Source organism: Cavia porcellus, unplaced genomic scaffold (assembly GCF_034190915.1).
Source record: "Cavia porcellus strain 051 isolate PalLab524CR breed Dunkin Hartley unplaced genomic scaffold, mCavPor4.1 scaffold_11, whole genome shotgun sequence".
Taxonomy (NCBI): Eukaryota; Metazoa; Chordata; class Mammalia; order Rodentia; family Caviidae; genus Cavia; species Cavia porcellus.
Window position 1 is genome coordinate 6,069,910 of NW_026947494.1, and position 72,089 is coordinate 6,141,998.

Below are 72,089 nucleotides of genomic sequence, written 5' to 3' on the forward strand. Positions count from 1 at the left end.
AGGACATCTGATCTGTGACTATTAGTGAAGAAATGTCAACAATATTAAAAGAAAATGAAGGAATATTACATATTCTAGTTTCCTAAACAAAGAATAGGTTTTGGTGGTAAGAATCTGACTTTTTTTCTGAGACAGGGTCTCCCTTGGTTGGTCAGGCTGACTTGAACATGGAGTCCAGGATGGACTTGAATTCATGACAGTCCTCCTGCCTCAGCCGCCAGCATGCTAGGATTACAGGCATGTGCCACCTTGCCAGTCTGGACTTTTTCAAATAATTTAATTACCTGAAAAACACACTAGGTAAAAGATTTTATTCAGCAAGGGAAAAGCAACTTTTCTACTGCATTTCCAATGACTTTGGACTCAAATTTCAGCCATTTGTGCTGGAGCTTAAAAAAAAAAAAAGAGCTGATGTGATTGTATGTGTGAAAGCCTCTGAGACTTTACCTGTCCTTCATTAGAAAATTCAGGACATGCTCTTACCCTAGCTACATGTGTAAAAATCAGAGTAGTTTCTGTTAAAACACTGCACTTTGGACTATCAACCCAGTACTCAGGTGAAAATCAACTGGGAAATGTGGATTACCTTACTTTTATTTTTTAGTAATTTGTTTTTTAAGGGGAACCGTCATTCCACTTTTTAGGGAAGGATGCTCTGTGAAAAGACCCAACAGCCTTTGTGGTAAATTCTGGAAGTTTTTCCTGTTGCTTCCCAGCCCTCTGCAGGTGGACTTGGAGTGGTGAACGGCACTTTAGGACCTAGTAGGATTCCCAAGAGTTCTTGGAGCCAGTTCAGGCCTCCTGCCACCAGCTTCCCTTAGCCACTTTGGGAATCCACACACAAGCATGGGAGAGCCTACAAAGCAGTCACAAGTGAGTATTTGACAGGCTTTAGGAGTCAAAATGAGAACACTGGGTGTTTTTCTCACTGCTGCTCTTGGTGATCTTCCATCATCTCTGCACAAGCACACAGCAAAGTTTGCTGCAGGTACCAGGCAGTTCCTCGGATGAAGCGAATTCTTGCAGTGCACCGCAGCTATTGCCTAATTTGTTTTTCTTTTTTTTTTTGTGCACTGTAATATACCTAGATACTTAGAAAAACAACAAGACAATTGGCATTTTCTGCACAGAAACATTTTATAGCAAGTGTAAGCTATGAAACAATCTAATTTTTTTTCTGTTCATTGGGGGATTTCTGGAGGGAGAAGATGGTCTTGCTATGTAGTCCAAAGTGACTTACAAGCTCATAGCGTTCCCTTGCCTCAGCCTCACAAATGTTGTGATTACAGGTATGAAACACTACACCTGGCCTGAAAAACCTAACCAGGGATTGAACTCACGACCTCCTGCTTGCAAGGCAGGTGCCTATGCTGCTGAGCTAAATCCCCAGCCCCTTAAGGTCTCTTCTTATCAGGATATATTAGTAGCCCAGAACTCTACATGAGGCAAGATTAGATTTTTTTTTTTAAATCCTATACAATGCTAACAAAATTACGTCATTTTCATTTCTCCCCACAGCACTGGTATAAGCCACTGGGGACTCGGGTTCGCATAGGGCCGCGGGGAGCATGTGGCATGGGTGGGGGCATACAGCTTTCAAAACCCTCTCCCCTGGCCTCCAGGACTGGCTGTGTGCCTACAAGCTGTCCGGGAGCTGGTCCCTGGGTTTCTTTTGGAGACCCGAGGTGGCTGCCGAGAAGTTCTTCATGCATAATCAGAGACAGATCAGCTGTAACAAGAAGAGCTCTCCCTCGCCCTTTCGGTAGCCTTGGCTAAGCGGTGGCCCTTGCCATCTCCTCCAGCATGCTGCTGGTTTATTTAGTGATAAATGTATGTTCAGTGTCTGCTGTTTGCCACGAATAGTTCTGACCCGTCCAGTTGTAGAAACGATTTCATCTTTACCGGGTTGCCTAATATCATTATTTCACCATGTATTTTCTTGAAGGTTTAATTTTCCCTTAGTGAGGTGGACAGAGAAGCAGAAACTTACCAGTCAGTACCAATCCAAAAGTGTAAATCACATTGTTGAGTTTCAGTCTTTCCTAACAAATATTTCCTGGCCACAACATAGATTTAAACAGAGGGAGGAACGTGAAGACTGAATGACCTGCAGAAATGCGAACCTCAACCTGTGAAATGGCTCAGTGTTTTAGAAATGTTTTGTTTGTTTGATTTCTAGGAATAGCGTATGACTCCTGCGTCCCCATTTGGAGGCGTTGAACACAGGACCTTCTTCACACCGACCAACATCTCTAGCATTTTATTTCATTTATTTATTCTTTAAAATTTTGAGACAGGGTCCAGTTACATTTCCAAGTTGCCCAGGGTGGGTTTGAATTTGTAGTCATCCTGCGCCAGCCTCCCCTAGTTTTGGGAGTCTGGGAACGGACTTCGGTGCTCAACTGACTACACTCTGAGTGCATAGGCTAGTTCAAGGGTTAGCGTGAAATAGCCACTTTTAATGGAATTCATTTTGGTATTTATTAACTAAATTTACAGCAACCAAAGCCCATTTAGTGACTACTAAAATATGACCGGCATTGTCTGAGTGCATTTATCGGACAGATATTGATATCTCCAGTTGAGGAATCTAAAAAGCTGATTTGTCTGCTGCTGAAAGTTATCCATCTGTTAAATGGAACATTCTCATATTCATATCTTTGTGGTCTAACTGTATATTCTGACTTTGAACTGCTCTTTTTGTGAATTCTGATTTGATTTATCTACGCAGCTTTGATATCTTCAGTAAAATAGGCAAAAATTTATTCTGCTGTATACTTTCTATGCTCCCACGTGTTTTATATGACTTTTTTGATAAAGGGGGAACACTTTCTTATTTACCATGTGGGAACACTGTGTAATTTAGAAAAAAAAAATTACAATCTTTGAAGGGACAGAAGCATTCATGGAAGAGATAGGTAAGCCTTACGTATTTTTAAAGCCATTTTTTGCCAATGATGTGAGAATCTTTAAGAATTGGAGAACTTACTATCTTACAGGTTTGCTGTGGCAAAGTAAAAATCTCTTTTTGGGGGTCTCTCTTTTTGGAGCTCTGTAAACTTATAGCAACTAAAGTCTTCTTATCACGTACATCCTATGCCTGTGACAATTCTGAAACTTTCCTTAAAGGAATGGACATTTAAGACCTTGTGTTCTGGTGCTTTGCAGCCATGAAATTTGTTCTTCAGACTTTGGACATCGCCAGATTTCCTGTGAGGTCTTCACCCAGAGTTCTCAGCCTCAGCACTCACCAGCGTTTATGCCCTGTGAGGCCTGAGCTTCACCTTCCCAGAGTCTCCGGCATAACTTCGCTGTGGGGCGAGGTGGTAATTGGGGCTTGAGAACTGTTGCTGTCCGTTGACACAGTACAGAGCTTCGTTCTTTCTTGGCTTTCCTCTTCTGCCAGTCAGCGTGACCTCAAGACTGTTTGCTTTTACAAGTTTTGTGAAGTCGCATGAATAAGATATTGGCTCACTAAGGAAGATAGGCATGGGATTTAAACCGCTTATGACTTCACAGATGTATAAGAAGGGTGTGAGTGGAGATATACCTTGAAGGAAAGGATGCAGTAATGAATTTGGGTTTGGAAGTAGAGGTAGACATGGTCTGTGGTGTTCAGGTGCATCAGGTACCCACCGCATTACTGCTGGCCAGTGTGGCGCCTACCAGATACTGCCTAAGACACAGGGGACCCAGAGCACTGTATCTTCTAAACTAAGCTAATTTGCATTTACAATTCCTGTTTCGCTGTTTCAAGCTGTCACCCTGCAGGGCGGTACCTGGTAGAGCCTTTTTACCACAAAGTGATGTATGAGCCACCAGGTAACCACACCACTTCACAACTTCCCCCCCCCTACTTTTCTTACAGATGAGAGCCAAGAGAAGAGAATCTAAAGAGGGCAGCGAAGAAGTTTCAGCTGGTTGAATTCTGCTGAGACACTGGCCTTGTATGTTTATTGGATAGATAAAAGACAATGGAAACCACTGCCACTAACAACCCATTAACGAGTACGGTTAGAAAGGTTAAGGAGAATGAAAAATAGCTTTCTCAAAGTACTGTGCTGCTGGGTGCCAGGATAACGTCAGGCTCATTTGTTTAACGTATACTAAATACGGGCACCGTTTAGACGTGAGCAGGTCAACATGGCACTTGGCCTGGTGCCTCAGGGGATTCATTACTTAGTGGGAAGCACCTGTGACAGCACAGGACAGCGTTAGGTGCACGGGCACACGGGGACCCTTTACCCTGCTGGGTGTGTTAAGATTATTAAGCCACTTAGAAATGAGCAGGCACATGACAAGTAATGGCAGCACTTACAGCAGCACTCTTTGACGTTAAGCATGAACTCATCTTACACCATTGAGATCTTTGTATAAGGAATACACACGTATGCAAAGAACCGCGACAAGGATCTCAGCCTGAAGTGGCGAAGCCAGTATCTGTGCGCACGCTGGTGTTTGCTTTGGTCTGTGTAATGTCTCTCTCCGTGTTTTTCCCTTTCTTTCTCTTTCAGTTTTTCTAATGAGTGTGTGCGTGTGTGCAGTGTGATTGTGTGTGCAATAATTGAAGGCTTTTTCTTTTTGGAGATATATCCGAGTGGAAGCCACATGAGATGCCATTGCCGAGGCAGGCTGGGAGAATATTGCTAGCTGAGGGACCGAAGTGGAAAAGACAGAGTTGGCAGGAAGCTCAGTCACTTTAGGGACACTTGAGTGTGGCAGGGAGCCTGAGGAGATGCTGCAGGGAGTGAACTGAGCAGACTGCCCCCTGGAGGGGGTGGGGAGCGTTGCAGTGACTTTCAGTTTTAAAAGGAGAAAAGTCGCTTTAGGGAGCTGGAGCTCTGACCCGGCAGCCTCCGGGAAGTTGGGAGGCTGAGAGGAAGGGTAAGAAATCAAGTTTTTCAGAAAAGTGTGGAGAGAACCAAAGTGGCAATGTTGAAAGCGAGCAAGCAGAGCGTCTATGGAATTAGGGGGGGCTTGATAAGAGAATTGTAGCAAGACGTTAATCTTTCTGTTCTGTTTTCTAGAGGTGATAAACACCCAAGATGTGAGTAATGCTCTTGTGGAAATGCTAAAAATAGTTTGGAGTTAAACAGCTAATAATATACTTGCTTGGCAAGTGCGAGGTCATGAATTTGATCCCCTGTATCAAAACAAAACAAAACAAAACAACAGTATCTTAGGTACCTTTATGAAGCCAAAAATTCAAGGAAGAAAAAAAAGGTCTCAGGCTGAAAACTCTGGAAAATCATTTTTTAAGCTCAGATTTAAAAAAAAAATTGGAGAGCATATTTGTACGGAGGGCATATGTAAACCCTAATAAGAAAAAGGAAAGAAAGGAAGATATAAAGACCCCTTCTTATTTGGTATCATTTCTTCTGTATCTGCTATTTCCCTTCTTTGTCAGTAACCAACTCGAATTGCCCTGTGGCTCTCAGGCTTCGACAGACAAATATGGTGAAGGCTTCATTTTCTAAATATTTTCAATAATCTTCCTGAGGCTTCCTGATCTTCCTAATACTCCCCTTTTTCTTTGAACACACCTCATCTTTCTTGTCACATTTATGGAAGTTCTCTTTCCTGAGTGCCATTGGTTGCATGGTCCTTAATTTGATGTCTGGAATCTTGCAAAAAGTGATTTAGAATTTAATATTGCTTTATCTATAATGCTGAATTTTAAGTGGTTGATAAAGTATAGCATTAATATATGGAAAAGTAGTGAATAAAGAGTCTGGAATTTCAGGTTACTGTCAATCAGGAATGAGTTTGCCAGCCCTTGAAAGATGAGTTGTTTTATGCAGAAAAAATCAGGTAGTGAAGGTAATGGCTTTACAGGAAGTGTACGACTGTATTAGTAATTGAGGTAAAATGTTAGTACTGCACTTGAACTAAGTAGTGGCTATAGAAATAGATAACAGGGTAGACTTTAATATGCAGAATATCTGAGCCACAGATCTGGTGTGAAGGTTTACTAAAGACACATAGCACTCAACCAAAATGTCAGAGAGTTAAATGTCAAACATTGTTTCGTGCTGGCATAGCTTCTTCAGTCACTGTGTCCATTGCTAAGATGTCGCTGTGTCACAGAAGATTCCCTGAACATCAGTGACAAAGTCCTTGATTCCTAACCGGATGCCCACAACCAGCCCTCACATCTCAGTCTCCTGGCGGTTGGTGTGGTTGGACATGGACATGGTGATGGGCTCTCGGTTCTGAGCACCTGCAAGCTGAGCATCATCCTCCAGCTTCTGCTCTCTGTGGCAGCGGCTGAGCGTGGACTGAGGAGCTCTTGTGGATGAAGGTGCAGCCTCCATCCGGCTGTGTCCTAGAATGAGGCACACAGCCGCTGCTGACCCGATGTGGGTGGGGAGGGAGTAGTTGTGTGCTCAGCTGCTGCAGTGGATTATCCACTTGTGATGCCCAGATGAAGTGAATCAGTGTGGTGCTGAGTTGGGGGGGCCACCTGAGGCTCGTTGCCAACACTAAAAGAAAGAGAATCAGAGAAGAAGAAATGTTGCTGTTGGTTCTTCTGTTGTCATGGGTTCTCCTGCAGGAGCTTGTTGAGCTTCTTTCTCAATTTGAACTCAGCTGTTCTCATTGTCAGAGGAGCTGGGGACCTTGATGTTGCTGAGAATGGCTGCAGTTCACTTTGGGGGAGCTCTGGTCTTTGCTTAACTGCTTGCTGGCTCCAGAGGGGATGATGCGTGTTCAGTCTCCAGAAGAAGCTTGTCCCATTGGCTTCCTGATTTGAACTAGGCTATTTCTATCATCAGAGGAGCTTGGGACCTCATTGTCACTGAGGATGGCTGTGGTACTTTTGAAGGAAGCTCTGGTTCTTACTTTGGGTATCACTTCCTGGCTCCAGTATGGAGCCCGCAGCCTATTGGCACAGGTCCTTCATAGACTGGTATAGACTTTCTGGCTTCTATCTCTGACCTTTGGGCTTCCCAGCACAGATCTATGAAACAGTCTTGCATGAGACATTGTCATGGATTCTAGGTCTTCAGCTGGACTCATGCAGGATGTTCCTGTGGGCGATCTGGGCCCTCAACTGGATTTTTTGGGGTCTTTAGTGTGTGGCAGATTTCCTGAGCTTTTTGTGTTTGACTCTTTGGGTGACTATTATAAAATAGTACCATAAATTATGTGTCCTATGTATAATTGTTTTCCCTGAAAACTCTGACTACAACAGCTGCTGAGCCTCAGGGGCTGATTAGTTAGCAGGACACATGCAGCCTAACCAGTTCCAGTGTCTAAGTGAACATCCATAGCTCACAGCATCTGGGCTCTGTCTCTCTGCCCTCCAGTGTTTGGCCTTGTAGCTTCTTTGTTTGTTCCTTTCTCCTGCGGTCACCTCGTCCTGCTCCCACTGACCTGCTAAAACGTAAGCACCGTGCCCAGCCAAAATAAATAAAGTCCTCCACTTCTATCAGCAGTTTATTAGAAACACAGAAATACTGTATTGCATTTATCTGTGCTTTGGCACTTCTCATCTGGGGTGATTTGGTAACTTTTAAAAAGTGGCTTTGCATTTTCTAAGCGCTAAAGTACTTAGCAGAAATGTTTGATTGAAATCATTCAACGTGTGGGATGCAGTTAGCATTTTGCATGAAACACTGTCCTGAAAAGTCATTTTCTGGCCAGATATAATTTGCTTTATACTGAACTCTTAGGATTCTATTGGAAATCCATGCAGGAATTTGAAAAGTGGGGCTCTCTCTGTCTTTCTAGGCTTTAGGCCTCACTGGTTCCTGTCTTTTGCTCTCAGAGCTTAGTCCTGAGAGTTAAATTCTGTTCTCATCCACATGGACAGATGAATACTGGATCCTAGAACAAGTCAAAGATGTGGTCACTTTGTGTTGATAATTCAACCAGAAGCACGAACCTGTGGCATCCCAGCAATGTCCTACTCGAGGAGGGCAGGAGAGCCTGGTCTCCTTCTCACTGCTGAGGGAGACGGGTGTGTGACAGCAGAGTTCTGGGGGTAGAAACCAGCTAGGAGCTACATTGATGGTCTTTATAGGTGACAGATTAAAATGCGTATCTTTTTAAGTTTTTGAACAACCCAAAGGTAAAAACTGAAAGTGATGGATTTTTGCTTGAAAAGTACAACAGTTTAGTTAAAGCATGAATGCTCTGAATAAAATTTTAAACAGGAACTTACTCTTTAGTGAACTGTTTAAATCAGAAACAAGCCAGGCATGGTGGCACACTCTTGTAATCCCAGCACTTGGGAGGCCGAGGCAGGAGGATCATTGCAAGTTCGAGACCAGCCTGATTTACAAAGTGAGCCAAAGGCCAAGCCTGAATTGTATAGTGAGACTCTGTCTCAAAAAGACAAAAATAAATAAATAAATGTTTAAAAAAAAAACAGTAGTAAGTGAAACAGAAAAATCATGATTATTGACAGTTACTACACGGCGACTGTCAATTATTACATAACTATACTTTTGCCACATGCTTCAGGGATGCTGAAATGAATGTTGCTGTAGGAAATTTGCTGTTGGAAAGTGACAGGCTAGAAAACTTGGCAAATGAGGCTGAGATGCATAGCTAGTTCGGAAACTCAAGTAGCCAGAGCAACATAATACTTCAAGGAAAATGCGGGAGCCAACTGGATAAACTAAGATAAAAGCTGAGAAAGTCCCAGCTTGTTTCATCTGGTGACTGATGAGAGTGCTTTCAGGGGAGCGGCTGTAAAACAAAGGATGTGAGGTAGAGACTGTGCGTCCAGGTACTGCACTGCAGTGGACTCAAATGCTTGAATTGGAGCTCAGGATACATCAAAAGTGTGTTACATAAAGCAGTAGCCTTAAATTGAGAGTAGAAAAAGGAGCAATGAAATAGGCAGAAGAAAGGAAATAAGGAGAGAAACCGTCAGTAGTGAGAAACAGAGAATGTTCCTACAAGTAGAGAAAGCTGAAGTGTGTATCCTTTGAAACGGCAGCAGAAACAAGAAGTGTAGACACAGCATCGTCAGAAAAAGGGGTTTAAACCTCAAAGAACATGCCGGCTATGATGCAGTATTGGTTCTTGTCTCCATTTCTGCTTCTCCCCTGACCTAGCAGGAAAGACAGGGGGTCTGGAGTCTGCTACAGGACTGCAGCTCCTGGATTGGTGCTAGAGCTCAGTGTGGAAAGCATATCCTAGAGCCAGAGGAAACAGGTTCAAAAACAGGCCCGACACTCGGTAGCTGTGAGATGGCGAGTGCCTCAGCTCTCCACCTTTAAATGAAAATGTTGGAGTTCCTTACTGCATAGATGGTTGTGTGAATTAACGAGTTCATGAAGGAGCATGGTAGCTCCTGGCACACAGCGAGCACTGTCTTGCATGGACATTATCGGGAAATAACAGCATCTCACGGAACACTGAAGTCTCCTGGGCAAAAGCTCCACACCCCCAGCTGCCTGCTGACAGCCCTGTCATTCTAAAGCTCAGGCCAAGCAGTCTTAAGTCACATCTGTTTGTAAGTCTTTCAGGTGGTATAATTTTTGCAAAATATAATATGATATGATATAATATAAATGCATGTATCAAATTGTCTAAGTACTTCAAAACCATAAATATAGAATTTGTGTATGTTTAAATGCTTGGACCACTGCAGGGCACTTTCCTCGCCTACACAGGAGCATTAGCTCAAATCCTCATGAAAGTCTTGACATGTATACTGTTGTTAGGTCAGCTTTTCTAATTAACTAAGTTGGCCAGGATGTACCTGTACAGGGTATATCTTGCTGCTTCTCTTTTTCCACATTCCCCTCCCCTCTAATCAACCTCTTTGTCCTCATTTGCAAAATCTTGTTTCTGCATTTTTGCTTCTCTTTTTTTTCTTCTTTCCTTGCCCCTCCTTCTCCCTAGTCCCCCTTCTCATTTGAACATTCTCTTCCCATTTCATAATGTCTGATGACAGACTATCAGATCTAGAAGATGTGATTGCAGTTAGTGATCATGTAGAGAAAGGTTTCTTAAAAAGTAGTGAAGAACCATGAAAAATCAGTAAAACTGCTGCAAGGCGATGCAGAGAAGGACGTAAGATTGATTGGAACCAAAGAAAAAGTCAATTCTTGCAGATATTCCCCCACATTTATTTGCTAAACAGAATTTTTATTTTAAAACTATTTGACACAGGAAAATTAAATACCATTTTTGGCATCCTTAGATTTTTCAGGACTACTGTTTACCATGGATATTCCTTAGCTGGTTCACTATTCACACAGTGCAGCCAAATGTTAATGTTAATGAGTTAATTAAATCTGACCAATCTCTTCAGCATGCCTTGCTTTCTGTGTGGTAAAGAGGTAAAGACCCAGTGCCATAATGCGGAGCAGCTACTGATGTCTGCTTGATGTGCCTGCATCAACAACTTTCTTTCTTTTTTTTTCTTTCTTTCTTTCTTTCTTTCTTTCTTTCTTTCTTTCTTTCTTTCTTTCTTTCTTTCTTTCTTCTCCCCTCCCCTCTGGTTTGTTTTTTAGGGTTTTGTTATGTTTTCTGAGACATAGTCTCACTAATGTAAAGCAGGCTGGTCTTCAACTCACTATGTAGCCTAGCATGGCTTCAAACTCCTATGATCCATGCTGGGATACAATGTGTACCACCACATCAGCAACAGTTCTTAATCAAGGAGGCTGAAAGTACTAATCACTGTGCTAAATACTTCTGTTAAAAACAAACAAAAGAACCCCTGATGTGCAGAACTGAGCAGACATTAAGTGCCACAATGTTACTACAGACCAGCCCAAATTTTACAGAACACCCTTAAGGTCTACCCTTGGATACAAATGCTCTCAGCCAATACTCAACAAGGCCCAGCTGAGACAAAGATACAATGAGTCAGAAACAAGGTTCTTCTGCTGCATAAGGTATAGAACCTACCATCACTAAGGGAGAGCCTAGTCCTTACCAGCGGAACTTCATGTCCCCCGGAGTCTAACTGCCCTACAGACAGAACTTGCTGGGTTCCCAGTGACAGCACCGCCCTTAGCCTGCTGCCACCAGCCAGCCTGGAGCAGACCTCTGCTTTCCTAGCTGCTCCTGCAACCAGACAACTACACGGCAGCCCTGGGGCGCTTCCTTAGAGCACTGCTTCCTGAGGAGCCTCATGGCTCCTCCTGTGTGAGTCTGCTCACATCTTGTGAAGTAATGAGCCCAGCCTGCTTAATCTCCGATATCCTGCTGGGCCATGGCCAAAAGGCATTGACAACCTGCATCATCTTTGAGTCTGCACAGCTTCCCGTTTTTATTCTCCTGAGGAGGAAGCTGAATTTCCAAAGGAGGGAGCATCTTACCCAAGTCCATGTGGGCAACACACAGCAGAGCAAAGCCTCAAGGATAACTCTGCTGTGCTCATGACGCATGATCTTCAAATCATAAGTGTTTATACCAGCAGAAGCATACATGTAACTGAAGCATTAAGTTTTGACACATAATAAAATGAACATCTGTATTTTAACTACTCAACTAAGGAAGGCAGGCATGCTACACATGTAGAACTCTCTCCTCAGCCTCCTTCTTCTTCTGTCCATCCACTGTTATCTCTGAGGAAATCAGTGCCCATGACCATTATACTTGTCAATGTCTCCCTTTTGATTATTCTTTTTTCCTTTTTTCACAAGGTGGGCTTACAGCTTTACAAAAAATGCAGGTAAAATACAAAGAACTTCTTCTAAACAGTGTGAGAATAAGTTGCCACCCTGAAGCCAGATCTCCCAGAATCCCCCAGTGCGCCTCCTGCAGAGGGAGCATTCCCACGCTAGCGGCTGTGGGTGAGAAGCGCTGCCACCTTATCTCGTCTGCTGAACCTGAGTAGCTAACTTCATCAAAATGATGAAGTTACTTCTGATGTGTTCTTACATCTAATCTGCGATTTCCATTTAGTTTTATGAATTGTTCAAATTATGCCCTTGTAGTTAAAAACGGGGTGGTCAGCATCACACACGCACTCACTGGCTGCACCCCATCAGTCTGAAACTGTTCCATAGCCTCCCCTTGATGCTCATTGAATCCAGGGCCTGTCATTTTCAGGAAAACAGATGAACTCGAGACCACCATGTTAAGGGAAGTAAGTATTACTTAACTATTACCATTTTTCTTATATGAGAACACTAAAATATAAACAAATAAAAGAGTAAAGGAAACAAAAGTGCTGTCTTTCAGAAATGGCACAGAGGACAGAGAGGAGTAGAGGAAGGGATCGAAAGTGATTGCACACTATGCACAAATCAAAACAAGCATCACGGTTGTGTATTGCAAATATGCACTAATTTGAAAATTAGACAGAGTGGATACAAAGGACCCCAGACCAGGCTGGGCAGAAGCGTTTTTGTTTGTTTTTCTTCCTGACAGTTTTAAGGTGTGGATCTTCGGCAGAGCCGCAGAATGATTCCTGGGATCTGGCATTCCGGTGGTTTCCATCAGACAAAAAGCTATGTCACATTGCTCTGGAGCTGGTGGTGTTTGTTTGGACCCCCCCCTCCCCGCACGGCGCATGTGCCAGGTTTTCCCTGCTAAGGAGCATTCTGTGCAGGTGTTGGAATCTACTTATATACCAGGTTGCTCCTGAGACTTTATATTAATGAATTATATCTATAGGGGGCCTGGAGTTTTACTTTATTCCTGGCATTGTAATCCAACACGCTTGCTGATTTGGTGCTTAAATTATTATAGATTTTTCCAGTAGGAGTGCCTTACACCAGCTGCCTGGTCTTTTTGACACATTTCTACCATCTGCCAGTCCTTCCTTCCTGGAGTTTTGGTTCAAGATGTTCCTAACTCCTGTTGAGTTTATTCCCTAATCCTGCCCAGTTACTAACCTTGTGTCCAAGGAAACATGGCACCTTCTAGTGAAAAGTGATAATCAGAAGTGGGGAGCTGGGCTCTGGGTGTGGTCCCAGCTTTTGGAGGGTCACTATTCAGACATCAGTGAACCCTGCTGGGAAGCATGGATATACACCTCTTGGGATCTCTGGGCCTCAGATGCACAAAGCAATCCTGTGTCCACGCTTCCTGTGTCCCTCGTGTCCTCCGGCAGACACTCAACCGACTTTCCTCAGTTCTGGACGCACCTCCTAAAGTAGTAGCATCCCTTGTGTGGACATCTGTCTACCCATTGCCCAAGGCTCTGCCCACAGGCCAGGCGGCTGCTTCTCAGGGACATGCGAATATCTGTTCTTTTCTATATACATGCTGGGACTATTCCACACCTCTGCCTGTCATGGGCCACACTGCTTCATGTGTGTATCTGTATACACATAGGAAAATTTGCAAACTATGTACCAATAGGATGAGTATAAACAAATGTATATATATATTTTTTGAGAGTGGGTCTCATTTTGTAGTTCAGGATGGCCTCAAACTTGTGGCAGTCCTTCTGCCGCAGCCTCCCAAAGTGCTGGCATTACAGGCCTGTGCCACCAGGCTCAGCTGTACTTTGAAAACTACATAGATCTATACATTTATAAGTGTAGTCTTGAATTGTATCCATTTGTCTATAAAAGTCTTGAGTTTGTCTTTCTTCATGGTTGAGTAGTACTTGTTTATGTATGAAAAAACACATCTTTTTATCCATTCCTCAGTTGATGGGCATTTGGGTTGTTTCCAAGATTAAGCTATTATAAATTGTGCTGCTGTAAACATGGGTGCACATATATCGCTGTGGTTCTTTTGGGCAGGTACCCGGGAGGGGAATAGCTGGGCTGAACGGGTCTCTAACCCTAGTTTTTTAAGGCATCCCCACTCTGATGCCCACAGTGGCTGCACCAGTCTACACTTCCACTGACAGTGGGGCAGGGCTCCTCTTCCCCGCAGCCCAGATTGTACTCTGAGTAACTACTATGAAGATAAAAACATGCAATGTTTTAATTATTGTTACTCTCCTGTTAGCCTGATCTGAAACTGTTTTATTTTATTTATATGTGTGTGTGTATATATATATATATATATATGTATTTCTTCTTCCTCCTCCTCCTCCTCTTCCTCTTCTTCTTCCTCTTCCTTCTTCTTCTTCTTCTTCTTCTTCTTCTTCTTCTTCTTCTTCTTCTTCTTCTTCTTCTTCTTCTTCTTCTTTCTTCTTTTCTTAAAAAAAGAGAAAAATTGTGATGGAAAAAAGGGAAAGGAAAAAAAAATATATATATATACACAAAACAAGTAATACAGCTAGTTTTTCTTAGTTCATTGAAAAGAAAGGTCTGTTCTAATTCTGTTTGGACAATATTTCATGGCTGTGTCTTGTACTCTGAATGACTATTATGTCACAACAATATGCAATGTTTTGTTTTTCCTGTCCCAATAGCCTGCTTGAAACTGTTTCATTGTTAATTTTACTTTTTTCTCTTTAAAATAAAAAATATCTATACATTTATACCATGTCTATGTAAACCAGAAAACCTAATTTCTTCAGATTGCTCCTCAGAGCAGAATTTCTAACCACTAGGTTTGCTAAAATTTGCCTTTATAAGAGGATATTATGTTGCTATCTAATGTTTCCATCAACTTACACTCCAAGTATCTCTTTGTGCAAATTCTTACTGACTCTGTCAGTCAGTAATATCTTGACATTGTGAGATTATTTTTTGATTGTGTGACATTATTTATGTTTTTGTTACCGAGGTGCTAAATTATCTACTCTTAAGATAATTAAGATTTCCTTTACTTGTTAATCTTTAAGCATCTTTTCTAAATTATGACAGGGAACATTTTTTAAATTTTTCAGAAATCTTTTGGCTATTCTTGGTCCTTTGATTTTTATAATTTCACATTTCCTCCTCAAGTTTCTTAAAACTCTTGGGATTTTGACTTTTACTCTACTGAATCAATTTTTGTAGAATTAAAATTTTTATCGTCTTATGATTTGCTGTCCTTGAACAAGTTATTGCTTTCTTTTCATATAGATATTTTATATAGCTTTCAATAAAATTTTATATTTTATATAAGTTTTTTAGTATCTGGTTAACTTTATTACTGGAGGTAAAATGTGTCTCATTGTTTTAAAATTTTATCTTGAAAAGTGAGTTCTAAATCATGGTTACTAGCGTACATAAATATGATTGGATTTTCTGCATTACTCTTGAGTTCCCAATAATCTTTCTACATGTGCTCATAAATTATCATACTTCAGTTAGAAATTATTTAGATTCAACTCACAAAAATTGTATTGTCCTTAAATATGAATTGTATTTCTAGATTTTCAATATTCATATGAATTTCTTTATATTTTGTGTTTTGTTATTTCGATTTTCACTTTACAGTTTTGTGTAATACTTCTGCTGTGACAATGACTATAAGAGGTGATAGTAAGCATATGTATCTTATCTCTTATTTTAAGGACATTTATGATATATACCTACTAAATAGAATGCTTTTAATATATATCTGATATATTTTCTTTGACAAATAGAATCCCTTTTTTCAAGTGCTAAAATTATTTATTTAAATAAATATATAGTATTGCAAAAATGCTATTTTGCATCTGCTATTATAATGTTTTTCTTTCTTAATATGTGATGTGGGAGATATATATATACTCCAAGGAAAATCACTCAACTTACTTATTATGGGTTTAAAAGACTTGCTGTAGGATTCATTTTGGTCATTTCATTTTGAATGATGATATACTCATTAAGAAGAAATTAGGCTATTTTTGCCACAGGGTTCCTGCCTTTATCAGACTGACCTGTGCTTCAAGTGCTGCAGTGGCGACAGGTTGTGGGTTTGACTGATCTATTATTCAAAGTGACGGGAGCACTCGTCATGAAACCACCTGGACTCGGCTCTGTTTCTGAAACCTGGTGGGCAGCTCCTGTGATACCTCCTACTTCCCACGTCCTGCCCAGTTCATCCCTGGCGCCAGGGACCGTGTCCTGTGCCTTGGGAAAGGGCCCTGGGAGCTTGTGCCTGGCTTTCTCTGGGCTCTGCTGTCGCCTCTGGTGATAGAGTTCGGTGGCCTCTTGCTGTTGTAAACGGCGGCCAGGAGCTGACCCTGTGCAGAGTCCAGCTCATGCTCCAGGACCTCCTGAACCCGGAAGCTGTCCAGGGACGCTGAGCCCTGAGATTCCCCCTGAGATTTTCTGTTTACTCTGCAGTTTGTAGTGTGTCATCATCCATGTGTGCACGCTGCTTGCATTACCTTTAAAATCTCTGTTGTGCACAGTTGCTGTTCTTTTCCTTGATTAGTCAATGACATGTAGCCTGTTTCTTCAGTCTCCCTACAGAGACTTTGGATCTGTTCCTCCTATAGAATCTTTCTTTCCCAGCTCATCAGTATTTGCCTTTTTCTCCTTATCTTCCATTCTCTTTAACTTCATTCACTTTGGTTTTTAATTTGACTTAAAATCTAAACTTTTTAATTACCATTCCTTTCTTTCATAACATAATTTCAAAGTTTATATTTTTCTATACTTCTTCGTGCTTTTGTTATGTTTTGTTTTCTGTTTTGAGATAGGGTCTTGCTGTGTAATTCAGACAAGGCTTGAACTCACTATGTAGCCACAGCAATCCTCCTGCCTCAGCCTCCAGAGTGCTGAGATTGCATGCACAACTGACTTCTCCCCCCCCCCCTTTTTTTTGATATGGAGATAAAACTCACAACCTTGTGCTTGCCAAGCAGGCTCTTGTGCCTCTGAACTAAATCCCCAGCTACACACCTGATTTCTTCATGCTTCTCTTAAGATCTTCAACAAAATTTTACTTGTGATATTTTTATTACTCTTGAGTTCTACCTATAGTTAAATTTTTATTTATTAATTCCTCTTGGACCCATTAAATATTAAGAAGTTTCCACACGTGTGCTTTATTTTTGTTTATTTTGTTTATAACTTCTAATTTTAATTCTTTCAATTTTCAGAGAGTCATTAAAATTCATTGTAATTTCATTTAGACCTAGTTTATGTTCAGTCTTTTTTAGGTCAATGTGCATTTGTGAAAAGTATTTATTCACTGTTTGTGAAATGAACAGTTTTATATGTGCCTGTTAAGACAGAATTACGTTTTTGACAGAAGTACTTTGTCTAATTTGGGGATTATTATCTTGCCAATCATTGAAATGTATATGTTATATTCCTTACTGTAATGGTGAGTATATTTTTATGGTTTGATGATTTTTTTCTTTATAGAATTTAAATCCACCTAAATAGGCGGTACTACATTAAAAAGTTTTATCTTTCTAATGAAATGGATTGTTTATTTAGTATTTTCCCATTCCCAAAATGTGGTATCTAAAAGCTTATTTTGTTTGTAATTAAGTAACTATTTCATTTTGATATTTTTATACTTACCTAGTATAACTTCTAGGTTTTATTCTGAAGTGATTTAGCTGGATTTTTAAAATATCTAATAGTTTTTTGGGGCCCTCTGACCCTATAGAAGTTTTTTTCCTCTGGATTATATCTAGAAATCGAAACTGAGAAATATATTTTACAAATTTTAAAATTCTTTTAAATTAATTTTAACTTATGTTAACATAAAATAAATTGCATGTTAATAGATTGCATGAGCAATAAATGTGGTAGCTTTCCGTCAGTCTGACCCAATGGCTCAGTACTATCTGTCAGCTTACAGGAAGATTTATTTTGGCTCACAGTTCAGAGAGTTCAGTGCATGGTTGCATATTTCTTTGTTTCTGGGATTTAAGTGAAGCAGAACGTCATGGCAGGGGTTGTACTGGAGCAGAGCTGCTCACTTTATGGCAGCCCAGAAGCAGAGAAAGAGAAAGGGCTGAAGACCAGGTATTTATGAAAAATATCTTGAACTAATGCCTCCAGGAACCCATTTATTTCAGCCAGGTTCTGGATCCTGGAATTTCCACCGTATTTTGATACCACCATCAACAGTACCCTGTCCATCAACTTGTGAGCTTTTGGGGGACATGTAAGAGTCAAACCGTAATTTTATTAAACATCACTTTGATTTCAGTTTTGTAAATCTCTTTAATGGTGGCTTACTATAAAAAGAAATGAAAATAGAAAATATGAAAAGATGTCAGATGTGATGAAAGATAAAATGGAAACATGTACCATGCATTTAACCTGGTCTCAGAGAGAAAGAAATACACAGTAAAGGGTGGTAACTTCCAAATTAATGAAATGCTCAGAGTTACTGAGATTCAAGAACTGACTGATTGCAAATAGATATAAAAATAAAACATATGAAAAGGAGGATTTAGAAAAACATGATATAGTAAAACTACAGCTCAGTGAATTACAGTATTTTCTCCTATATTTCATTTGGGGCCATGTCACATGTGGCATATGTTCTAAAAAACTCGGTTACATTCTCATTGGAAGTGAGAGAAAAAGAGGTGAATTGCATTTTGAAATTATTGTCAATCAACTCAGTGACTTTTTCTCCAGTGACATCCTACATTAGGATCCCGGAGTCAGTCCTTGGGCTACCCATTGGTGACTGTTGATTTAATCTGAAATACCTACCTGTTATGTGAAATTTTATATGATTTATTTTAATTATGAACTTCATATTCTGTTTCAATAACTTCTTTGTATTTTCTATTTGTTCCTTTACTTTGCTAGTTCTTTATCCAACTCATTATTTTCAGGATTGACATTTTAAAAAATTGTATTCCTGCCTGTATCATGTTTCCCCCACATCAAGTTTGGAAAATGTATACTCTATACATTAATTTAATTTAAAAATGTAACATTTTAGTTATTTTCCCAGTCAAGAATCTGAGATGCGGTAAGTTAGTTTCTCCCTTCCTCGTTCATGTGCCATTGTTTTCCGTCACTTTACTTCCTTTTTAACCTCACCCAATCAAAATCACAGCATATGGGATTAACATAATTACTGATGTATAATTGAGCGTTACAGATATACTAGCTTATTTACTGTACTGACAGTTGCATATGTAACTTGTAGCAGTCCTGTTGTATCTGTCCAAGGCTGTGTTTGGAGCATGTTCTTTCTTCTAATGAACACTAGAATTTCCACTGTTGAAGAAGGCCTCTGATTCCTTGCAGGCATTTGTTCTTACATGTGAGAGACACTGTTTCTGGACACCAGCTTCTAGGTTTGTGCTCAGCCTGCCCTGCTTCACTCTTCCTGTTCCACGGGTGGGACCAGCAGCGGCCTCCTGAGGGGTCCTTCCTGGGTGACCAACAGTTCATCTTTCTATGCGTTCAAAATGTGTCCACTAGAGTGTTCTGTAGCTTTACTGTATTACTTATGTTTTTATAACTCCTCCTTGATACATATCTTAATTTTTATGTCTGTTCACAATTAATCTGTTCTTGATTTTATTAATTTGGGGAATTTCATTAAGTTTGGAAATCACCTTCCTCCATTACGTATTTTTTTCTGAGCCTAGGTTAAACATATAATACGTTTTCATTTTATCTTTCATGACAGCTGGCACTTTTTCATATTTTGTACTTGCATTTTCTTACCTTCTATTTGGTTGATGATGTTTTAATTTGGTCTTTTTCTCTTGGCTGTATCTAGGCATTTACCACATCCAGTGAAAGCGTAACTTCATCGTATATGCAGGTACAACCATTTTTATTTGTTGATTTATGACACAACTTTTTCTTTTTGATATTTTCATGCTGCACATTTTTGGAGTTCTAATTTTTGTTTCTTTAAATATTTTAGACACATATAGTTTACATTTTGTATTGCACAATTTCAAGTCTTGAAACAGTTGAGTCTGAATCTATTTATTTCTCCTGAGTTTAGCCCATAAGGTGTCGTTTTCTTTTGTTAAGTTTTATTGTGAATTTACACTTATTTCACTTTTTATTAGTATATGTTGTGAAACATAATAGTTATACCCATCTTAAGTCATTGATATATAGATTCTCATGCTTCAGAACAAACAGTGCTTTTCTATGGAGGGGAGGGGATCGCCTCGGAGGCTGTGTTCCCCACTGAAGCAGAGCCAGTTTAGCCCCATTTCAACCATCGCAGCTTTAGTGTAAACCCTCGCTCTCAGCCCCCACGGGCATCTCCTCCCTGCAGGTCACTGACACTAGACTCACTCAGGGAAACAATGCATTTTCTTTATTCATTCCCATCTATTATTCTCATGTTTAACCTCACATTCGTACTTTACCGAAAGCAAGAGAGGCCATAGTTGGGCTCTTTGTCTTGTTTAGGTCAAGCTCAGTGTAGTATGGAGAATTATTGTTCCCAATTCTTCACTCTGAGCAGTGTCCCCACAATAGGCAAAGTTCACTTCACACTCCTTGAGTGTGAGTTTGGCCACGAGACTTGCTTGAACTGCAGAGGAGTCATAGATGTGATGTCCATGAAGCTTTGCAAGGCACTTGGGTAGTTAGGCTTCCCCTGGTAAGCCCAGTGATCTGCTGTAAGGAAAACAGACCCGATGTGCATTCCAGGCTGGGACACATGCCACAGACTGCTTGCTGCCTGCAAAAGCTGCTTCCGGCAGGTTGGGAGTCGTGAGCACAAAAGCTGACCCTCTCCAGCAGCCTGTAGCCCATGCCTGGAAGCTGAAATCCAGTCTTCCTTGGACAATTTGAAGTCCACTCTTTTCCATGAGCGTGGCAGTAAGTAATTGTGTTATGACCCTGACATCAAAGTGGTGTCTTACACAATGCTCTTATATCTGTGCCTAATTATGTTAGTCGTGATCACAGCGATTTCCGGGTATTCACCATGTAGAATACCACTGTGTGTGCTCATTCTCTGCTGTTTTTAATACAACTGATTATTGTCACAGATCTCCTTGAGTGAGTACTGGATATTTTGTCACAGCCATGAGGAAAGTAACTAAGACAGTATGTATTTCAGTGGTAATCCAGATAAATTTAGACCTAATTCATGAAAACTGAAAACTCTTTACATACACAGATCTAAGGAGTATGTTTCACAGAAACTTTGCTCTGTTATCATAGTTTATCAAAATCCCAAACACTGAACCTCTATGACACCAATTCATGCATTACCAATAGGGACATTTAAACATTTTTTTACAAGATTTTAAGGCAGGAAATGAGAGAAGATGTGTTCAGTTCTGGAAGTGAATCAAACACCCATGTTTTTTATTGATTTAAGTGAACAGACAATGAAACATTCTATATATTTCTAGCAAATAATTATGATCTTTTTAAGAATGTTGGAGAGAAATTATATTGGTATGAAGTTAATAGATTGTAGTATAGCATGATATTTTATGTAATGATAGGCTTATTCTGGCATAGCCTTGGGAGAATTTTGTTTAGCTAATGCTAATTAATGTGCACTGTTTCTTTACAGAGCAGCAAATATTTAAAAAAAAGAAAATTATTCAAAGGTGTAACTTCATTCCTGAAAAAAAATACATATGTTGTTCTGTAACGTTAACTATACATTTACGTAAACAGAAATGCTACAAAATGTACATCACATCAATTACTTCAATGACATATTCTTAGATTTTAAACCAACAATAGCAACCAAAAATATTAAAAAGCCAAACATTAACAACTGCCCTATCTCAGTAGGGCAGGTAAATTCCACTTCATGGTCTGTAACCTCAGGAGCTGTGGTGGATTCCTGAAAACACTGATACTAGCATCAACAATTGTCCAGCCCAGGGGAGTTGGCGTGAACTGGATCATAATTCACATGGAAAGAACAGATATTCATGGGCTTATATTTTAGATAATATTTGTAAGAATGATTCAAAAATTAGTTAATGAATTGTACTGAATGCTCACCCTTTTCTTTTGGTGGTTGGCCTTGCCCGGGCTTAGCCAGGGACTCTCATGGTAATGAACCAGCTCTGTGTTCTGAGCAGCAGACCCTGCTTTGAAACACTTCCAATTCTCTTTTCAAAGCTCAAAGCTGCTTTTATCTGAGTACTATTGATTGAGAAATTATTCCTTCAAATATAGAAAGAGAAAAAAGAAAAGAAAATGAAAAAATAAAGCTCAGTGTTGAGACAGTTTGATTTCAAAAGAGAAAATCACCCACCCTGGATTTGCCCCCTGGTAAGCTCATCCCAGGAACAGCAACCATTGTTCACTGCCTTGCTATCAATCACCACCACGTTTTTCTGAACCTGTAATTTGCATTTCATAGTGATAACAGGCAAAGGACACTTTGGACCATCTGAATAATTAATCATAACTTTCTAGTGGTGCATTTTAAAATACCAGGAGGGAATGGTACTCACCATCAAAGCTGAGCATTAGGGATTTGACTCTGAGTTGTCTGTTCCTCAAACACTGTCACCCGTTGCCTGAGCTTGAAGTTTACCCACAGAATTTGGTTTCATGATATGAGCTTGACTATCTGTCGTTTGTATCTGCTCAGCAGAAGAATGACTTAGCTTGTTTTAAAATGCTTTTTTATAGTTTGAATTTTATTGGCCAAATATGAACACTGCCTCATCCCGAGGATGCCCCAGCGAAAGTGCCCCAAGCCTGTTAGCTTCCTCTCCGCAGCAGCCTCTCCATGACTTTTGAACTCTAATTACCAAAAAAATGATGGGATATTTCTAAGTATTTTTGAAGCACTTCCAAGAACAAATGGTTGATTTAAAATATATTACATGCATAGAATATTTAATTTCAATTTAAATTAAAAGCATCTTTAAAGTATCCTTGTTAAGTTGAAATAAAATTTAATTCAGTACTGTAAGTTATGCTTTTTTTGTGTCTACCAGGTTCTCAATGTAAAAGCAAATGCAAGTTTAAAATAAGAGGCTAATTCTCCCCACTGAATGTGTAGGAAAGAAGCATGTCCTACTTCCATTTCTCAGAACATTTTTTAAAACCTTGTAGCTGTGTCAGGGAGATAGCTCAGTGGTACAGTACCTGCCAGGCAAGCACAAGGTCATGAGTTTGATCCCTGGTACCAAAATAAAAATAAAAACCTCTTGTAGCTGCAAGCTCTTTCTAGCCTCTTGGTGCCTATCTTTTCTTAAACTTGTTGACCTTCTTCATTTATGTAACATGATGTACCTATTTCCCTGCACGCATGTGCATGAAGAGAGAGAGAGAGAGAGAGAACTAAATTGATTCTGTCCATAAGAGTTGTGTTAGGAAGTGAGTCTTCTTTGAAATGCATTTCTTGTGAAATCCCAACAAAAGTATTGTCTGTAACTTCATATGATTTTTAAGTTGAAATGGTAGCACTTCTGGCCAATACTATGAATGTACTCAGATTTGTTTCTCCTATTGAAACTTTGTTTCTCCTATTGAAACTTTTGTTTCTTCTATTGAAACTTTGTTTCTTCTATTGAAACTTTGTTTCAATAGAAGGTGGGGACATCTTACACCAAGCTGTCAGCATAGGAAGTGTTGGAAAAGCAAACCTAGTCATTAAGCACAGTTAGCAATGGTTTCCCTTTATTATGTAAGTGATACATTTGTTTTCCTTGTTTCTTTTCACAGAAGTCAATAATCTTGAAAGTTATTTTTTACACTCAGTTTCAAAGAATTGTGTACTGTTGTGAGCATTGGAGGGAAGGCTTCATTACTAAAGATGCAGAGTGTTCCATGAGATTATAAAATGGAATTTACTTAAAGAAAAACACTCACCTGTGGTGAGCTCCAATCCGCGGATGAAAACTTCTGGGATAATATCTCTCTTTAGCTGTTAATGTACACTGTTGAAGGGCTAAATAAACTTGTATTTCTTTATATTTAACTTTCAGTTATTATTAGTTCGCATTGAGGGTTATTCTGAAAAAAAGCAATCAGGTAGAAACATTTAATATGAAGTACTTTATCCAGGAGAAGAAAATTAGCAATCATTTGGCTTTTAAAATAAATTCTAGTGTATGTACCCCTAGAAGAATGAGGGTGTTAAACTTTTCTGCTTTAACCAAGTCATCTGGATCTCATTTTCCCATAGAATTTGAGCTGAAATAAAGAAATCTGAACATTATATCAAATATGAACAATTATGTTTTCTCAAATGCTTGACATTTGTTAGCAAGTTGGCTGCTTAAAGTAATTTTAAAATAGTTACATAATCTTTCCACCTCAAAAAATTTTCCCAGCAACATTTCACACAAATTTCAATCCTTAACTTAAATCCTAATTAGAATTATTGTTTTACTTAGCAATAAACTAGTGAGATATTCAGATAAAAATGAGGAGGTTTAATGTAAACCTTACAATTATAAGTTCAGGATTAATTTTGTTGTTAGAGTTTTAACTACTGTTTTATAATGAAAAGATAGGAGAGAAAGCTGATACTTCTATTTCTATTCCTCTCCATAGCATTACTGTGGTAGGTATCATGTTTCATATGAAAACCAGCACAGCCCTTAACAAACAGCTACTGTGTATCCGTTGGTTCATTCCATACATAATGAAACAGTCCTATCTTGTGACTTGTTCTAGTGCAGAGGCTGGGCACACAGAGAAGCCACAACAGTCCTAAACCTGGAGAAAACAGTGAAGGACCCAGAGAAAGCCGACATAGAAGGGCTACAGAGAATCAAGGGTGGAAAATCAGGTCATCAGAGGGACAGAGAATTACACACAAAAAAGAATCACAGTAAATACAGGTCATTTGAAGTAAACAGAGAGATAGGAATTAAAAAGGGTGAATAAAGCTACGGGATTTATGGGATGCAATTAAGTGAACCAGGATGCATGCGTGTGGTGGGTGTGGCAAAGAACTCAGAGAAAGATATCCAGGATGAAATCTTAATCAAAATATATTGACTGGAAATGTCTCAAATCTTGAGTGGAAATTATTCAGATACCTGAATCCCAAAATAGCATCTAGTAGATTAAAAACAGCATGAGCTCCTCCAAGGCACATTGCCACTGAGTTCTCAGACATAGATAATTTTAAAAACAGAAAGAGAGATGTAACTGGTCACATGCAAGAGAGCCTTCAGAATCTACCAGGAGAGTTGTAAGGGGACACTTATAGGTGAGGTGTGAATAGGAGGATACTTAAAATGCTGAACAGAAACGTTGCCAGTCAAGAGCGCCATCTCACAAAACTGCTCTTTAGAAATGAAGGGCAGAAAAATGCTTTTCCAGACAACAAAAGCTAAAAGAGCTTATTAACACTACGCCTGCTTTATAAGGTGTGACAAACAGAACTCTGAATGTTAAAAGAAAATCATTGTAATAGTCATTACTTTTCTCCTTGCTGAGACAAAATGCCCAACCCTCAAAGGTAAACAAGGAAAGGTTTATTGTCGCTCCCAATTTCTTGAGGTTTCAGTCCATAGTTGGCTGGCTCCAGGCAAGGTGGCACAGCACAGGGCATCGCAGGAGAGACAGTTCGTGGTGGGCAGAAGATAGCAGAGTAGAGAAGAAGTAGAAACTACAGGCTAGCACTCACACCCGGAGTGGGGCACCCTCAATCCCAGCATCACACTTTCTGTATCCTCCCAAAAGCCCCACTTTTGATGGCATGAGGCTTGGAGGAACATCCAAATACAAGCCATAACAGTCATTGGCAGCATGAAAATGTGTGGAGATACACAGCTCACCAAAAAGATAAGGATACTGTCTAATGCAGAATATTCTAAGCATGGGTCATGAATTGGTTTAACGTCAGTATAAACATAAAAACATTAAAATATCTGTAGCTATAATAATTTTATAATGGGCAATCAATATTTTAAAAATATTGTGATATCAATAGCATAAGGTGAAAAAGGGAGAGAAATTCTTGTGCAGAATTCTCGCATGTAGTTGAAGTTAAACTGTAGCATGTAGATAAGCCATGCTGGCATGCCTGGAGTATATTGTATTTAAACTGCATGGACATGACCAAGAAAAGTTTGCAGTGAGTACACAGAAGACAAAGACAAATGTATCAATGTTTGCACAACATCTATGCACATACACACAATAGTGACGGTGCTGAATCCCCCTCTTTTTCGTTTTTTTTTAGCCTCTGAGGAATTTCCATACTGTGTTCCAAACTGGCTGCACCACTCTGCATTCCCAAGAGTGTGCAAGGGTTGTCTTTCTCCGCATTCCACCAACACTTGTGCATCAATCATCTTTCTGACAACCGCTAGTCTAGGAGATGGGAAGTGATGTCTATTTATACTCTAATTTGCATTTAATCAGTGGTAGCAATGTCGAATATTTTCTCATATATACGTTAGTCATTTGTCTTTTTTCTTTTGCTAAATGCCTATGATCTTTTACCCATTTTTCATAGGTCATTTGTTTTCTTGGGTGATGGATATGTTAGCCTCTTTGACAGTGCACCCATGTACCCAAACAGCACGTGTATCGTATAGATACATACCATATTCTTTGTCTATTAAGCTTGAAATAAATTTTAAAATACTGTATCTTGAAGCCAGGCATGATGGTGATGTTTATAATTCCAGCACTCAGAGAAGCTGAGACAGGACAATTGCAAGTTCACATCCAACCTGGACAGTTTAAAGACTCAGGGAGAACTGCCTGAAAATGACAAAAAAGAAAAGAAATGTATCTTAACCCAGAGGCCCTGGGTTCAATTCCAAAATACCACAACCAAGAGATCAATAACGACCTTGAGACAAATGAAAATACACACCAATATTTAGGGAATGTTTCAAAAGCATTCCTAAGAGGGAAACTGATACCAGAAAATGGCTACATTAAGAGAAAATGAAGTACTTAAACAACCTTCCTGTTAGATTAAAAAAAAAAAAAAACTAAGGCTATGTTTAGTAGGAAAAAAGGAAATTTTAAAAATGAGATCTGAATGATAGGCCAGGAAGGCCTTGGCTGCTGTGTTGGGCGTGGGGTCCGGAGTTAGGTGCTTCTCTGCTGGGTTTGGTCCTGCTTTGGTGCCGCTCCTACCTGTGTCCCCACCTCTCCCTTTCGGGATGGGAATGCTCACCCTGTGCCATTGTATGTCGGTGGCATTAAGCTTTCTTCTTTATTTTTCAGGGACTAAGAATTTGTCTTGAGCCTCAGAAAAGACAGAAGACATGAACTTTTGGCAATGCTGACACTGAATATCTTGGCAACTCTTAGAGGATGGACGAAATGTATTTTGCATAGAGATGGATGTGAGTGTTTTTCAGGCCAGGATGAGATGTCAGAGTTTAGGTGTAGAATGCCCACAAAACCTGCATGTATTTCGAGGAGATTGGATCATGGCAGCCCTGTAACCACCATGATGGATTAATTCAATGGTGAAGTCACGGTTGCGTGTGCCATGAGAGGTTTGAGGAGGTCAGAAGAGGCAGGTCCCTGTGGAAATGACTTGGAAGGGTGAATCTCCCCGTCCTGGCTGCTCCCCTCTTGCTGGGCTTTGTGGCTGCTGTGGATGGTAACTGTTTTCCACCCAAGTGCTTCTACCTTGTCATTTCGGCCTTGGAACCAGAACCAAGAACTGAAGCTGAGGGCCAAGGTAAACCTTTCTCCTTTAATTTGTGAGTGTTGGGTGTGTGTCCCCACGATGCAAAAGTAACTAGAACATCTTAGCATTTTCCTTAAGTTAAAGTCAGATCCTCTCTTGAGACACTGATATTCTTTCCTTACCCTTTGGCTGGAGACAGTGACTTCAGTCCACCTCCCATCACATCCCAGTGAACCGCATCTTGTCTCCAGCCACTTGTCACCTGGGATTGCCGGTCTGTTCTTCTGCACATTCTCCTCCTACTTCCTGGACCAGCACTACCCAAGCACTGCTTCAGATTGCATTCTCAGCCCACTTTCAGCAGGAAGATGCCATTTTTCCATATCTTGGATGTGTTTTTTACTTTTCAAAAGAACACATCCAATTTAGGTCTGGAAATACTCAGCTGCAGCTGTGTATAGTTCTGGTGATGACTGATGAAGATGTGATATCCTCCTTTTGTATGTTAGTCCTCCATCACCATAAAAGATACTCTTGATGATCATTTATTAAAAAGCTGATTTTGTTCTGGCTCACTGCTATGGACAATTCAGTCTATGACTGTTTGGCCTCATTGCTTTCAACTTGTGGGAAAGGATCTCTTGGCATGAGTAGGTGCCAATTCACTCTCATCACAACCCAGGAAACAAGATAAAAAACAAAAGGCTAGGGCCCCTTAACTTTGGGGGGAAGACCCCACGACCCAAGGACCTACCACCTGGACTCACCACTTGTGAAGTTTCCACCACTTCCCAGCTGTGCCTCTCGGTGGATCAGACATTTAGACATGGTCCACTGGAGACATTCAGCATCAAAACTATCACACCTGGAACAACTGGGTGTGGGACCCAAGCAGACCATGGATTCTCCCTAGAAAGTACACATCAAGCAGGCAGTGCTGGGAGCAGGCCGAGTTCATCCACCAGGGGAATCAACCGACAGCAGCACTGTGATGATGCTCTGATCACTTTCCTGGCACTGACGACCATGGAAGCCAGGCCTGGAGCTGAGGTTGATGCATTTCTGGTTGAGTGGCTCCATCCTGTACTCTGAGCCCCTTCCTGAATATCACCTTTTACTTATTATAATTGTATTCAGAGATCATTTTTGTGCTCAGAAGCCCTTTGCTGAAGGAGGAATTGAGACAACTTTTCTCACAACATGCAAAGCAGGAGAAAGGGAGTGAAACTGGGGAAAGCCAGGAGGACCCTCACGCAGGCTGTTAGAAGGTACTGTACACAATGTCAGCATATTTGTTTGTCAAGGATTTATTGCCATGGCCACAGCATTCTCAAAAAGTGAGTTATATTTTTATCAGCATTTCAAAAATACCATAAGTTTCACAAAAAGTGTATTATCCCAGATCTCACAGCCAGTGTTACCTTGCTTCCACATTAGTGACATTGCCTTGACACTGGTGACTTCCTCTGAAACGATCCTTCAACCTGTGGCTCATGAACGTTTGTGTTCTGCTGTGTTGTTAAGTAGTTGATATGGTAACAGAGATTTTGAGAAAACAGAGACACTGTTTACTTAGTAATCTTCTTGCCCAGCCCTAGTGGGTATCTGTATTCTAAGAAATGGACTTTCCGATGTTACTGTCAGGAGCGTAGCTCTTACACTCCACAACCGTGGCTTCCCAGCCATCCTGCTGCATAAAAGGCAGATGTTTAGGCTGAGGCAACTGCACTTGTCTTGGGCCATGAATTTTGGATTGAAATTCTTCAGAAGCAGATTCCTGAGTGTGAAGGAACCTGATAGCATAGTTACCAAAACAATGGGAAAAGGCAAAGAATACACTACTCAATTTGATCGAGGAGGGATGTTCTAACAGCCTGGTACCCCCTGCTTAAACCACTTCAGTGCTAGAGAAATAGCTGTCTTATTAACATTGTTTAGCTCGTACGCTCTATAACTAGCAGAGGAGCCTAATCTTAACTATTGTGGTGAACAGAGTAGAAGAATAGATGATGTTATGAACAAAACCATAAGCCAAGTTATGAAGGTGTTGTTTTGGTCACTTGGAAGACTATTAATTTTACCTTGTTGCCAAAAAAATATTTGCATGATGGACTTAGGATTAGCCTGAATGACTAGACTTTGAGGGAATATAACTTTTGGGCATTTTGGAAGAGAAGCAGCCACTGGGGTGATTTTATGCAGCAGTATGAAAGAGGCAGAGAGGGCGGTGAGCCTAAAATTCAGGAGAAGAGAAAGCGTGTGTGAGAGTCAAGTAGACTCTGATGTAAAATCCGGGGATGGAGAAACTATTGCTGTGAAAGGTAAAGGAAAAGAAGAGGAAATCCGCTATAGCACTGGCGTTTGCATTTCACTCACAAGAAAGGACCGGCTAGAGGTTCACTGCGTGGAAATGAAGGGTGGGCCTTGGGCGCCCCTTTACTTACTATGGAGCGATGAGGGGATGGATGGTGTCTTCTCTCCAGATTCAGGCGGTGGCATCCTGCCTCCCAGAGCCTCAGAGTGTGACTGCATTTGGAGACAAAGATCTTACCGATGTGGTTAATGTAGACTGGACTTGCCAGGGCAGGTGCAGTCCAGCCTGGCTGAGGGAGAGGAGGTCTTTTAACAGGAAATTTGAAAGCAGACAGACAGAGAAGGAAAGGCACAGGGAGAACATGCCATCTGCAAGCCAAAGAGCAAAGACTCAGGAGAAACCAAACCTTCCAACCTTTGATCCTGGATTTCTGGTCTCCAGAATTTTGAGACAATGATTTTCTATCCTCAAGTGACTCAGCCTGCATAGTTTGTGATGGCCACCTATGCACATTAACCCAGGGACACAATGTTGCCTGGAGAAAGCTCAGCTGAGGTCCAGGGCCCCAGGGTCACTCTAGCCTGGGCTCATCCATCCAAAGGTCCCCAAACCTCAGTCAGTGTTAATTCATCATGGGATTTGGGCTTAGCCTGCAGATAAAAATCCCTGTAGCTTGTGGAACTGTAAAGGTTTCTTAGTAGCAAATCAGAAATACTGCTTTTACATTAATGAATCAAGAGAATATTTAATAACAAGTGACAGTTCTTGTAAAACAGTAAAAGCCATTGCTCAGAGTTACATGATCTATAAAATGCATTTTAACTGTATAAAATAGCATTTTAAGTCCTCTGCAATTTCTTCTGGGGCTATTTGTTGTGTTTTTGCCAATACATCTAGAAGTGTGTGCAGTTTTCAAAAATACTCAAAGTTCAATTATGAATTTAAGTTTAAATTCATAAATTTTTAAAAACGTAGTATAGATAACTATGTGAATGTTAAGATTAGGAAAGAACAGAGCCCACATGGCTGGGAAATAGAGTCGCAGCTGTTAAATGCTGAGTGATGCATCTCTACCTCTCTGTGCATGATCAGGAGAGCTTTTTGCATTTTTTAAATTAAATTTAGAGTTGTGGAGTTGTGCACCATGCGTCCCCTTCCATTCCTTTGTGAGTTTATTATTAAAAGTATGCAGTGGTGGATCCTCAGACAGGATTTCTTCCCGCCCAGAGGCGTGTCCGGTTGTGAGTAGGGTGTGGTGCTGCAGCCTCCCTGGGCCCATGCATCTCAGTCACAGCACTAAGGTCACAACAGCAGATGCAGATGTCAAGGGCTGCGCTCTGTGTCTAGATGCTGGAAACTGCTTTCAGGATTCCCTGAGGGCACATGTGTAGCACTGTGCAGTAGGAATACATACCCATCCGCTCGATGACACTGGAAACTAATCAGCCTTTCTGTTTGTCATCGCTCCAGGGCTCACAGGCTTTCTGAAGCAAGATTCCACTTTTCTAGACCAGGCTAGTAGGCATCTTGATGTTAGATGATTTATAAAAATATGACCCATAACTGACCCACCCCCTTTTCTTCATTCCTTGATTTCTTATCTGTTGGTGGAGACAGATCTGGTAAACTTGCTGGAGACAACAATGGAACAGAGAAAAACTCTGGGTGACAGCAGCTATGATTTACTGCACATCAGTCAGGGATCAGATGTCTTTATGGACACTTTCTGTATTCTCTGTTTTTGTAAGAGTCTGGTGGTTATCAATAGATTTGTTTTACAAGAGGGAAAAGAGAAGCTGAAACAGGTTAGGAAACGTGACAATGACACCGATTTAACATGCTCTCTCCTGCACTGGAATCTAATCCCCTCCATGTCCTGGAGACGGAGGACGAAGTGCTGAGTGATGTAGGTGGTGGACATGGTGCCCACTATGAGGACTCGCTGCGTATCTGAAATTTCTGACTGTGTACAAGTGTGTGTTGAGTCCATCATCTTCCCGGTCAGGAGGCTCCATGAAGGTGGATTGGGAAAAGCGATCTCACCAGTGCAGTCCCGACCTATTGCAAGTCCTGGGACTTAATGGGGGCTCCTTCTCTGCTTTGGGATCAGTGAATATATTGGCTTTGCCTTTCTTGCTCATGTTTGTGAGAGGAACCTCTTCAATAGAAATGTCTATCACTGAGGACGCACTACTCCTCGGCTTGGTTACAGCACTCCTATTCCCAGTTCAGTGTCTCGGCTGGCTGCTCTGTCTCTGTTCCACAGCCTGCCCTCAGCCTAAGCCTTACTATATCCTCGGGGAAGCATTTTCATTCACCTCACAGCCCGAGCCACAGTGACAGAGATTATGCTCAGTCCTTCTATAAACACCGGCAGCCACCAGATTCCATGTGGCCAGCAGTGGAGAGCATCGAGCACACTGAGACCCAGCTCCTCCCTGTGTTCTGCGACCTGAAAATAGACACAAGCGCCCCTGGACAAAGAGAGTGGTCCCTTTGGCTCGGTGTCCAGAGGATAATTGACAGGTAAAACCCAGATGCTATCTGTGGGCAAACTTGGGTACAGTGAGAAAGCTGACCACAAGAGAGAGGGGCATCACCCTCAGGGTCCAAGATGGACAAAAGCCACCCCCCCACAAAGCGAGGACCCTGCAGCAGATGAAGGAACCACTTCATCCATCCCATTGACTTCCAGATCAAAGCTCATGGAATTCCCTGGGGAAGAGCAACACGGCTCTTCTCTGAAAATCGGTGGCCTGTGCCTGCCTCTGCCCACAAGCAATGGCAAGTTAAGAATGCAAAATTGACCAACACGTGGGAAGCTGAGGCAGGAGGATTGCCAATGAATGATCTCCCTGCACAGTTTAACCAAAGCCTGTATCAAAAACTAAAAGATAAAAAGGGCTGGAGATGGAAGGTCATGGATTCAATTTCCATTACCCCCCACTCCAAAAGAATGTAAATGGAGCAGTGTTAATTGAGGATTCGGGTTTAGGCTTGCTTATCACTATTCATCCACTTTTCCTAGTGGAGAAACTATGACCTGCCAGTCACCATTGTCAGTGTCACTGGAAAATCATCATTTTTAAGGATAAAAAAATAAGGCCAAAATGGCATGAGTATTTTCATTTTATAATCCAAACACCATAAATTTGACCACATTGCTAATTTGGGGTTGTATGAGGAGGAAGTGAATTTTCCACCCTACCATTTCACAAGCCATCAGTCTGCAGAGCATGGGAGTTAGGACAGCAGGGCAAGGAGCTGGTCAGGGAGCCTCGGGACCGACTGGGTTACATAACTGTAGCGCTTAGAGTAATTGCAGCTGACTCTCCCACGGAGCCTAAGTCCTTAGCTCGAAGTTTGTATATTTTCCTTCAAACAGTGCCTAGGGTATTCGATCCACATGCTGAGGTATTCTATTTATAGAATCCTTACCTCTCACACACAGGTCCTACAGCAGGATCCTGTGTCCCTCAGGCTTACTATGACCAGGTGCTGCCCAGGGCTCCCACTGAGCTCCATCCCCAGCCGCCTTTAGACTTTCTTTCTTCTTTCCTTTCCTTTCCTTTCCTTTCTTTCCTTTTTTTCTTTTTCCCTACCTTTCTACTTTCCTTTGTTTCTGTTATACTAAGATGCTAAAAATTAAAATAATTGATTAAAAGATTATTAACAAAAATAGTTACTTAAAAAGATAGTTATTAGTAATATTGCCATTCTGTACTGAGCTCATTACCCTAGTAACCAAGCACCAACCACATAGTTATAAATTAACTGACCATGTCGTTCTGCTGTTCTGTAATGCGTCACCCCCCCACCTTAGTGACCTGTTTGCTATGTCAACTTTTGTTCCCCTTGTAAGAGACAAATGATGCTATGTCAACCATTGTTCTCTTCATGAGAGACAAATGTTCCTGGAATTGGCAGACCAAGGGCTATGAATTGCCTAACCACCCACTGTGAAATGCCTCTGAACTCAAGCAAAGGGGAACAAAGGCCCACCTTATTTCTGTTTCTCATCACTATGTACTTAATGATCAGTGAGCTAATCATAAATGAACTATAAAAATCAGTCAAAACTCTAAGTCAGTTGCACAGCTTTGCAAATTCCATCTGCACTGTGTCGCTGGGCCAGCTAAAATAAAAGCGCTTCTTTTAAAAAGACGTCTTGCCCTGTTTGTCATTTTGGGGTCTTGCCCAGTTTTTCATCATGGGGCCTTGTTTTTTGAGTGGAGTACAACATTTTGGGGCTCTCTGGGATTACATGGGGACCCCTCCCCACATTTTTTACCAATCCATTCGCTTGAAACATCTGTAAGTATTTGGATCTTTTGTTCTTTGTAATTTGAGTGCGCACTTTTGAAGTTGCAGAGGAGCTTGGCTGGCTCCTGCTCTGGAGCGGGACGCCCTCCGGGACAGGGCTTCTAGCCCATTTGTGATTTGGGATTTTTTTATCCATTTGGTTTTGTGCTTGGTATATATTTTTTTTTTATTTAAGAGGAAAAAGAGAAAAACACAAAACAAAACAAAGCGGTGTAAGGGTACATGTAATACAGAACTACAAAAAAAAAATAACAGTAAGAAATCACCTGTTAATAGATTACATATTATCATCTTGAAAATAGTTGCTGAAATCACAGTATCAAAGAATACAAAGTGGACATTCAAACAGGGAGACTGCAAACAGCTGTGTTCAATGATCCAAAAACATTGATATAGTCAGCTATTTAACACCCATAAATGCTTGGTATATTTTTACGGTGGAGCCATTTGTCCATTTGAATCTGTTACCTCAGTACTAACATTTAGATTTCTTTTTTCTCTTAAACTACTGTTGCAGTTTCCATGTGGCTTATTGGACTTAAGGGTCATAGTGAAAATTTATTTCCCTTTAGGTCACCGAACCATGGACAGAAAATCCTTTGTGTCTTTAATGTTGGTCTTGTCTTTTGTGGTGTCTTATTTAATGTTTTAGTCCTCAACTGATTATGTACAACCTTGGCATGCCTTTAAAAGTATTTTTCTGGTTAAAATATAAATATATAACTATATATATATTTACACACACACATATATATATATATATTTACACACATATATATACATATATATACACACACACACATATATATACATACACACACACACACACACACATATATATATATATATATATATATATATATATATATATATGTTTATGATTTTTAAAATCATATCGGCTTTACCAAATAAAGCCAGGTCATACTGTTATTGAGCCAGTTTAAAAAGTTACAGTTTTTAAAGTGTAACATTTTAAGGTGGTAAAAAGACATAAAATGATTTAATATATTTTAGACTACTAAGAAAGTCACTTCAAGGATTTTGTTAAAAGTTTTAGTGTTGTCTAAAAAGCTAGAAAAAAGGGTAATTGACGGATAATAAACAGAAACAGAAAAACAAATGTGTTCAGAATTTGACAGTATTGGATCAGTAAACTTTTACTGCAAAATGTTTCCATTAAAATGAGATTATATTCTAAAAAGGGGAGGACAAACTGGAGCCCTTTGTCATCCCAAATTTATATAATGGTAAAAAGTCAGTGTTGACCATATATAAAATATATTTGCCTATGAAAATAAAAATTAAAAAGGACTGTAATTCTCAGTCCCATCCGGACTAGAAGCCATCAGCTTTCAGAATTGCTGGACTCCTCTTCCTCATCCCCCCTCCCTTTTTCTAAGGACCCTCAGGGCCTTATTTCTCTTTTGGAATTTGTCTTCTCCATTCATCACCCCACTTGGGATGACTGCCAGCAGATTTTGCAGGTTTTGTTTACAGTAAAAGAGAGAAAAAAAACATTCATGTTGTGGGATGATGGCCTCTCCTTGCCCCTCTGATCATTTCATGGGGCTTCCACCAGACTTGACAGATGAACCACTCTCCAGAGTTCCATCATATTTCTCTGATGGAAACAGTTACATCTATCAAGGTAAGCAGGTCGTGGGAGCCGCTGTCACAGACTCTCAGATTCTATGGGAACAAACCTTGGAGCCAGGAACATCGGCCTAATGGGCTGAACTCATTGCCCTCACTGAGGCCCTCAAGTTGTCAGACTGATAGCAGATATGCATTTGCTACTGCCCATGTTCATGGAGCATTTATCAGGAATGAGTTTCATTGACTTAAGGGAGCCAAAAGACAAAAATGCTCCCCAAGTTTTGGATTTGTTAGCTGCCATTTGGATGCCAAGGAATATGGCTATTAAATAATCTAACAGACGCAGCTACCCAAAAAGCAGCCACAAAATCAGTGGGGATTGAGACAGTCCCGGCATTGCTACTGATTCCATCCACTCTGTCAAAGCCCTTTTGCACTCAAAAAGACTTACATTTGGCAGCTCAACTCCAAGCAAAGCCTGATATCACTGGGGGCTGGTACCAACTGCCTGATAATCAAGTCCTCCTCAGTGAGGCCTTGAGATGAAAACTCATCCAACAAGCTCATCAGTCCACTCACATGAGAGGATCAAAACTCGCTGCTCTTTTTGAGATCATTTCTTTATCCCTCAGTTATCAAAGCTTACTCAGTCTGTGAGCCTTAGAGGCCCTCAGTGCTGGTTGGTAAATCCTAAGCAACCACAACAAATGGAAACCACTTGGTATCCTGGGACTATGCCTGAAAAGCATTGAGAAATAGAGTTCACAAAAATAAAAAAGCCTGGACTTTAAGGGAATGAGTACAGGTAGATAGCTTTTCTACTAAGTCTTGAATCAGCCCTGATAGCAGTTTCCCCAATTTGGCCTCCCTTTATCCATGGGGTCTGACAATGGCCCAGCCTTTATAGCCCAGATAACTCAAAAACTAACCCAAGCTTTGCAGATTGATTGAAAACTCCATTGTGCTTTCCGACCTTAAAGTTCAGCACAAATAAAAAGGATAAACCAGACTTTAAAAATCGTAATAACTAAGATGGCATTAAAAACTGGCGAGAACTGGGTGAGTCTCCCTCCTTTTGCCCTCTTGCGTGTGCAATGTACCCCATATGTTGCAGTTGTTTCCCCTTTAAAGTTCTATGTGGGAGACCTCCTCCTCTTATTCCTAAGATTTCTGAAAAAAAAATTAGCCTATCTGGCTAATCAAGATCTTGTTAAGTTCCTCCAGGCCCTTCAGCTAGCTCTGACTTCCATCCACCGGTTATTCTGAGAACAACCACCTCTGCCTACAGCCCATCCTGAGGATAAACGCCCTGCAGTGAAACCTAGGACACTACTCATCAAGAGACATCACCGTGAGTCTCTCAAACCATGGTGAGAAGACCCTTACACCATGGTCCTCAGCACTCTGACTGCCATTGAAGTCACGAAAAAGCCTGCCTGGATTCATCATTGCCACCTCAAGCCAGTTCTGGCCTCTGACAGTGATCAACCTACAGATAAGTGGACTGTTGTTCCCTCCAAGGATTCTTTAAAGCTTAAGATTGCCAAATGTATCTGATAATCTTGTTCTTAGGTGTTATTCCTCATGGACACCCCAAGGAGATACCTTGTAACCCACTGTTTAAAACTTAAAATTACTGACTATTTCACTGGTAAATTATTGGTAGCCAATGCTACTGTCTATGAGATAATTAAGATAGATTTATGTTCCCTATTAGATAACATCCCAGCAAAAATTAAACAAAAAAATGTTGTTGGGTTTGCATGTCATGCTGCCCGATTGGTTGCTAATGGAGACTTACAGGGACTTATGTATTAAAAAAAAAATTACAGTCCACTGGCTGGTATCTTTGTCCCCAAAAACAACAGCCAGCCTCTGATCATAGGTGTTCACAGTCTGTAGAGACGAACTATTTTTGTAGACATTGGGGTTGTAAATTTGTATCTCCGTGACAGCAAAATAAAGGGGGTCATTTTTCCTCATTCTGGAGACCTCATCTTCTATTCTCCTCTTCTAGACTTCCTGCTCCTGAGACCTTTTTGCCCTCTGCAATTTCTGTGCCATCTATAGCCCCTTCTTGCCTCTGGACATTAGCAAACAACTTTTAAATTCCTGTACAGACAACACCTTTTGTTGGTGGGATGCTAAGCCCCTGCTCACACTGGACAATGTACAGGGTGCTCCAGGAACCTGTTTACTCTGCCTCCTACTCCTTGCACACTTCCCCTTATGCTGCACTCTGTAATCCTACCTCTTCAGCTTTGATTTATACTTTTTCCTATCCTGCTAATCAACACCTTATTGCTCCCAATGGAGCCTGGTTTGCCTGTACTTCTAATGTAACTTCTTGTTCCATCCATCACCTGTTCACCCAGTGCCCTGAGCTTTACATATTAGTCCATATCTTTCCCCAGTGTATTGGTACTCTAGAGATAATGGTAGGAGTCACTTGTTCCCTAGCTTTGACTTAAAGAGTCCAGTAAGAACAAACAAAAAAAAATCCTGTATTATTACCTGTATTACTAAAAATTGAGATAACAAGGTCAATAAGTTTAAGAGTGTCCAGCCTAATAGTCAAAAGACCAAAATTATAGACACTTATGTGCACTCATTGACCAAGATTTAGCAACCCTTAGTGACTCTGTCTCCAAATTAGACGATTCTTTAAGTTCACTGACTGAGATGGTTTTACAAAACCGGTGGGGTCTAGATCTCCTGTTCCTGAAGGAAGAAAGCCTCTGTCTGGCATTAGGAAAAAATTGTTGTTTATATGCTAATCATTCTGGGGTTATCAGACAAAGTATGGCCAGCCTTAAAAGGCAGCTACAGGAACTAGAACAAGCCAGACAAGCTAAAAAGAATTGGTTTAAATGATGGTTTTCTCTGTCTCCATGGTTGACAATGTTAATCATAGCAGCCTCCAGACCTCTGTTAATCTTACTTACTTGTTTAACAACTGGATTTTGCATTATAAACAGATTAGTAAATTATGCCAAAGACCAGGTTCAAACAATAAAACTCATGGTTTTAAGGACACAAGTTTATGAACAAATACCACTGCTTGAAAATTCCATGAACCAATGATTTGGCTCTCTGACAAAAATCAGTGGGGAATGTTATACTAAGATGCTAAAAATTAAAATAATTGATTAAAAGATTATTAACAAAAATAGTTACTTAAAAAGATAATTATTAGTAACATTGTCATTCTGTACTGAGCTCATTACCCTAGTAACCAAGCACCAACCACATAGTTATAAATTAACTGACCACGTCGTTCTGCTGTTCTGTAATGCGCCATCCCCCCCCACCTTAGTCACCTGTGTGCTGTGTCAACTTTTGTTCCCCTTGTAAGAGACAAATGATGCTGTGTCAACCATGGTTCCCTTCATGAGAGACAAATGTTCCTGGAATTGGCAGACCAAGGGCTATGAATTGGCTAACCACCCACTGTCAAATGCCTCTGAACTCAAGCAAAGGGGAACAAAGGCCCACCTTATTTCTGTTTCTCATCACTATGTACTTAATGATCAATGAGCTAATCATAAATGAACTACAAAAATCAGTCAAAACTCTAAGTCAGTTGCACAGCTTTGCAAATTCCATCTGCACTGTGTCACTGGGCCAGCTAAAATAAAAGCGCTTTTTTTAAAAAGACGTCTTGCCCTGTTTGTCATTTTGGGGTCTTGCCCAGTTTTTCATCATGGGGCCTTGTTTTTTGAGTAGAGTACAACAGTTTCTCTTTCTCTCCTTTTCTTTCTTTCCCCCCTCTCTTCATCTGTCCATCTCTCTCCTTGTTTCCTTTTGAGACACATTCCCCCTAATTTGCTAACTGGCTTAGTCTGGGCCCAGCATCCCTCAGCCTCCCCAAGTGCTGGGATGACAGCGCCAGTGCCAGGCCACCACTCAGACTTCCTGCCTCCCATCAGCCGCTGTGTAGATGTGATGCTCTGCCTTCTGGGGAAACTTGCTGGAAAGACCTTCACCTCCATGTCTTCTTTCGTATCAAGGTGAAAAGGCCAGTGGGCTCTCCCAGGGCCTCTCAAGCTGCGCACAGCACTGGAGCAATAGCGGGGCTTTTGCTCGACACTGCCTCTGCGCTGTGTCAAAGCTGGCTGTCACCTGTGCTTCTGAGCACACCTCCCAGGACTCTCTTTACATATCTGCAGGAATGTCCTGGAGTCCGCAAGGCTGTGCGCCTGTGACAGTTGCCCAGTGCCACATCCCTAGGACTCCAGGCTTGGTGATGCAGGACTTCCACTGCCATTTTAAGCCCTAAATTTTGAAGAAGAGCTGGTACATTTTTGTTTGCAGTGGGCTCCACAGGATCAGCAGTGCTTCTGTCTGGAGTGGGGAAGTGGTACTCTTCTGCAGCCCATATAGAAAAAATGCAGTGAATATTTACATTTTCAAAAATGTTTTGCAGTGAAGGAAACATTGCCATTGATCCCCTCCAACTTCTCCTCGCTGCTGCAAATGCGTTTCTCCCATTTCTCTTGCCACTTTCTGAAGCAGTCCTGGAAATTCTCTTGCTTGAAGATCATCAGCTGTGTTGTGGTGGCTTCCTTTATATACTGAACTCACTCAAAGCATTTCTCTCTCATCGTCACCTTGCACCTGCCCTGGCGAATCGTGTGGATGGGAACACACCTTAATGGTTTTACTTGACAGAAGCTGCCATACATGTTTTGAGTGGATTCAGGATATTGAGGCAGCTGTGAAAAGACCCTCACGAGAGAGCACCTGGAGAGCTGCTTCAGAAAGTGGCAAGAATGATGGGATCAGTGTATTTGGAGTGAGGGGCTGTGGTCAGATAAGCACCAATGTGTCTTTCCTTGGAAAATTATTTTAATTAAACTATTCCCTGTACCTCTTATCCCCAGCTTGTACATCGTTATGAAAGATCAGTAAATGCCGGTAACTAGTTCTGGAATCAGAGGTGTCGCCCATGAACCAGTGCATCCTGTGGCCTACAGGAATAGTGGGGAGTCAGCAGCATTTGGTAAATCTTTTTCCCCGTTGTACTCAACCTCTTGAAGCTCTCTTCGTGTTGCCCTCACCTCCCCATGCACAGTGTGCATTCAGGGAGCCATGGACTAGGCTTTAGAAAGGAAGAAATCAGATGTGACAAGCGCAGACTCCTCTGCAGAGAACGGTAGGTTTGACTCTTAGCGGTACAGATTTTGATGAGAAGGTAGAGCAGCAGCCCAGCTTCCCAGCAGGGATGATAAGGATTCGTCTTCCCATTGAGAAGCACCCAGCTTTGTCTCTTCTCTTTCATGTGCTCAGTCCTCATCCCTTCCATGAGCCTGTCTCCAGGATCCTTTAATGGAGCTGCTTTCAGGAGAAGCCCATCCTGGTCAGACTTTCCTGGAAGGAGGAAGTCGCTGCTCTCCAGTGCTGTCTATTGCAAAAGCTTTGGGCATTGCACTGAGATGTTTGGTTAAGAGCACTCGGCTTCTGTACATTGTCCCCACCAAGGAGCAACTGGTGCCCTGAGGACACCTTGGCCTTGGAGCAGCCTTCAGGATGACACTTCACCCTGAATCTCACAGGACATCTACCTGGCTGGTGCACCATGGCCAGAATGTGTCCCCGTCAGCCAAGGCTGGGCAGCATAACACACCTTACTGGCTTCCATGGTGACGCCTCTTTCCTTTGAATTCTGGAAGGAGCATCTCTGATCCCAATTACATCACTGGTTCATCAAAAGATTTTTGCACCAAGTGATATGCATTTTTGCACATTGCTATCTTGACAGTTGAAACACACTGTCTCTGAGCTCTCAGATTTAAATATAAAGTGAGAATCAGCCCCTCCAAAATGAACTCTGCGTTCTGTAGGACTCTGCAGAAAGGCTTCTGTGTTTGAGGCTCTGCACAATGGTCTCCAGTTGTCAGCTTGCTAATAAAATGTCCATTGCCTGGCTAGCAGTGAGTCCTTCATTTACCCTGATTAACTTTTAATGTCAGAGGTTAATATAAGAACCTGTTTAAATGCTTACTAAGAGCCAAGATAAATAATTTAAAATAATTTATTCAAAATCTTGTAGTGGTGTTCCACTGAGGGCCAGGCTCCCGGACAGAACCTACTTCTCTAAAGCTGTGTATCTGCGAATTGTCTCAGTGAGATGTGCTTTAAAAAGCAGAGAAAGCTGTACCCGAAGGCTTACTGCCTCTCACTGGGCTTTCTGATGACCACTGCCATCCTGTCTTGAAATTCCCACAGCAGGCATCTTCTTTAATGGCAAAATGTAACTATAGCACCAAGATGCATGGTGACCTTATAATACAAGATGTTGAAGTATATGGGGATTTAGTGTTTGATTATCTTTTGTAAAGATTTTTTTAAAAAAGAAAAAATGTATAGATTTGTATTTGCATTAAGTATTTTTTGTGGAAGGAGATAGTGGTCCATTTTATAAAGAAGGGCTGCCATTTTGTGTTGGTAATTATGGCTTTCTAACGCTTTTGAACTCATCATTAACAATGAGGCATTTTTTGGGGAACAGTACAGGTTACCCAATATGTCTGTCAGGTTTAGGTGAGGCTGAAATTGCCCCTATCCCCTGGGTGTGTTCATTTTTGACTCCATAGGTGTGGGTGGAAAACCTCTATTTATTTAGGCCATCTCTATTTATTTTTATGTGTTTATAATGCATACTGGTTTTGCTCACTTTGGGACATCGGTACCTCTGCACATCTGTCTTGATCATCTTCGGTCTCTTTTCCTGGCTTCATAACCTCCCACTTCCTCTGTCCCCTGATTCTCTTCTCCATTGCCAGAAGTCTGTCTCCATGATTCCTAGCATCTCTTATTTATTTTACTCTTTAATTCGTTTTGAATTTCTCATGTAACATAATCCATGCAATGTTTACCTTTATGTGTCTGATTTATTTAATTAACCGTCATGAGTTCAGGATCCGTTCATCTTCCTGCAAATGATGTAGATTTGTTCTTCTTCAGGAGGTTCTGCCACCAGGATGGAGGTTCTATGATCTGGGCCACAGGAACCTCTCACACCAGGGGCAGCACCAAGACACAAGAGATCTGGGCTGAGCTTCCAGTGCTGTATCGAGGAGGCAGGAAGGAGACCTGCAGCGTCTGCTCAGGTTGATCGTTCAGCACTCTAAGGCCTTCCCAGTGTGAAATGGGCTCATGGCTGTGAGTTCTCATCCCAGGGGCACCGGAGGAGTCCGGGTGTTAGAGATGCTATTGTGTGAACACGTAAGAAGAGGACACTTCTGAGATTCTGATCTATACCTTAATGTCCTGAGGACAAGCTCTCACAGCAAGTGTCTGGCCATTTCCTGCTATTCATCTCTTCCATGCCCTGTGTCCTGCTGACTAATGTCAGTGAGGATGCATTCACTCATCTCGGGTTTGGAACTTTATGGTTGCGAGATGCCTGCCACACCTCTTGGTACCATGTCTTCCTGGAGCTCCACGAAAAGTCGAGAAGCATCAAAGAGACTTTACCTACTGATTCCTCTTTGTCATCATGTGAAGCGTAAGATTCAATTCTCTGTATCTAATACCTAAATTTCATAGTTGACTCAGTCCACAAATTATAGAAATACTAGGTTGATGGGGCAGAGGTGATCTGACACATTGGTGAATCAGCCAGTCGTGGTGCCAGCTTCCTTCTTTTGTCATGCTTTGCTATTCCTAAGACGTGGTCTGCATTGCACAGTTCACAGTACTCACTGAAATTACAAACAAACAAACAAAAAATAGGTCTGTGCTTAGTCTAATGTGTTTGGGGAAGATTCCCAAGGAGCTGCAGTGGCTGTTTGCCTACCTGCCACCATTGAAATCTTGGTGGTATCATCCTACCTACCTGAGAGATTAGCTGAGAAATACTGTCATTGCATAGCTATGAGCCAAGCTAAAAACTCTATTACTATAGAGAGAAAGAAGGATGGGCATTAGGATTACTAGAAATTTCCATCATAATCACCAAGGAAAGCCTTTTCTAAATGCCCCAGTAAATTTTCTCTCTGATCTCACAGTCAAGATTGAATTATCCCTGTGATCCATCATGCACTATATAAGGGTTATGAGATATACTGAAAGATGTCTAGTTAAACTAGAATTTCAGGTAAACAGTGTATGCTTGTTATAATTCTGTCCTATGTAAATTCATTGCTGTTTATCTGAAATTCCAATTTAACAAGGCATCTCACATTTTTATGCTAAAGCTGGCAGCATAGCTGGGCTGTAAATCCAAGGGATTTTGAGGAAATGAGTGTGCGGTATATTCAGGCTCTGCTGTGTTTGACAAAAATGGAAAGAAATGAGAGGAGATAAGTTTACTTGCTGGAGGTCACACATTGGAAGCAATTGGGAAGCTGTTGTTTGAAGCCAAGTAGTGCAAATCGCAGAGCCATTGTTTAGCCATATTACCAAGAAATGGGATTCAGGTCTGGGATTCAGCTCAGTGGCACAAGCGCCTGCCTGGCAAGGTTGTGAGCTTGATCCTTATACCAAACGAAAAGAAAAAAGAAATAGGATTTGGTTTACTCACCTTCTAGAACTTGAGATTTCTCAGATCATCACCTGCTGATTTAGAGGCCCATTACACACTGTTTAATCTTCATTTAGTCAAATAAAAATGGCGCTTCTGATCTTCCTCCTTGTTTTATGGCTCCCCCAGTTGGTGACCCTGGCCTTCTCCTGTTCAGAAACTCCAGATCTAAATATTTTGAACTGTGTATTTTTATAGAATTTGCAGGATAAGAAGTATTCTTATTTTAGAGTCCCCATGTAATGTACTTTTCAAGTCACAAACCCTTCCTGAGTACATACAATGCTAATAGTAATTAATTACAACAACCATCACACATAGTATCTGCTCCAGATGTACTGAGACACCTGGACAACCAATGTGTGGCCATCATAGACAACCACAATCCATTGTACACCTAGCCACATGACGCAGTGTCTGCAGTGAAGAATAATACCAGTGTCGGTCATGAATGGTTGTGCTGTGTTTTTGTTTAAAAAACCATACTCTCATTAATAACCCCAAACTGGAAACAATCCAAATGCTATAAATTGTCAATGGTCTACCAGTGGAATAGGTTAGGTAACCACTTGGGGAAAACCAAGAACCAAATGATAATACAAAATATGGTTGAAATGCAGGGGGCACATTTGAGTTTAAAATATTCATTGCAGTAAAAGACAACTGGCACGGATCCCTGTCATTTACCCTTCACAGTAAACACACTCTTTCCGTCATCCCTGCCACTCTCTGAAGTGCCCTTTCATGAGTGTCTTTAGTTACATTGTTGTGGCTGCCACAAAACAGTTAGCTCCTTTGGTCCTTCTGACCTGGGGGAAGAGCCAGAAGTTAACCAGTGCCGGACCCAGGGAATAAGCCGGGAGGACACACTAAATGCTCCTCAAGCCTAACTTTCTGTGGGATATCACTCAGCAGCAGTGTTCACCACGTTTTAGATCATGACTCATGAAGACACAAAATAGGACTTCAAGAACTGCTTCAGAGCACAGAAAATGATTGGATAAGTCTATTGTAAGTGAAGTGGAATATTTTGCGGGAGACCGATGGCAATGTGTGTTTTACTGTAATAATTTCTTTCAATGTAAACATTCACTGTGCGTTTTGATAACACCTCATAACTTTTGCAATACTAATGGACCTTCCACAATATAATAAAGGAATGAAGCTAGACAGAAAGACAGTCTATTGTCTTACTCTATTCATACAGAATATCCAGGAAAGATAAATACATAAGGACTAAGGGTAGACTAGTAATTTTCTTGAAATGCTTGAAAATACAAATTAATTTAAGTAGACATGAGGGAGCTTAATGAAGTGGTGAGAAACACAAAACCTAGATAAGGCTGGTGGTTGCATAATTTGCTGCACTTGTAAAGTCAGTATGTATTTAGGCTGAGTGAATTTTATGATATTTAACTTATACCTTAATAAGTTATTAAAAGTAATATTAGTGGTTGATGATCTTTTTACCCACACTAAATTGCATCATTTTAAAAGCATAAATGACCTTCCAGGCTTTTTTGACACCGAGTTTCGAGTTTCTCTCAGTCCAGCCTGGCGTTGAACTTGACCAGAGTTTTCTGCATCTCCCAGTCTCCTGGCACGGGTTTAGAAGGCTGTGCCATCATGTCTGTCTAGCACTAAAACTCTAAAGAATTTTGATAATGAAGACTATCTGGTTATACCCATAACTTACCAAGAATCGTAAGGGCTTTAATTAGGAATACAAATGTCTCAATAGAAGACAAGCACATACCAAGGTGTTTGTAAAGTTGTTTCAATGAAAACCAAATCATGCGATCTATGACCTTGTTATACATACATTAGTCTCAGTATTATATTGAAAATATCTAACACAAATTTAATTATGGTATTATAGTTCATTTGGTATTTGATAATACTAATTAGAAGGCAAAATGACCTACACAGAGCCTTGGTAACTTCGAGAAAAACAAACAAACAGTATTTAGAGACAAGGCAACTAGTTCTAGAAACTTCTGATAACCAAATCACTTCAAAAAAGCATTTCACCGAATGCACCAAAAATGGCATCAATACACAAGCAACAAATGCTGGGAGGATAAAAGTTCCATTACATTAACTTCACCTTTGCAGTAACCTCTATTTTTTTTCTTTTAATTTACAATGTCATGGTGTTTGGAATCAGCCCTCCCTCCTGTTTAAACTTTTTATCTTATTCTGGTGTTTTCATCCAGTTCCACTGAGAACCAAAGGCAGTAAAGAGACTGAAACTTCACAAATGTTTGTTGTTATATGCTCACTGGTTTTTAAGATTATTGTGCCTAATTAAACCCATTTATTGATTGTCCCAGTGGTCCTGGATCACCGTGCTCTTCTATACCCAAATTGCTAATAAAATGAAGGATTTCTGTTTTTCTTTTAGCTTTCAAAATAAAATTAAGCATCACTAAAAGTGATTTACCCTTTAGACTGAAATGTCTACATTCCACTTTATTTTTAATTCTGGGGGAAAAGGCAGATTTGGTGCATGTTACTCAGCCCAGATTTTGTCACTTTTTCATCAGTTTAGACTGAGCAGAACCCAGATATCTATGGCACTTGGCTGAGATCAGAGATCAGAAATGTGAGTCCCAAGTGGAGGCCAGAATAAGACAAGTCAGGCATCAACTGGAATAAACTGAGCTTCACAGAGGAGTTTATGGCTGATACTCAAAAGACAGAGGCAAATAGGCACACCAGGGATCGCTGAAGGGGAAAGTTGTGGTTTTGAAGATGCTAATAAAGTAAGTTATGCAAATGAGGCCCATGAGTGGCTGCTAATAGCATGCTATAAAATTTGGAGGCTATCTCTCTAATGGACACGCCAGTGGACAACACCCAAACTCACCAGTCATTTGTAAAGTCATTAATCTGGTGCCACAGGAATTGTTTATCTCCTTTTAGTGATACAACCAACAACTGCCACTGGGAAGGAGGCATGGGGGTGTCCTGACAGAGATGCATAGACAAAAGCAGGGAAGGGATGGTTTCCTGAAGGGCCAGGAATCTGGTCCCCCCGAGTCATACATGGGCAGGGACCGGGAGGAGCTCATGTTGTGTTAAAGCACATAGTCTTCCACGCCTATTCTCATCAGGTGCCAACCACTTCCACCTTCTACCCTCAGCCTTCATCTTTGCACCAGTGCAGCCATGATCTAAGCAAACAAAACAGAGAGAGAGCATGTGGGGTGATGTGGAGATAGAAACCCAGCTACGTTAGCTTAAGACAGAATGCAAAATGTGAAATACCTGGATTTGAAATTAATGGTCAATAAAACTTCATCAAAAGACTTTCATCTTAAAAACACATCTATTGGGGGCTGGGGGTTTAGCTCAGCAGCATAAGCCCCTGTTTTGCAAGCACATGGTTGTGAGTTCAATCCCCCGTACCGATAAAAAAAAAATGAGTCAAAAACACATCTATCTATTTTACATTTAGATTGGCTAAGGGACAGAGAAAAGAAACTGAGATAAAGAAAAAAGGGAGGAAGAAGAGAAAGGAAGAAAGTGGTGAAGACAGCTTGGGTGGATAATACAGGACAGAGAGCAAAGCAAGACATAACCAAAGTCAGCAATGGAGCATCAGAAAGGGAGATGACGACACTACCAGCCTAGCCCAGCCTGTTTAGCTGCCGCGCCTGGCCACAGGTCTGCAGAGGAGGAGCTGGGCAGATCTGGGGTGCCCTCACTGGCCTCTCTGCATGTCTGGGGGACTCTGGATTTCTGCGCCCAGACTGCTGGAGTTCCCTCAGGCTTCCAGGTGCAGTGAAGGAGAGAGGTGGGTTTAAGGCTTCCACATCAGCCTCCCCATTCCCGGCTTCATTTGGAGACCTGCTGAGCTGCCAATAGGTGGGCTGGCCCACACTACCAGCCTAGCCCAGCCTATTTAGCTGCCGCGCCTGGCCACAGGTCTGTAGAGGAGGAGCTGGGCAGATCTGGGGTGCCCTCACTGGCCTCTCTGCGTGTCTGGAGGACTCTGGATTTCTGCGCCCAGACTGCTGGAGTTCCCTCAGGCTTCCAGGTGCAGTGAAGGCGAGAGGTGGGTTTGAGGCTTCCACATCAGCCTCCCCATTCCAGGCTTCATTTGGAGACCTGCTGAGCTCCCGATAGGTGGGCTGGCCCACACAACCAGCCTAGCCCAGCCTGTTTAGCAGCCGCGCCTGGCCATAGGTCTGCAGAGGAGGAGCTGGGCAGATCTGGGGTGCCCTCACTGGCCTCTCTGCGTGTCTGGAGGACTCTGGATTTCTGCGCCCAGACTGCTGGAGTTCCCTCAGGCTTCCAGGTGCAGTGAAGGAGAGAGGTGGGTTTAAGGCTTCCACATCAGCCTCCCCATTCCCGGCTTCATTTGGAGACCTGCTGAGCTCCCGATAGATGGGCTGGCCCACCCTACCAGCCTAGCCCAGCCTGTTTAGCTGCCGCGCCTGGCCACAGGTCTGCAGAGGAGGAGCTGGGCAGATCTGGGGTGCCCTCACTGGCCTCTCTGCGTGTCTGGAGGACTGTGGATATCTCTGCAACCAGGGAGGGTCCACAGGTTCCTGAAGCACTGCGGCCTGTGGTGAGTACCCTAACCCAGCTGGGATTGAAGAACTGTGGAGCTTCCAAGGGGCAGGTGGGCGCACAGTGTCCCTGAGGCCCAGCTTGTCTGGAACTGCAGAGTTCTGAGCAGGCAGAGGAGGGCCACTGGTTCTGTAGGCCTAATGGCTTGGAGTAGCGTGGCACCAGAGTCCCAGTAGCTCCAAACATAGAAGGGGATTTTCAACAGATCCTGAGGAAGCTTTCAAGTAACACTTGAAACACAGAAATATAGGAAAATGACAAAACGAAAGACCAAATTACAACCTCAAACCTCCAGCCCATCTCAAGAAACCCTAGGAGCGATGTATATAGAAGAAAATATATCCCATCCACCTCATATATCGGACACAATAGCCACTGAAATTGACAAGCAACTCCAGGAAGCTTTAAAGAAATTCAAACTCGAAATAATCTCCCAGATAAAAGAAGAAATGATAAAAGAAATGAAAGAGATTCTAAATATATCTAAAGAAAACACAGATAAAAAATTGGAGGAACTAAACAAAAAGATAGAATCCCTAGACGAGCAATATAAGAAACAAACAGAATACATAATGCAGATGCACAGAGATATACAGGAAATAAAAAACTCCACTGAAAGTTGTAAAAACCGCCTTAATGAAAGTGAAGATAGAATTTCAGACCTTGAAGACAGGATTGCAGCTAGTGAACAGGAAAGGAAAGATCTTTTGAAAATAACAAGGAACCAGGAAACAACAATTCAACAACTGCAAGACGATGCAAAGAAGAATAACATAAGAATGATAGGGATTAATGAAAGAGAGGGAGACAACATGAAGGATGTCAGGAGGATATTTAGAGAAGTAATAGCTGAAAATTTCCCAAGCATGAGATCAGAAACTGACATCAGGATCAGTGAAGCATATAGAACTCCAAACAGTCATAACCAAAATAAAACTACACCCAGACATATAATAGTCACCATCCCAGAAATCCAACACAAGAATAGATTATTAAAAGCTGTCAGAGAGAAAAGACAAATCACTTATAAAGGAAAACCTATCAGAATCACAGCAGACTTCTCAGCACAAACGATAAAGTCAAGAAGAGCATGGAGTGAAGTATTCCAGATCCTAAAGCAAAATGATTTCCAACCAAGACTGATATATCCTGCAAAACTATCATTCAAAATAGATGGTGCAATACGATACTTCCATGACAAAGAACAGCTGAAGAACTTCATGAACACCAAACCAACCCTGCAAAAAATATTGAAAGACAGTTTAGATACACAAAGGAAAAAACCACTAAGCAAAGCAAATAATTAAACAGAACCGAAAGATAAAGATGCAACAGCAGAGAGATAACATTCCTACAATTAACCAGCATTTAACAGTAATAACCATTAATGTAAATGGTCTCAATGCACCAATCAAAAGAAACAGACTAGCAGAATGGATCAAGAAACAAAATCCAACCATATGCTGTTTACAGGAAACCCATCTAACCCAGAAAGATACTCACAGACTGAAAGTCAAAGGATGGAAAACAATCCTTCATGCAGCAGGAATCCAAAAAAAGGCAGGAGTAGCCATTCTGTTTGCAGACAACGTGAACTTTAAACCAACAATGACCATAAAGGACAAAGAAGGTCACTACATACTCGTAAGGGGAAAACTCCAAGAGGAAGAGATAACTATCTTAAATATATACGCACCAAACTCCAGAGCACCCAGTTATATAAAACAATTATTAACAGAAATGAAAACTCAAATTATCAGTAACACAATTGTAACAGGAGACCTTAATACACCACTGACACCAAGGGACAGATCAACCAGACAGAAAATGAGCAAAGAAATAACAGAACTGAATCACACCTGTGAACAAATGGGTTTGATAGACATATACAGAATGTTCCACCCAACAACATCAGAATACACATTCTTCTCAGCAGTACATGGATCATTTTCTAAAATAGACCATATATTAGCTCACAGAACATATTTAAGCAAATGCAAAAGAGTTGAAATCATCCCTTGCATATTATCGGATCATAGCGCTCTGAAATTAGAAATTAATGACAAAGGATACTGCAAAAATTCCGCAAACACATGGAAACTAAATAACACACTCTTGAGTAATCAGTGGGTCACAGAAGAAATTAAAGAAGAAATTAAACAATACCTAAAAGAAAATGAAAATGCAGATACAACTTACCGGAATCTGTGGGATGCAATGAAAGCCGTTCTGAGAGGAAAATTTATTGCACTGAGTTCCCACATCAGGAAAACAGAACGAATACAAGTAAATAACTTGATGCTACACCTCAAACAGCTAGAAAAAGAAGAGCAAGTCAAGCCCAAAGCCAAAAGAAGAGAGGAAATTATAAGAATCAGAACAGAAATCAATGCAATAGAGACTAAGAAAACAATCCAAAGAATCAACGAATCAAAGAGTTGGTTCTTTGAAAGAATAAATAAAATCGATAAGCCCCTAGCCAACCTTATTAAAAAAAGGAAAGAAAAAGCTCAAATTCATGCAATAAGAAATGAAAAAGGAGAAATCACTACAGACCCAATAGAAATACAGAGGATCATCAACACCTATTTCAAAAACCTCTACTCTCAAAAGTTTGATAACACAGAAGAAATAGACAGATTCTTAGAAGCATATGAAGTACGAAAGCTAGATCAAGAGGATATAAAACTGTTGAATAACCCAATCTCTGCTAATGAAATTGAGAATGTAATTGGGTCCTTGCCCACCAAGAAGAGCCCAGGCCCAGATGGATTCACTGCAGAATTCTACAAGAAATATAAAGAAGACCTAATGCCGACACTCCTCAAACTATTCAATGAAATTGAAAGGGAAGCAATCCTTCCTAAGTCATTCCTGGAAGCAAATATTACTCTAGTACCAAAACCTGAGAAAGACCCAACTATAAAAGAGAACTATAGACCGATCTCCCTAATGAACACAGATGCAAAAATCCTCAATAAAATATTGGCAAATAGGATCCAGCAAATCATCAAGAAGAGTATACACCATGACCAGGTGGGATTCATCCCAGGAATGCAAGGATGGTTCAACATACGCAAATCAATAAATGTAATCCACCATATCAATAAAGCCAAAAATAAGAATCACATGATCATCTCTATAGATGCAGAAAAAGCCTTCGATAAGGTCCAACACTTATTCATGATAAGAACTTTACAGAAAATTGGAATAAATGGTCTTTACCTCAATATAATAAAGGCCATTTATGACAAACCAACAGCCAGCATCATACTAAATGGCCAAAAATTGAAAGCCTTTACTTTAAAATCGGGTACAAGACAAGGATGTCCTTTATCACCACTCCTATTTAATATAGTACTGGAAGTACTAGCCAGAGCAATTAGGCAAGAAAGAGAAATAAAAGGGGTAAAGATAGGAAAAGAAGAAGTTAAATTATCATTGTTTGCAGATGACATGATACTCTACATAGAAGACCCCCTAAACTCCATTGAAATACTCTTAGATACAATAAATAAATTCAGTAATGTGGCTGGATACAAAATCAATACTCAGAAATCAATAGCATTCCTATACACGAACAACAAAATTACAGAGAGGGAAATAAGAGAAACTGGACTATTCACATTAGCAAGCAAAAAAATGAAATATTTAGGAATTACTCTTACGAAAGAAGTGAAAGACTTATACAGTGAAAATTATAATACACTGAAAAAGGAAATTGAAGATGATCTCAGAAAATGGAAAGACATCCCTTGCTCATGGATAGGAAGAACAAACATTGTGAAAATGGCCATTCTCCCAAAACTGTTATACAGATTCAATGCAATCCCAATAGAAATACCATCAACATACCTTATAGATCTAGAGAAATCACTCCTAAATTTCATCTGGAACCAGAAGAGACCTAGAATCGCAAAGGCAATTCTAAGCAGCAAAGACAAAGCAGGAGGCATCACAATCCCTGACTTGAAGTTATACTACAAAGCAACAGTAGTAAAATCAACATGGTATTGGAATCAAAACAGAGCTGAAGATCAGTGGAATAGATTAGAAGATACAACCACAACTACGAACACACTCAACCACCTTATTTTTGATAAAGGAGCCAAGCAGGTTCACTGGAAGAACGACAGTCTCTTTAATAAATGGTGCTGGAAAAACTGGCTCTCCATTTGCTGAAAACTAAAGCTAGACCCATGTCTATCACCATGTACTAAATTAAAATGTAAATGGGTCAAAGATCTGAATATTAAAACAGAAACACTAAATCTATTGGAAGACAAAATAGGTAGAAACCTTGGAGACATAGGAGTAGGTAAAGAATTCATGAACAGGACTCAAACCGCACGGGAAATACTTCCCAGAATCAATAACTGGGACCACTTCTTATTAAAAAGTTTCTGCATGTCAAAAGAAATCTCCAGCATAGTGAAAAGAAAACCCACAAACTGGGAAAAGATTTTAGTGAACTCTCTCTCAGACAAGGGCCTCTTGTCTAAAACATACAAAGAATTAAAGAAACTCAGACCTCCGAAATTCAAACATCCAATCCAAAAATGGGCATCTGAGATGAATATGCAATTCTCAGATGAAGAAATGCAAATGGCAAATAAATACATGAAAAAATGCTCATCATCATTGGTCATTAGAGAAATGCAAATTAAAACCACACTGAGATACCATCTCACTCCTGAAAGAATGGCCAGGATCAAGAAAACCGACAACAAATGCTGGAGAGGCTGTGGGGAAAAAGGAACTCTCTTGCACTGCTGGTGGGAGTGTAGACTGGTACAGCCTTTGTGGAGATCTGTCTGGAGATTTCTCAAAAAGTTGGGACTGGAAATCCCATTTATTCCAGCTATTCCACTTCTAGGCATATTCCCAGAAGAACTGAAAGCATCATACCACAGTGATATATATGCACCTATGTTTATAGCAGCACAATTTGTAATCGCCAGATCTTGGAAACAACCCAAGTGCCCATCAACTGAGGAATGGATAAAAAAGTTGTGGTATTTCTATACAATGGAGTATTATTCAGCTATAAAGAAGGATCACATTGAGATATTTATCAATAAATGGGCACAGCTTGAGACCATACTCATAAGTGAAATAAATCAATCTCGCATGTGTGAATACCGAATAGTTTCCCTAATGTAAGTAATGATTCAAATATATAAAAATATGTGGTAATCATGATTCCCCATTAGGTGGCCTTGAAGCCTTATAAAGTTTTCACTCATTAATTAGAAAGGCTTTATTCTGGGCTTCTTGATATGAAAATATTTGAAGCTAGAGTATATGAAGTTTTACCCAAATATTTCAAGGAAAAAGACACTATGGTAACTACTATTAAGTCAGGTTATAAGGTGGTGAAGTACTAGGTTATTGAAACAGTCATGCTGTGACCTCTATTGTTATATTGTTCTGTCCTGTTTTATCTCAATCTCCCCCTTATTGTTTCAAAAAAAATTATTTAGTCATTTCTTATGTTTGTCTTAATTAAAGAAAAAATTCAAAAAAATTAGGATATATAAATAGTAACTCTTTTCGATTTCCTATTAACTTGTTTTGAAGTCCTGTAGTACTCCCACGATCTTGTTTTGACTGATTAGACTCTGTTCCATTCTATATGATAGTATCAAGTTTGAAGACATAGGCAACTACTTTGAAGACAATAAGATTCACTAAGATACCCATTCTGGTTTGACTATTGTCTTCTTTGGAAGTCCTGTAATGTTTACAATGCCTAAGTTTTATTGGTCTTGTTCTCTACTGTTTTGTCCAACTTTATAATATCTAATAAGATAGACAATTCTTTTTAAGGAAACAAGGGACAACGTTGATAACCATTGTTGATAAACTTGTACTCTGTTCTACACCATGTGCTACGTCTATCCTTGGTATTGACTGACAGCTTTGTTTTGCCATATTTGACTGTATTCTCCCCCCCTCAAAGAAAGTAATAAGCACTAAGGAGTAATAAAATCCAAGATGTGTAAATTTTGTTGTAAAAAAGAGAGGGGAAAAAAAAAAAAGAAAAGGAGCTCTAACGGATATAACAGCAAGTGTGTTTGGGGGTGTTAAATAGCTGACTTTATCAATGTTTTTGGAACATTGAACACAGCTGTTTGCAGTCTCCCTGTTTGAATGTCCACCTTGTGTTCTTTGATACTGTGATTTGAGGAACTATTTTCAAGAAAATAGTGTGTAATCTACTAGCAGGTAATTTCTTACTGTTATGGTTTTTTGTTTTGTTTTGTTTTGTTTTGTTTTGTAGTTCTGTATTGCGTGTACCCTTACGCCGCTTTGGTTTGTTTTGTGTTTTTCTCTTTTTCCTCTTAAATAAAAAAAAAAAAAAAAAAAAAAAAAAAGAAAGGGAGATGACAAGGGAGCACAGACTTGGGTATCAGAAAACAATGTTTTTCCTTTTTAGTCAGTTTAGGGGAGGAAATAGAGAAAATGTGCATGGATTCTGTTTTTTAATTATTTGCAGTCAGTGCTAAGTGTGTTTGACCTGTCTGCATGGCACGGAAGGAATGGTGACAGGTGTCTGCGTGCCATCCACTCTCAGGGACATCCTTATGATTTTCATGTTTAGATTGACTTGATAATCTAGTCTTAAACTCTCTCAGCAGATTATTTACTTTTGTCCTTTATGGGGTTCAAAATGATAAGTACACAGGGAGATATTTACTTTGTGTTTTTTAATGTTAAAATGGAGAAGATAAATTGGTATCTGCATGTACGTTTTCTCTTAACCCCTGGAAGGAGAGTGAAAAATAGAAGGTGAAAATCATAGATTCAGGAATTGTGAGTACCTCCAGTAAATATATGTACCCAGGACTTCAGGACCTTTCAGTTTAGATGAGAACGGCCTGGCCCAGGTGGCCTTTGTGGCAGGGAGTATTGTCATTTTCTCTGTTTTGTTTTCTTTAACTGCTCACTGGCTTTACACTTGAAATGTGACTTTGGGTATCTGAGTCATTCACTGCTCCATAACATAGACCTTCTAACAATACCAAAGCACACGCAATGAAAATCCAATGAGAAGTATTTTAAAAGATTTGCAATATCTGATCGTGATTGTCAGCTGCAATAATACAGTCACCTCCCGGTGGCTGTTTTTATGCATCTACCAGAGCTGTCCCAACCAGCTCTAGGTGAGTAATTTATTTCTTGAGCACACCTTGCCTCTAAAGTCTTTGAGAAGGATCTGGAGTTCTAGAATCATAGACTCTGGTTCCTGTTTGTGTACTGAGCACCTTGAATAAGGCTCAGGCTCACTTAGGTAAATGTGCTTAAAGTTGGGGAGTTTGTGTAGTTTCAGCAGGGCACCTCCTCAGCACAGCATTCAGCACCTCACAAGTTCCCACCTAAGAAGAATATGTGTTCTCAGGTACAAGCTCTAACCCTAAAGAGTATCTTTTAACCCAGCAAGAAACACAAGAACAAAGGGATAGACAAAAACAAAGACAGTAAATTGAGTCAACTGATGCTAGGTGATGTGAGACCAGAAGGAGGCAGAGCATGCAGCCCTGGAGTGTAAGGACAAGCAGAGAAGGCCTTGGGAACAGAGCGTGCGCGTGGCTAGGTTGGGCTGCATGCACTTCTCAAACTGCATAAAAATAAGGAGACGTCCTTAGCAATGCCATATTCTGGAAGAAGAGTGGGCTGTAATCTGGAAACAAAATTCTAGAGACAACTTATTAACACATTAAATTTCAGAGTTACCCAAATAACCTTCTCTGTATACCCCATATCTTTCAGTCCTTGTTTTTATGTAAAATGGACCTGAAACTGGACAAAGAGTTTTGTGACGCAGCCTGCTTTGGCTAAAGTTTGCCTTGGTTACTCTCCATTCTTGTTCAGCGACTCCCAAACTACAAGTATCTCATTCTGAGGGAGCTCTACATGTCTCCTACTCAGCATTAAGTTGGTTTGCTAAATACCGTGGACAGACAGTAGCATGTTTTGTGACATCGGATTGCTCCTGGGCTCCATCATCAACAGTAAGGCCATAGATTCCTTTCATGAGGCTGCAATAATTGAAATGTAAAGGAGTAAGGAAACTTTAACCACTTAAACTCCATGTGATTCAGTGGGCTTGGCACAGTTTACTGCAGGGGAACCTGAGGAAGGGCACACAGAAAAGGTACAAAGACAGAGTTGGATTCACTGCAATATTCACTGGGCTGAAGTGTCCAGGGTTAATAACTAAACTTAAATTATTCACTTACATGTATTTAGATTTGTAGCAAAAACCAAAAAAAAAAAAAAAAAAAAAAAAAAAAAAAAACCAAAAAAAACCAAACCAAAACAAAACAAAACAAAACAAAAAAAACCATTGCTGTTTTCTAAAGGACTAGTAAATACAGTATGAAAATCGATGAAAGCTTCCTTCCCACACCCAGCAGTGGTGATGGTGGCAGTGGTGGTGACGATGGTTGGTGGGTGATAGTGGCCATGGTGGGCTACATTTATTGGTGAAGGTGGTAACACAGTTAGCTCAGTTTTACTCCTGGAGTCATCCATTTGTGTCTACTGGATTCATTATGGTTGGAAGTCATTGTGTGTCCTTTGGAATATCTACAACAAAGGCAGATTCTGAGAAAAGCTGAGAGGGGTGAATGTTTTGAGTAGTTTACATAAGAAGGGAAGAGGAATCAAGAAAACTCTGCCTCATGCCTATACCTATTGGAAATGCACACAAAATTGGATAAGCAGCTTTTCTGAGATGCCGCTCAGCTGTGCAGACAGACAGGCTGGAAACTGAGTAAAGAGGTTTGGTCTGTAGGAATCTCCTAGTGACCACCCATGTCGCTTGGGATGAAATCCTTAGGGCTTCGCATCACCTCCTAGGTCCTAGGCAACCTGTGGGGATCCCACCTCAGGCTCATCCCCATCCCCTGGCATTCTCCTCACTCTGCTGGGGCCAGTGGACTGACCCTCTGTTTCAGCACCTCCCTCAGGGGCTTGATCTGGCCAGTCTTTCTGCTTACAAGTATCTTGCTTACAAGTCTTCCTTATAAGACTTTGCTCATGAGTTGTCACCATACAACTTTTGGTCTTTGTTTTTCCAATCTCCTTCCCAGAGTCCTGCATATTCTCACTAACATCTCCCTTATCTTAGGCACTGGCTACTCTCATCTAGAGTTAGAAGAGCGAGTTTTTCTTCTCAATGAACCTGAGCCTATGTTCTCTATAAGCGCAGGCACATTACAACTTTAATGAAAAACAAATACAAAACTCATTAACAATGCTGGGTGTAGCCTGTCTACACAGTGTGTTTTTAGCTGATAGGAGTAAATGAAACTGGGCATTGCCTGATAAGTGTTTTTGTGAGTGGCACTTGGCTAGATCTCAATAGTGTAATGTGACAAGAGAAAAATGTCACCAGAAATAACAGCTATGCAGGGACAGGGAGAGAGGCTGTATCAGCCCCCACATCCAGTGAAGGCTGCATTCATAAAATCTGCTTACCCCCAGCAGCAGTTAAGTTTTATAGTTCCGCAATTATAGCTTCTACAAACATTACCAAGTAATTTCCCATGGAAAACAACTTTGTTTCTGAGCCTGACATTCTCTCCAAACTCCCTTCTCCACTGATAATACCGCGATGTTACCACACTTTTATGATTTTTAAATTTTGTTAGAAGTCCAAGAATTGTATCGAGAAGTTTCTTAAGCCCTTTAAAACCATGGCAGTGAAACATTATTTTGTCCTATTTGCTTTGTCTGTCTTTTTCATGTGGTGTCTCTATATATTTCTGTTTATTACTTTGATAACCATTTAACAGCAAATGGCATACGTTATACCATTTTACCCTTAAATACCTGAGTGTGTAGTAAATAATATAACTGTAGCACAAGGACCAAAATCAGAAATTCTAGCTTTGTTAAGATTATCTTATTCATAACTGCTCATTTTCACATTCTTAAGTGTCTCAACAATGGTATTTATATAAATTTTTTTCTTAATCTAGGTTCCAGTGCAAACTGGCTTTTTTCTAGTCGCCTTTAAACTCCGCGGCCTTTCTGATTTTCTTAACCTTATTATATTTGAATAGTATGCTGCCATTATTTTTTCCAGATTTTTTAAGAACAAGGTTTTGCTATGTTGTTCAGGCTGGTCTTAAACCCACTGTGTATCTCAAGTGGACTTTGCAGTGATCCTTCTGCCTCAGCCCTCCCATTTTCTGGGATTACAGGTGTGTGCACCATCACAGTTGGCTTTTGTTGAATGTTTTTATGTCTGATAATTCCTTGTAATCTGTTTCAGTATTTTGACATATGTTACTGTAAATAATACCTAGTAAACGGAGAGCAATATCTTTGCAATGTTGTAGGCAAATGCATTGAAATAAAAATATCTTGGTTATGCAATAAAATGCATTTTGAAAACATGAATCTGTTTAATCTATGCTCCAGTCAAAACACAGGACACTTCTCTTTCTAAAAGATCCTTTGTGTTTTCCTGGTGAATCCCCAGTTGATCTATCTACTGGATTATTATTTTTTATTCAAAATTTTTATAAGAATCTTTTTTAAAATCAGGATCCTTTTGTTAAGCACATGTAACCTCAAAGAGACTACAATGCCAGCTGCTTAGTTTGGAGGTCTGGTTTGACAAGAACAAAAGCTTCTGACACCAAAATAAAAACAAAAATAAAACACACTTATCAACTTGTCAATCAACACACACATGCCTGCACATAAGAAAGAGACAGTATGAAAGGAAAGCTACATCACAAGACCTGCAGAGCTTCAACACCTGAAATGTCGGTTTCAACGCTGAGGAGTCCCATTACCAGCCCTGAGGGTTCTCACTGGGAAGAAAGTGTCCCACAAAGAGTCCTCTCCATGGATAAGACTTCAATGCCCCCAGCCAATGAGTCCTTAAATAATAGTTGGGACCAAACTGACCTTGTCCAAACTGCACGCATGACCAAGAGCAAGTTTGGGACCCCAAAGAACTGGCCAAGTGCCCATGGGGACAAACATCCATGTTTTCAAGGTAGGCAAGTGAAAGATGGTCCTTAGGAATGAGCCAGGCTCAGAAGAGTTCCTGCTCCCGTCAAGACGCCCTGCCAAACATTCTACCACCTAATCTTTAGGAATTTACAACCTTGCTATAAACAACAAAGAATTTTTCATATTTAATTTTAACCTTTTGATACAATGTCTGTGTGAGTCACATATGCTGTGCAAATATCAAAAACATTTCTTTCTTCCTGCTAGGCAATATTCTATGTGTGAACCCACTAGCTTGTGTATCCATTATTTTATGATGATACCCGTAACTGAGTTGTGTACCATTTTTGTATTCAGCAATATTGAAGCAAAGCAGCAAAACCAGTAGACGATGTACAGAGTAATTTGTTATAGAGGACTGGCTTGAAAAATTGTGGTGGCTGGTTAATTATTCCACACAACTGTGGTTTCTTCATCAAATCATGGAACTTAAAGCCCATAGTGCCTGGATTCAGAAAATATCACCATTCTGCTGGGACCCACAGCATTAGCTTGTGAAGTAACCCAGGTGAAGTGACTGAAAACAATGTCCATCTCTCTTACCCAACATTTGTGGTGAACAAAGTATCGTACAAAATCCAGAGCCTGTCACTGCAATGACACATGCACGCGTGCGCATGTGCACACACACGTGCACACACACACACACACACACACACACACGTGCGTGCGCGCGTGCGCGCACACACACCTGTACGACCCAGGAGCAGAAGCTGAATCTAGAGAAATTGCAAGCACAGCTACAGCTTCATTTCAGTAAGGTAAGTCCCCGGATCAACTTGATCAACCCAGTGTCTGAGTTACAAGATGACCGTCACCTCTTCCCCGCCACCTCTCTCAAGAACATCCATGTTTCACTCTGTGAACATACAGAAAGGTGAGTTCTGAGAAACACAGCTCAGTCTGACCAACTTGGCACCCACAGGCTTGGGCACCCATTCCTTGTCACACTGGCACCCACAGAGTTCACTTCCAACAGTTCTTACTCTCTAAATAGACACCACCAAGACATACTATTTTCTAATTTGTCTCCTGCCTCCTGAAAGGTTTTTGCCCCAGATGGGACACTGTAGCCAGTAAAGCCTTGGAGCCGGAACCAAGGGGCTCTATCTTGAGGTCACCTTTCCTGCCCCTAGGTAATTTACCTGTGGCATCAGTGGGCTACCTGTGCATCAGTAATGCCCCTTAGGCTCCACCCCAAACCTAAGCTACATGTATGCCCCCACACCAGGTGTCTGGCAGAGAGAATGCCAGACCCAGGAGGCCAAGGAGTCTCTCCCCACATTCTTAAAATAAAGCCCGCTTTTATTTCATACTGCTCATCTTTTTACCGCGCCAAAAATTCTATCACCTCCAATGAGAAAGTCCCACTGTTTTCTACAAGAAAGTGAGAGCTGTTGCTCGCAGGTAATTCCTTCTCCCAGTTGATTCATACCCCCCTTTGATGCTCTGCATCTTAAATACTGAGCTATGAATTCATCTATTATTAATGTATTTGTAGAAGGATGTGAGAGGAAAGGAAACAAAGGCATTTGACTCGATTTATAGACACACAAGCATATGTATAGCAATACAAAACATAGTCGCAACAAATGGTTCTTACTTTTTTACAAGTTACATAGTCATTGCTGATATTTGTAACTATAATCTTTGTCCTTTATGCAGGAGGCATGGATTGCAGGACACCCCACTAGTACTGAAATTTTAATATAAAACTCATATAAAGTGACATAGTATTTTCTTATAACCTGTAAACATAATGCTATATTCCTTAAGACACCTCTAGATTACTCACAATACCTAATAAAATGTGAGTGCTGTGTAAATAGTTGTTCTATTTGCTATTTAGACATAATGACAAGAAAAAATTTATACATGTTCAATACAGAAAAAACGACCATCATAGGTCTACCTGTATAACAGGTCAGCAATAACAAAAATGTCATTTCAATTGAAAATTTTCTTCCAGTGTAGAAGAATTAATTTCTTTCAAAATATTCTACAATAAAACTGTCTTAAAAATCTCTCTACATTCCATCTAAGTGGTTATGCTTTACTTCATTCCAATGTTTTATAAATTTTAAAAAGTATCATTAATAGCTTATATTGGTACCTCACATCATGAACATGAAAATTGTTTTTTTTTTCTATTTTACTCTTTCTTCCCTTACTGATAGTTCTTTTCTTCATGTTTATTATCTCATTTCTTTATTTATGATGATTCACTTGATTGGTGAGAGACATTAACTTTACTCACTTGGTAAATATATTAATGCAAAATAAACAGAACTAGAAACATAGGAAATCTTTTTAAGAAATATTGAAGAGAAAAGGAATGTAAGGTGTCCATAGATAAGCACTGGTGACCTGTCATCTCTGTGTGTGTTTTCAGGGTGAGTGTCACAGTTGGGAGGTTATTTTATCAAGGAGATCTATTTAACTGTTACAGAGATAACAAAGAACAGAGGCAAATTTTCACTTTCAGAAATGAATCCTGAAGTCAAATGGTCCAGGCTTGCATCTCCAAGATGCTTGACAACTGCAAGATTTCCATTTCTACGGTCTTTAAAGATTTAGGCCGTTTCTATCTTTTTACTTTTGCTTCTTAGCATGAAACTACCATTTTTGATACTACCAGCTTCCGGTCATCAAATCAGTGACCAGGCAGAGGGAGAAGGGCAGGCCTTCCTTCCTGTCAGTCACCTCCAAGGTTGTGATTTTGTTGTACTAAAATTTTCCGCTCATAGTTCATTACCTACAACTTCCTTTCAGGGGACACTGGAACTTTTGCTGCCTTTGTCTGGACTTACTGCTGCCCGAAACAGATTCAGAATCTCATTGCCAGGCATGAATAAGAAGGGCCATTTGGGTATCTAGTGGACACCTGATTGGCAGCTTGTGTGAAGACGGTACCCCGAAGTCTACGGACACCACCTGTGCTGGGCTGACCTTGCCCACAGGGGTCTCATCCAACTTTAGGATGGTCCCATTCCTCTCCCAGGAAGTTCTGTGTGATCCTGGCGTCTCTTTGGGCTTCAGGGCTTGTTCTGAGGTCTTTCCACAAAGAGTTGTGTGTGTGCTTGTGTGTGCCCTAATCTTCCAGCATCCTGGGAATCCAAGACGGTCTGGATCCTCTCCTTTCCCAAGCCATCTCCTCCTTGAAAACTCCGCTCTCTGTCACCGTGTTTTTTATTCCCATGAATGAAACCAGATCTATTTCCCAAATTAACTAATGCCAAAATCATATTAAAGGGTACATTTTTCCTATTTAAAGTGAAGTAATGTGTCAGGGTGCTGTTGTGTAATGGTGGTGAAATCCTGAGCAGTGACCCCAAGAAAAGCTGCGCTGAGTTGCAAAGAGTTGAGAGTCCAGCTATGATTACAACCGGGCAGCAGCCTCTCCCAGACAGACTGACACATCAGCACTCAGGGCTCGGGCTGCGCAGCGCCCACGTGTGGTGAGTCCACTGCATTGTTCTCCGGATGCTCCTGTCCAGAGGACAGCTGTGGAGTTCAAACCCAGAACACAGAGAAGTCCCACGAATCAGCAGTAGGACCCTGGAAACACTTATTTTTTCTTTCTATTTCAATCCTTCCATTCACTTTCATCTTTAACAAAAACTTGTATGCTTTGCTTTCCAGAAATAATAGCCACCTATAGTTGTGAACCTCATAAATACTTTTATTTGATGAGTTTTAAACAAGATAAAGCTTATTGCCCTATGAAAACAAATTGTTGGTTAATATAAGGATGTCAGCTGGAAGCCGTGAGGAAGAGAAGCACAAGTTTGTGTGATTTAGAACACGCACTTAGAAGTTTTAACAATGGTTATTTTTTACTTTGAAGATTTTATTTAAATAATTGTGGATTTGCATGCACTTGTGAGAAATAGTATAGAGATATACTATGAGCACTCTGTAAGTTTCTCCTGATGGTAAAATCTTGTAATTTATAGTATAATATCACAACCAAATTGCTAACATTAATTCACTGATCTTATTCAACTTCCCTCAGATTACTGGTGTGTGTGCATAGGTATTTATGTGATTTTAGCATGCGTTGATTTGAATTGCTGTATCATAAAGTAAAGAGCACTGTCATTTAAATATAGGAACTCAGAAATCCTTAGAGAGTGGTGTAAGTAATACAGACTGTACTTTCTGTAAATTCCCTAATGGATTGAAATCAATGATAGCCTCAAGAAGGAGGCTTAGCAAGTTGGAAGGAAGATCATGACACAAGTGTGATCCGTGCGGCGTCTGCCCCTGGAACCTTGGGGTGAGAGAGACTTCAGTATCCACGTCACTAGGAACTGGGTGGAAGCCAGTCTGCTTTTCATATGAACCTGGGGCACATTTCTGAGTGACTTAAAAATTATTTCAAAGTTTTAGTGATCCAAAACTTTTATTTATGAAGTGAGAGAGGTGATTTTTAATCTATCTTTTATCTATCTTTGTGAGAGCTACCTTCTATTGTAAGAACATTGCTCAGAGTGCTCTTTAGATGATTTTCTTGTCATTTAGGTGCTACACTGGACAGAAACAGTGTTCAGAATGAGCAGAGGAGTGGCTGGGACTGAAATCCCCTGGGTTGTCATCCAGTTTGCGAAAGCTCTGGAGGTGACTTTGACTAAGATTCAACCTATTTCAGTTTTCCCATCTATAAACCTGGATGTGACGATGGTGTCTACCTCATAGAGTTTTTGTAAAAATCAGTGATGCATTATTTATGAACTGTACCAAACCACACAGAATAGTAGTAATGAGTGCTGTTGTTACGGTGGTTATATTACATTTAATATTCTGCCCTGGGAACCGGGGCCATGTCTGTAAACAGGGCACAACAATGAGGTTAGCAGGGTTTCTGGAATCCAGAGGTCCAGTGCTGTGTTCCGGTGACTGTCCACAAGGGGCTTCTCTTCCTTCCGGGTCCCCTTTCAGCTTCTAAAGGCTCTGTGTTCCCTAACACATGACCCTTCCTCTGTCTTCAGAAAGCATCAGTGTGATCTCTGAGTTCACAATCAATTCACCTTGCCATGGCTCTGATTCTTCTCGTTTCCCTTGTGAGGATCGATTTCACTCTTGATACTGGAAAAGGCATAATGACAACCAGAAAGTCTTTTGATTTTTATTTTTGTCATACAAAGTAGGATTAGTGTTTTATTCAACCCTACATAATTCTTTCCAACTTGTGATTTTACTGAATTGATTGTATTTTTTATTCTTTTTATGTTCCAAAGACTGTTCTTTTGATTACTGTTGTTGCTACCTTCTCCTTCTTTAGGTTTTTGTTTGCAGTGCTCTTCCTGTGTCTCACGCTGAGCAGTCAGGAACACCCAGGAAACTCTCTGCTGGACAGAGGTGATGCTAAGCACCAAGCACTGTGTCGAGATGATGTCCACGCTGCTTTCTCCCCTCGGCCCCTCTGCTGATCCTTAGTTCTTCCACCACCAGCTCTGAGCAAACCTCCCAGCCTTCTGGGTAGGCAAGGCAGAGGCCCTGGCACTCTTCTACCTGCCTGTCGTGTCCGAACTGCTCCTTCTCTCTCTGTAGGATAGCTGGTGACCAGGGATGGATTCTCTTCCTTGAGTGCACAGGCGCTCCACAGTCCTCCACCCTGAATGCTGGCTCTGTGACTTGTGCCCTGTGCCATACCTAGTGGCTTGCACACAGATGTGCACGCAGACATGTTCTTTAAGGACTGGTCACATCCGGAGGGCAACCCAGCAACACAAATGCTACCTACTGTTCTCCGTGCTTGAAATTTCTTCGAGCAAGAAGGAAGCCAGGTTCTCACGGTCACTACCCTGGTATCAAACCACACGGGCTTTCCTACTTCTTACAATTGTTCTCTGACAAACTGAAGATTGAGGTCACAAAAGAAAAAGCATGGAGGTGACAGTGACCGCTCAAAATACGATGCTCTTTTCCCTCTGGTTTTTATTTTTTCTGATGGTGGCTAATGAGGAGGAGGAGAAGGAAGAGGAGAAAGAAGAGGAGGAGGAGAAGGAGAAGAAGGTGGAGGAGGAGGAGTCCTGAAAGCCTTCTCTGCAGAACTGGCAGTCCTGTTTGACAGAGATCAAGAGGTTTTGTTCAAACTGTAACTGTGCACATCTCTGTAATTGAAACCACACTTTAATTTGGGGCTCTGTGAATTCTCAAAATACTAAATTTTATTGGTGTAATGTATGGATATCATTGTAACATTTAAAAAAAAAAACAAAATTGAAAGCAAATGCTACACAGGCTTTTTTCATTTTCTCTGATGGCTTTCAGGACATCTTTAAATAATATGCCTATGTAAACCTTGGTTAATGTTTTATTTTTAGATAATGTACAGATTTTATTCCTGGAGTCTCTATAGTTACCACTATTATTTTGATTCCCCTATATATCGTTATTCAACTGAGGTTTTATTTTCCTCAAATTTTCCCTTCCTCTGCCCCGACATGACAGAGCACGGAAGTGGTCAAAGCATATTTCCATAACCAAGCAGGATTGGCCTCGCCCGTGAGACTCACCTTATAGGATAAGACGTTGTCAGGTGAGAGGCTGGGAGAGTTTGAAAGTGCTCCTGTTATTAGTCTTGTCCTCTTCTGCCTGTCACTGCCATGAGTGTTTTCTGGGGAGCTGTTGCCTTTTCCCCAGACTTTGGGGAAGAATCCTTGTGAAGTGGAGCCATAATCAAATGCAGGGTTGTTCAGTGAGGCATGAGTGTGCGGTGTGTGGCACTCTGAGCTTTGGGGAAGGGTGTTACTCAGAATGACTGAAGCAGAAAGTAACAAAGACCTTCATAATTTTAGAATTATATGTAATACATATTTCATATGCAGTGTTAATCTGTTGCTTTGTGGATCATGAACTGTGTCCCTTACTTGTGTCTTTCTGCAATTTGTGGGAGTTATAATTCTTGGCTACTTTAATTCCCTCTTTGTATCTTTTTGTTGTCAGGGCTGATGGAATGAACATTTGGTTCTAAGAACATGATTAAATCTACTGTGTTTTATTGGTTGATGGTAAGCTAAAAATCAATTGATTGTAAAAGTTTCTGCAGGTCAAATTATTACAGTTCTGGTTATACGTGATGAGTATATTTACTTTAAATGCAACTTTCATGCTTATGTTTTTGTAAATCTCTTTGAGGATACTCAGTACAGGATCCTTTAAAAACTAAGTTTTTAAAAACTTAGTTATACAATAATGTTTTGTATTTCTCTCTAAAATGTTTAATGCTTAAAATTGAAATCTTAGTTTCATACAGGATTAAGTTTTTAATGAATACTTTTACTTTATTTTTGGTATTTGATTTTTCCAGAGTCCATTTCAAGTAAGACACAATTTACCCACAGATTCTAAAAAACCACAGTTAACATATGCACCTGAACCTTTTGGTACCTATGTTACCTGTTCTGTGTTAAGGATCTGATGTGGAAAAATGTCCAACAGATGTTTAAAAAGCCTTGTTATGTTTACTCATTGTCTTAGTTATTTTTTACTCCTCATTGAGACAAAATACCTGGTGCCCAAAGTTAGGGGAGGAAAGGTTTGTTTCTTACAGTTCTTGGAGGTTTCAGTCCATACTCAGTTGGCTCCAAGGCAGCATGGCACCACAGGGTAGCCCTTCATGGCCGCTGCAGATAGCAAAGCAGGAAGTGGCAAGAGAGAGAGAGACCTTCCTCCCACCGTTACATCATATCCTGCCCCCACCCTCCAGCCGGGTATAACACTCACACCACTAATCTGAGCACTAGACAATGAACCAATCACAAATGCTAGATTTGATTGAGTTCATAATGAGGTTTGGAGACCCTGACATAAACCATGACACTCATGGATTAATGTAGATTTAATTTCAAATTTATTAGTGAAGTATAAAAATAATTCAAATGGTCTTAAAATTCTGTGAAAAAATTAAACTTTTGCAGGGAAAAGCTAATGTCTTTGTAACATTTTCTTCCCTGAGGCAGATTTTATGAACTTGGTGGAAAGTAACTTTCCTTTGCACATTTCTATGCCTTTGTAGTTATATTTATGTTTACAAATTTCATAGCCTTATTATGATGATGATTTGAAATATTTTGTCCATTTCTACTTTTAAATGTTTTCAGTATATACAAAGGAGAAGAAAGTGGGGGACAGAGAGATTAACTGTAAACTAGAAATATCTGCCACCATTTCTCATAGCTGGCTTACTTCATGATCTTCAGAATCAAATTCTCATGGTGTGGGCTCCGACACCTGCATTTGGAATCAGGTATTTCTGGCACAAAGTGAAATTAAGACTATCTACTCTAAACCCATGGGAAGAAATAAGATTTTTGTAGAGTCATGTAAGACTTCCAGTAAATGGAATAAACAAAAGCAGTACTCATCATGCTGAGGGGACTTGTATGTGGTACTCACAGCAAAGTTAGACTCATACATAGAACAACCTAACAACTCTCAGAGGCCAGGTTTAGATAAGGTGAAGAGCAGCAAAATTCCTAGCTGGGAGAGGGCAGGAGAAAAGAGAAAGGAGGCAGGGGGGTAAATGAAAAAAGCAGCTAGAAAAAGACAAGATGTGTTTGGAGCCCAGCTAACCTGTTCAGCACGCTGAGCTCACACATTCTCTCATTTTGTGCCCCAGTTCCAGGTTTCCAAAGCTTTGGAGAACCTGAGTTATTCCAGAGCTGTCTACATTTTCCAAGGATTTTGGTTAGAATCCAGCTGGCCTTACACAGACAGCAATGACTCACCTGGAGCAGGGCTCCATGGCTTACACTGAAACAGACATGGGACATTGTTGGTGCTGTTTCTCCCTACAGCACCAACAGCAGGCTCTCTGTGTTACATACTGTGGATGGGGATGTAAATTAGAAAGTCGCAGTGGAGAATCAACAGGGTTGTTTTTTAAAAACTTAAAACAAATCTAAAATATGATTTGGCTACCCAGTCTGTCTGGAAAAGCTGATGAGCATTCAAGTCTAGAGCTGACTCTGAACACATCCCAGGCTACATTCTGAGTCCTAGGTAGAGAATCCTTTCTCTCTGAGGACTGTATCTACAAGGAGGTGAACTGGGGCAAATGAAATTTCTAGGTTCAGTTTCTGGAGGAATCTTCATACCGATTTCCACAGTGGTTGTACAAGTTTACAGTCCCACTAACAGCCAGAATATTACAGTGATCCACACATACCCATGTGTTAGGCAGCACAGTTCATAGTAGTTAAGTGTGGTAAGAGGCCTATTTGCTCATAAAAAAATTAATGAGCAAAGATAATATGCTGTTTACACAGAATACAGTATTATCCTTCCATAGAGGAGGATACATTTGAGTCATCTACAGGATAATAAAGGCAATTTGAGACTGTTGTACTTCCCCAAAAAGGTCCCTAAGATGAGAAATGGGGCAAGACCCCCGAGATGAAAAAAGAAAGGTGCAAAATGATGTCATTTTAAGAAGAAGCGCTTTTATTTTAGCTGACCCAGTAACACAGTGCAGATGGAATTTGCAAAGCTGTGCAACTGAGTTAGAATTTTGACTGATTTTTATAGTTCATTTATGATTAGCTCACTGATCATTAAGTGCATAGTGATGAGAAACAGAAATAAGGTGGGCCTTTGTTCTCCTTTGCTTGAGATCAGAGGCATTTCACAGTGGGTGGTTCGCCAATTCATAGCCCTTGGTCTGCCAATTCCAGGAACATTTGTCTCTCATAAGGTTGACACAGCATCATTTGTCTCTTACAAGGGGAACAAAGATTGACACAGCAAACAGGTTCCTGGGCTGGGGGGCGGGGGGCGACACATACAGAACAGCATGATGACGCGGTCAGTTAATTTATAACAAATTTATAACAATGTGGCCAGTGCTCTAGGTACATGGTTACTAGGGTGATAAGCATAGAGCATAACAGAGACCACCACAACCTGGAGTAAAAATAAAGAGCAACATAAAATGTAGACAATAAGAACTAGGGAGACAAGTCTTTCTCAAGTGGGAAAGAGATCAAGAGATAGAGGGGGGAGTAAGGGGAAGGTAGAGGGTAAAAAGAGGAACTGCTATGTGTTGTTTTCATGCACCAACTTTACACAAGGATGCAGACATTATGTGCTACAAACATGCATGAAGAATCTAAAATAAAATTTAGAAAGAGAATCCTTTCTGCCCTTTGAAGAAGCTTGTAACCTGGACTGAGTAACAGGGGGGAAAAAAGGGGGAAAAAAACCCACAACTTTGTGGAGAGTGTGTGAATAAGTCAAACACTGGAAGAAAACTAAATATTGTGTCAATGGGCATTACAGAAAAGATTTAAGATAAGGTAAACCCATCTCTTAAGCAAATAGCAACAACATATATGAGATGGTTACAAAAATGTAAATATGAAATAAAGGAAAAGTAAAACATTGATTTTTCTTCTGTCAGTAATAATATTAGAAGGAAAATAAGGGAACCAGCAAATCTCCAAATGGCAATTTGGCAGTCTCAGGGAAAGAGAGAAGACACAGGGACAGGGCTCCGAAGCAGATGTGAGGAGGCGATCGCCACGTGCTGTCTCTCCAGCTGGCGTTTACAGTGAGGCTGAGCAGATTTGTGAGCCAATGGCAAGCTTATCCTCTGGGTTGGCGTCACAGTCTCTGGAAACCTGGAATAAGCCCGGGAACTAATGATGGACATCGGAGGAGGGGTGAGGCACTGCTCCTTAGTCACTGCGTACAGTCATCTGTCTTCCTGTCGTGGGGTCATTTCCCCACTGAGAGTCAGAAACTGAGGAGGTCATTTTAATCTAAGCCAGAGTAAAGCAAGAAAAACTCAAGGGAGATGAGTGCTCTGGCTGACAGGCTTGGGACAGGATTGGGAAACAACTCATGGACTAATGTTTGCCGTGGTGATTTCAGATACATTCACTGGGCTCATTCTCAGAATTTGTCCCATTAATTTCTTGTGGTTAGGACCATGGAGAATGAGGGCCTTAGTGCTGGGTTTAATTGTCAGCACTGCAAGATAAATAGACAGTAGACAGACAGACAGACAGACAGACAGACAGACAGACAGACTGGGTAGCCAAATCATATTTTAGATTTGTTTTAAGTTTTTAAAAAACAACCCTGTTGATTCTCGACTGCGACTTTCTAATTTACATCCCCATCCACAGTATGTAAGGGCCCCTTTTCCTCCATATTCTTATTGTGCTTGTTACTTTTTGATTCTTTGCAAACATTCTAATCAGGTTGAGACGCTGAGCTGTCCCACTCCTGAGCGTTCACACAAACGAAAGGAACTCAGTGTACAAAAAGGCATCTGCACTCCATTTATCCTGTCACTGCTCACAGTGGCCAGTAGATGGAGTCAGCGTAGGTGGCCACCAATGGGAGAATACGCTGTGTGCAATGCAGGGGGCATTATTAGGCCATAGAGAGTCATATGAGATTTCCTGTCATTTGCAGGAAAATGGTTGGAGGTGAGGGACACTGTGATAAGTGCAGTAGGTTGGACACAGAAAATTCTGCATTCTTTCTCACTGTGGGCTGTGAGGTGACCTGAAAGTGGACAGGAGTTAAAGGAACCCGGGAGGGTTCTGGCGGAAGGACAGGGTAGAAGTGTGGATGACCGATGTGGTCAGTATGCAAGTACGCATGTATGGAGTTACCAGTGTGAATCCCATTGATTTGTGCAATTTATGTACGCTCATAGTTACAGTTTTTTAAAAGTTTTGGAGTTTCTTGGAAATTTCCTTTCTGTATTGCCTCAGTAATGCTGTAATTCATTTTAGTTTATCTGAAAATTAAAAATACAGATGTGGTGGCACAAGCTTATAATCCTAGCATTTGAGAGGCTGAGACAGGGAGATCGCTGTCAGTTTGAGACGAACTTGGGTTACATACTGAGTTCAAGGCCAGCCTGAGCTACATAGTAAGACCCTATTTCAACACCCACCACTCCCCCCCAAAAAAAAAAAAATTAAAAAGAATTTTTTTGCACTTGGTAAGGGGAATATAACAGAGATTTAAATCTGAGAACATACCATGAAGTGCACCTTCTTGACATGGGCAGAAAAACAATGGACTCCAAAAATTAAAAGAAGCACTTTATTAGCTGAGCTCAGCTGCAGTACTGTCCCAGAAAAGCAGCCAGGGAAGTGTGTGCGGGAGCCAGGAGCTGCAGGGAGTTATAAAGTAGCAAGCCACCAGGGGAGGGGACGGGTCTTAGGATCAGTGTGTCCCTATAAAAGGAACCAGGGAGGAGGAACAAGTAGTTACAGGAACCAGGGAGGCAGGGAAGGGTTGCATGGTGGGTGTGTTACAAGGTTGCAACTTAACTGGAAATTACACAAGTTTTACAGGAAGGGAACACGTTATAATGAATACAGCACATTTTGGGTTTTTGAACTTATAACACTTCTAAAGTGCACAACTCAGTGGATATTTTTTATATTCATAAAGTTGCACACCCATTGCCACTTTTAAGTTCTGGAGGCAGAATGGGGAGGTTTCCCT

At 40.7% G+C, this 72,089-nt stretch overlaps 1 long non-coding RNA gene across 1 annotated transcript; it reads right to left on the reverse strand.

The window, feature by feature from the left end:
* Positions 1-21,671: 21,671 nt before the first annotated feature.
* Positions 21,672-29,964, reverse strand: LOC106026978 (uncharacterized). Its single transcript, XR_001200568.2, has 4 exons — positions 29,682-29,964; positions 26,188-26,348; positions 23,493-23,636; positions 21,672-21,830 (listed from the first exon to the last, which is right to left on the reverse strand). It is a non-coding gene; the product is annotated as an uncharacterized LOC106026978 (long non-coding RNA).
* Positions 29,965-72,089: the final 42,125 nt, after the last annotated feature.